Genomic DNA, 72,089 nt, shown 5'->3' on the forward strand with positions numbered 1-72,089 from the left:
TTGGCCGGCTTGTCCATTCATGAGTTGGGGAGAGAGGAGAGCCGTTGCACGAGTCTTTGGTCTTGGAAGGAGCCATTGAGGCACAAGACACGATTGAGCGCTTGTTTGTCTTCCCTAAGAGAGGGAGAGGTTTTGCCTGTCTCGGTGAGGGTGGGGCCAACTTGGGTCTGCGTCCTCGGAACCCTGACAGGGCTACACTCAAAAGCGCGGTCCTCGGTGCAGATAAACTAACAAGAAAGGGGGCACAGGTGTACCAAGTAAGTGCCGAGAGCCTGTATTCCTATAGGTTTATTTATCTTTCAAAAGACACCAGATGGTTGAAATTCGCAAAGCCCTCAACTACGGTGCTCCACAGAATCGCATCGTGCATTTCGGACGTTAAACGCCAACAAATATTATCGATATTACTGCGTTGTAAAACTAGAAGAGAAAGTTGGGATAGTTGTAGGTTCGTGCTTGAAATGTAAAAACAGCGCGAAGTGGAGATGAGGTATAACGAAGACACGACAAAGGCGCTGAACTCACAACGAAAAATTATTGGAAGGCACGCGCACATATATTAATCGGCCGATGTAGCCACGTGGCATGGCGTCTGCGCAGGAGAGCAAACATAGCACAAACATTACCTTATGGTGACGAATTGCAGCACGTGTTTTACACCCGAGAAAAAAGAACAAACTGGAATCCAAGTACCGAACCTATAGCTTCTTTTCACGAAGTGCTACGGATGCTTTACTCGTGCACCTTTCTCCCGCATTTTTAATGTAAAATGCTTCTATTAGCTCCCCCCCCCCAAAACAGCATTTGTCCTTATGACCAAGCAAACAAGAGGCTTCCTCTGCCATTGGCTGGCCCTGATTGTCGTAGCACCATCTAAGGAGGCACCGATGAAGCGCCTATCTGACAACGGCCCGAACATTATCTCGACGCGCTGGGGTTGCGTTTTTCAACACGTTGCGGGGAGAGTGTCAGCACCTCTATTTTCTTGCACCGTGCAAAATATTTCTTGCTCTTCGAGCTGTAACGCCGACGGATGCCGAATTTATCACTCCATTGGGCATATGCTTTGGTGCTGAAAACTAGCAATATACTCGTCTCTATGGCCTGAATTAACACTGAAAAATACTTTTGCCACGGAAACTCAAGCGCATTTGAAAAGTGGTGACTGAAACTGGTTTCATGGCAGAAACTAACTTCGTGCTGTCACAGAAACGATATCGAAATATAATGAATGTGTCTTGCGGCTGCGCTGCCATGTGCACGATAAATAACTTGCTGGGAAATGCGTGCCAATCGCGCTCCCTGCATACCTGCCTACCCAGTGACTTTGCCACTTATAGACAGCCTGCTACTACAGCCATAATGTGCGCATTTGGACTGGTTGGTTAACGAACAGGAAAAACAGCGCAATGAACCTGCGTGACCCCGTGTTCGCCCTAATGAAACGAACAGACAACGTTGCGATATAAAAAAGGTACAGGAACATTGCCTGTATATTTTAAGTGCACAATAAATAGGTTGTGACGTAAATGGATATGAACAAATTTAGTTGAAGAAACCCAGGGTAAGTTGACTGCTTAAGTTGAAACTATAGCGGCAACTGAAGACTCTGCACTGTATACATACGAGTGAGTATAAGGAAGAGAGGTACACTGTATTTGCTTTACTGTGTTTTTGTAACTCGTCTAAAATACACTTTTAGCGCTGTTTTTATTTTTCTTTCCACTTCCAGCAACCATAAGATACACCTTTCTGCTACTAGAACTGGTCAGAGCACCTTTGCGGAAGGCAAATATTGCGAAGTGCAAAGGAGAGGTGAAGAAAGGGAAGCAGTAAAAGAGTTAAACAGCAAGCACTGGCAGCCTGCATCGACACATTGCCATCGACGAGCAACAATGTGTATTTCACATTAAACATTTCTAAAATAAACAGTTTATCGGAGCAGTCGCGTCATTCGAGCCACACCTCCACGTGATACGTCCTTTTTTAACATGATGGTGTTTTGTGCCGTGGTCCACCAAGACTTCGGTGACGTATTTTCGTCACGGAACTGACGTCATAGAAGATCAGATTACATGGCAGGAAAAAAATCAGTGAATGGGAGGCAAACCCACGACCTTACGGCCTGCGACAACAGACGCCCGACATTATAATCTAATAGAGCGCGAGTGCGAGCCACTTGTTACGTACAAAGTTGAAAGCAGCATGAAGTAAACACTGAGCAGCATTCACACAGGACCAGCGTTGACTGCTAACTGCTTGGTTTATTGGAAAGGGAATGCATATACATAGAAGCCGGAAACTCGATGTGGCTCATGCCGCGGTTCGAGGACTCACACGCCGAGCCACAGGGAAGCCACACTATAGGGAGGAGAGGAAGTCGCATGCTCGCCTAAAGAAATCACAAACCTTTATTGATTGCAAAGGGCTCAGTATCCTCCTGAGACGTCCCGCGCTACGCCACGGATTACCAATGAGAAGGAAGACCACTCAACCCCTTGTCTATCCGGTTCCCTCTTGGCTATGGTCTCAATCACTTCCCACATACAGGGATTCGTGCTGGGGCCGGGAAGTAAGGGACGCTACCACCTGTTCCTGTTTACTTATTCATTTAATTTATTACTAACTGCAAACATCGTATATCCGCGTACATCAACCACTACACAAAATTATAACACATGATTTAGACACTCGTGACGTACGACACAGGACAGGCACATAGAGAAAACAACTGCCACATTACAAGGATATGCATATAGAAAAGCACACGGCGACACAAATGATGAAGTTATCAATGAATAAAACAACGCAATGTCTCCACGCGCCGTTTCTCTGCCTACAAAGCTCGTCTAAATAGGGTGCATAAAGTTCATCTCACGAATGGTCCGTGTTGTTAGTCTTCATCGTCTTCGTCGTCTTCTTTGTCTCTCTCAGCGATTTACATCTTAATCTTCTTTCATAACGTCCCCGCAATCACTCGGTTCCTCGTTTCCCATCTCTAACTTTCACTCCTTGTCATATCATCTCTGCCTCAGTCATCATCTCATCGACTCTCATTGCTATCTCTTCACACCGTTATCTTCCTTTTTCATTCCGTCTCTCTACCATCTCGAGCTCATCGCATCGTATGTCTCCGATCGCCGTTCCGTAGTCCCTTTTTGTAGGACCCGACTCCGCCCCTCCGTGGCACCTAACCAATTGCCACTGTTGACACTACACATTTCTTTGTCAGTCGGTGTGTATCAACTTTGACGGCCGCCCCCGCGGCCAACACCAGTGAAAAACCCTCTCTCAAACAAAGCCGAGCAAGTAACAATGTACAAACTCAAGCCTCAGAGAGAGAGGTAGGAGAGCTGTCTGAAGACACGTGAATTACGGGCGAACAATGCTCTCAATGCTCCGACAAAGAGCGTCGTCTGTAATGGCCATCGTCCGGGGTTTCCAGTGTTGTGCCGAGTTGTTTTCGGCCGAACCGATAGCTCCGTTTTCTAGTACCCGATGACCCGTTGTCCAGACCAAGTCTCAACGTCTGCATGCAGCTGGTGTCTACCGCGAATTTATCCGCTGCCACCGCTTCTTCGTCTTCCAACTCCGTGGGCGGCTATCCGCGCAGAACGCAGTAATGAGCACTGGAGCCACGGAGGCTGACGGAAAGTCAGGCCGGGCCCGGCAAAGGCGCTGCAGCAGAGTCGCATTCACTGAACCAACAAAAGGTGTTCTGCTGCTCCCCCATGCCACAAATCTGAAGGGTGCGCGCGGATTATTGCCACCACACACTGTCACACTGTCTGTAGACAACAAGGCGCCACCCTGTCTTCGTGTTTGAGTGAGGGGGACCCGTGAAAACAGTAGAAATAATCCTTCCAGGTACTCCACTACGGATTGCCCATTCGTTACACCGAATATTTTCTTTTCCTTTTTTGTAGGTTTAAGAAATGAACGTAAAACTAATGAAATGGCTGGGGTTCCGTGCGCGTTTGCGGGGGCGTCACAATTCCTTCATCTTGCAAAAGAATTTTCCCAGCGGGGAAATTCAAACAGGAGAAATGCGGGCGCATAGCACCTCCAGTTTGCGCAGCGAAATTGAGACATTGCGGCAGTCTTAGGAATACGGTATATGCGAACACAGCACACTTGTGATTCAGCCCTGGCGGCAGTGCGTCGCTGAAAGGAACCAATCGGTGATTGCACCTGTATCATCACCCACCACGAAGCACTTTGATGCCATGTTTATATATACCGCGCACAACACACTTGAAACCTTGAGTATCACCGCAGAAACTCGAGGATGACGCGTGGACAAAACGCAGACTGGTCACAGTAGCTCGTCGGATGGTTTGGCACGCAACGTTCAGTCAAGTGTGCGGAAGGTTCAGTATACCATGTGAGCACATCACACACTTTGCCTGCAGTCTCCACTCTCGGCACAAACGAACAGAGGATACACACATTTCAATACGCTTTCATTCCACACATGCACAAAATTTTAAGATCTTATCGAACATCTAAAACCAAACGAAAAGCGGGATGGCGGGAGAACATAGGTCATACAGGCAGGAACACTTCATTACCCTCGCGTATACCATCTCCTGCCTGGCCTCTGCTGCATCTGTCGGTCAGGGAAAGGGACCTTCAACGTGAATTGCCTGTCTGGATGGGCTGAGAAAGTAACGTATATGCTTTCCTAAGAAACTGTGACATTGGGCGTTGTACATCACTACCGATCACGACGCTCCCTGCCTCCTTACGAGGTGCGACACTTTCTTGCGGGGAGACGCCGTGACCCATTTTTAATTCCATTTTTCACCTCACCTCGTCAATATCGAGACTGCTTCATCACTTCCAACGAGCCGGCACTCCCCGCCTCCTATCGAGGCACGACACTATTGTGTAGGGAAAACGCTGTAGCTTGTTCCTCATATTTACTTGTCTCATCTCATCACCTATTGTGCAGCGTCTATTGATATATCTCGACCAACCACCTCGCATAATTGGCCTAGATAGGGCCACAGAGGCCAGTCACATATCCTGTCTCTCTATATAAACCTTCTCGTTTCTTAAAACAGTTCATTTCGCACCTTCATCTCCGACAAGTGCCGAGATCTCGGTAACCTCAGATTCACTGACTCTATGTTCTTCTCCCATCATTGGGGGTTAATCAGTCCCAGGAGGTACCACTTACTCAGGGATCAACATCAGATACCGCGAGCAACATAAAACCACACTGTAAGCAAAACTATCCGTGTTTGGGGTTTTTGCGGCTCATCACCTCTGAAAACTCTCTCGCGTTTAAAATTACTACCTCGTGTAGAAATAAAAGATGATACATGACATAGTTTTACCACCACCTCTCAGGCAAGTAGTAAAAGGATCTCAAAATCCAGTTTTACCACGTAGGGAGTTTTCTATCACGGGATTTTTATTCTGCGTTTCAGAGTTTATTACCACGTGACTGCAAGGTGCAGCTGCTTCGGTGGCTTTTGCCCCATACACCCCCATTGTGACGCTCTCAGTGAAACCTGAAGGTACCCGAGGACCACAGATCTTTTTTTTTTGGCAGCACCGTGCCACAGGACTGACCTCGAGTCAACGCACTTTCACTGGAACGGGGGGCAGCATTAGCACAACAAGCGAGAACAGCATTCCGTGAACGAAAAAGAAAAAAAAGACGGGGGAGGGGATCTCAAATGAAGAGAAAAAAAAAGAAAACGTGCTGTGGAAAGTTGTCCTGCATATTTTCGCAAACTGTTGGCTTTTGTTCGGCGGTGGCCTTGGAGACAGACGGCGCAAGAAGCTCGGTATCTGTGTGTCTTGTTGGGCTGATGGATCTGACGTGTTTTCTACATCATCGAGCGACCGTGTGCTTCCGAGCGCCTCCGAACCTGCACGTCGCGGATATCTCGCTTCCGAGACGAATCGTGAAGATCTGCCAGTGGTAACAAAATCAATCTGGTGTCATCGTCCGTGCTTGCCTACTGGAGAAGCAATAACCAAAATGCTTCACTCTGTCGTCGGCACTGAGCCGCAGCCGCCAGTGACCAGTGGCAGTGTGTCGCCGGGGCAGGTGAAAGAAGCATCGCAAATATTTTGTTCCACAGCATAGGCGATGTCTGCATGAGTAAAGTGCTGCCCGAATCACCAACCTCATGCACAAACTATTCTCAAACATGTAGCGCGAAGCCGATTCGAGGCAGGCGGAACCAACAATCGGCTGCCGGTGAGCACGAAGAAAATCCGGACGGTGGTCTTTCGTTGCAAGTATGCATACACCGCCCCGTTCCCGTAAGATAGCGGTCACGTGTTCATTTGTGTCTTAAATCACGACAAAATTCGCACAGGATATGTGTTCTGTGATCGCCAGCTGTGTTCCATCGGATAGCCGTGCTCCTCGAAATGGCCTAGTACGCCGTCGGTAAGAAGCTTGTGTGCAGGCGTGCACCGCTCCTCTACGCCCGTTTAGATGAATACGTGCTGCTACTGTGTTTGTGCACCGTCGCTCAATGAAAATCATTGAGCTACTATGGTTTGCGCGTACTTAGGTGTGTATATTTTATGGACTTGTGCATCAGCAGTGCTAACACGCGTGGGGCCATGAGCCCGGTGTGCCCAGTAATTATTGGATACTCAAAATGTGAGATCGGGTAGATTTATAATAATAGGTCGGTGTGACACTTAGTGCCCTGCAGCCCACCTTAATTTCACGCTTGCACCTTCAACCGTTGTGTTTAATCAATACAAAAAAAAGAGCTCTCCTACCGGTACTACAGGGCCGGTCAAAAAGTCAAGGTTTTTAGATTAGGTAAGTTGCCAAACTGCCCGCGTCAGACAACTCGTCACACTGGCGCCAGGACAGCTTTTAGTTTGGTGGCGCTGGCGGCGCAACAAGCTGCCGTTAGCAGACGAAAACGCGTAGTCGTCGTGGCAAGGCGCCGTGGCGGCCGTTATGCAAGAGCTTTGCCAACAGTATAATATTGAAATTTCTTGTGCTGCCGCAGAACTTAATACTGCGTAATATTAAGCGGTCTAAGGCAAATACAGTATAATTATGGTTTTCTGAACTGCCCACAATAAACAATACTTGATATATATAGCATGGCATACGAGTTGTCGGTTAGTTGCTAGTTAGCGTACGTTCGCAATAGATTTTTAGATGCGAAAAACCCAATTACAATGTCTGGCATCCTTTTTTGTGGCCGTGTTTTTCGGGCTTGAAGATAAATTACAACTATGTGGCGCAATCTTGTGGCTTTTGTCTGGTTATGTAGTCAGCTTTTTTTTCATGTCAGTCACATTCTTTAGCAACTTAGACTGTCGAAAAGTTACGCGTTCGGCCATTTTCTTGAGTATGTCTTTCCTCTACTTCTTATGGAGTTCCTCTAATAAAACCTTTTAACACAGCTGCAGCCAAAGCTTCGAGCAGAGACCACACTTTGGGGTATCGGTGAGCACTTCGTAGTCATTACTCACGAGTCTGCCTGTTGACGCATTGGGACAACATGAACACACTTGCAGCTTTTATTTGTGTTCCAGAAGTTCGGCCAATAGGGTGATGGTATCTGCATTGCCAGGCGACTTGGCTAAGCGATTGTGACGGCTGCTAATGGTGACTGTTATGTCTTCTGCGACAAAACCGCATTTCTGCACAAATAGCGCTTTTTTTCCTTGAGCCCTAGAAACACCACAAGACATCTTGTCTCGCCATCCTCAACAACTTTCCGCCAGCATGCAAATAAACTTTTTTTATGTCTTTAAGCGAAATGACGCCACAAGTTGACGGAATGTCGGGACTTACTTCACTGTCTTCGAGCTCAGTGCTCAGAGATAGTCTATTCTTTTTCGCCGATGATATTCTGGAAAAGACCCCACTCCTATCGGGCAGCTTTCGCTTCTTCGTCGCGGGCCCCGCAACAAAAGTAAGCGGGCAAGGTAAGCGGGCGAATTCGGGAATATTCGTGGAACGCATCCTTCGACGAGGTCCCACTTTCCTCTTGCGATTTGTACCTTCTTACCATATGACGGGAGTGAAAGTCTTCAGGATGTCCTTCTCATGAAAGAGCATATCACACACACGTGAGGTGCTGGGCAGTTTCTTATCCGCACGAAGAATAGCGTGGTCCCATACCTCTCGCTGCTCAGGTACACGTGGGTACAAAAGAAATGTTGTGGTGTCTCTGATTTCCTGTAGCTATTCTACAGCCGAGAACGCAACATCTGGGATTGATGAAAAAATGCAACACATACGAAGCAGAACAGGGCGCGCTGAAGCATAAAACTGTTCACGCAGAAAGAAGCCTCCACGGATAAAGACGCACTGTAACATCGGAGGTTACGGGAGTGACGTGAGCGAGCATGCAGTGAGTGAATCCAGATGCGACAGCAGCGCCACATTTGTCGCTAGTAGCGGCGGCGCCACGCAATATCGCTCAGTTTTGCAACTTACTTAGTTCTAGAAATGTTGCAAAAATTCGTGCCTATATATACCGGATTGTCAAAATGTTTTGAGCAACGTGTGCAGTCTGTAGGTTCTGCTTTTGGCCACGTTAGTGAACGGACGCAGGATGCCGGGCTCCGTCGTAGCGGCTTCAGCGGCCCTTGAGGGCCGCGGTAACAGGTCAACTGAAGAGTACCAAGTGATTCTGCCTCATCTGCCAACAAGACGCGTTGCCTCAAATACTGTGTTTTTGCACGGAGACGTTCGAGTGAGACCCTAGAGGGTTGAAGACTTCAGAGACGCGTTGGGCCCCACTGGAGTGCTAATGGATGTCATAGCACTCGGAGCGTACCAGATTAATCACGTCTGGGTGGTTACACTGAACGGAGAAGACGCGACGAAGAAACTGCTGGCATTCAAGAAACTTCAGGTGAAAGGACACCGGTGTCTCAGCGTTGATCCCCAGGACCGGCAGATAAAACTACGGCTTCATTGGCTGCTTTACGGAGTCGCCGATGAGGATGTGCGGACAGCGTTCGCGGCCTTCGGCAATGTTGTCAAAGTGAATCGAGAGCGCTGGAGAGTCGACGGCGTCAGCGACAAAGCGTCGACGACGAGAACCGTGCTACTCAATTTAACCGTGCTACTCAAGTTAAAGAGTGGAGTTACGGTGGAGGACCTTCCGCACCAAGTGCGCGTTGCAGGGGAATTGGCCCTAGTTGTGGTGCCGGGCAGGCCTATGCAATGCTTGCGGTGCAAAGGGACTGGTCATGTACGGCGAGACTGCAGGGTACCACGGTGTTCGATTGGTCGGCGATTTGGACATCGAAACGCTCAGTGCGTCCGGTCATATGCAGCAGTTACGAGCGCTGCAACGTGCGATGAAATCGAAGAGCAGACAATGGACGTCGCTGAGGCGGAAGACGCGGCTAAGGGGGCAGGAAACGCGGCTAGTTCTCTGGTTGAACGTGGGCCGGTTTCGCCTGAAAATTGCGATACAGCGTCGGAACACGAGGTAAAGAAACGGCTAAGGCAGACACCAGCCAAGAGAATTCCACTGAATACGCACAAAGCCAATGGGTGGACATGTCGACGCAAGCGGCGAGAGGACGTGACATGCCAGAGCACGGAATGACCCGTGGGATCACCACGAGCTCGGCGGTCAAGCGTTCGCTGGAGCAATCAGCGGGCACTGCTCACGAGAGCAAAGTTGAGGGAGCACCAGGGAAAGCGACCCCGAGGCGGCGCTCGGGCCTCAGAGCGAGGTCCAATCTACGTGTGTACCGACCGGTTGGCACTCCAAGGGACCAGCAACTAACTGATGCCGGACTACCGGATGGCCCCGGAGACGTCTAGCAGGGAGCTAGACGTACACGTTAAGCACCATGCTTCGGGCCTACCCCCTTCTTTTTTAGTGAGTAACGATGGCTAGTCACTGGGCATTGAGCTTTGCAACCTTAAATGTCCGAGGTTTGGCCTCCAGGAAGAAGCATGCTCAAGTGTATCGCTTGTTAATTGACGAAGATATTGACGTGTTAGCCGTGCAGGAGACAAAAGTGAAAGGTGAGGAGGAGACCCGGAGCATGATGCTGCGGTTTACGTCTAAATATTATGCCATAGTTGTTCACGCAAATGGAACTTCGGCCGGTTGTGTGCTTTTTGTTAAAAAGATTCCGGTATTGATTGTTGGAAGTCACTTTTCTTGTGACTCAGGTAGAACAGTGACTTGTGAATTTAGTACTAGCGAAACTGAATGGCGCGTCATATGTGTCTATGCGTCCAACGTGGAGGCAGACCGAGAAACTTTCTTTTCGTTAATTAGGTAAAATTTACGGACACCAAAACAGCTTGTTTTATTGGGGGATTTCAATTGTGTATTGAGCGCGACGGATAAAATTAATAACCGCCATGTGCGAGACAGACGTGTTGATGTGCTCTAAGACTTGCTGAATGAATCTGACCTGGATGATGTTGCGGAGTGCCTCGAAGCAGGTCGTGAAGTTCAATTTGCGCATTTCAGGGAACCAGTCACGCACGTTTTGATAGGATATACATGGCAGGAAGACGCTAGCTAAAACCAATAGTTACACAGTCTTACCTGTCACTTTCTCTGACCATTGTCTTGTACAATATAACGTGAGACTTAAATAAAAAGAAAACAAATTTAGTTGGGATTTATGGAAGTTTAACGCTAAACTATACTTCGGGATGACATTTTTAATAATTTTGTGATTGAGAGAATTAAGAACAATAAAGTGATCGGAGCCTGTAATATTGGCGAGGAATGGGAGCTGTGACGTCGCCGCAAACACGGACTGAACCACGGACCTTTCAGGATGTTTTCGCTTGTTTCTCAAGCCCACGCATAAAAAAGGAAAAGTCAACCTTCGGTGTAACGAATAGGCATTCCGGAGTGAAGTACCAGAAGGATTGTTTCTACTATTCTCACGAGCTCTCCCGCGAACACGAGGACCGGGCGGCACCTTGTCGTCTACAGACCGTGTGACAGTGTACGGTGGAGATAATCAGCGCGAACCTTTCAGATTTGTGGCATAGGGGAGCAGCAGAGCACCTTTTATTGGTTCGGGGAATGCTACGCGGCCGCAGCGCTTGTGCCGGGTCCAGTATGACTTTACGTCTGCCTCCGTGGCTCCAGGGCTCATTACTGCGTTCTGCGCGGATGGCCGCCCGCGGCGGTGAATGACGAAGAAGCGGCGGCTACGGAGAATTTCGCGGAAGACATCGAGCTACATGAAAACGTTGAGACTTGGCCTGGGAATCGGCTCACCAAGTACCGGAAGCTTCAGGACCATTGTTCGCCCGTTATTAAAGTGTCTTCGGACGGCTCGCCGACCACTCTCCCTGAGGCTTGAGTTGGTACATTGTTACTTGCCCGGCTTTGTTTGGGAGAGGGTTTTCTATTAGTGCGGGCCGCGGGAGCGGCCGTCGAAGATGACACACACCGACTGACAGAAAAATATGCCGCATGGATACTGGCGATCGGTTTGGTGCCCCGGTAGGGCGTAGTCGGGTCCTACAAAAAGAGACTACGAGACGATACGAGGGGGCCGAGATACGATGTGAAGAGTCAGAGAGATACGATATGATGAGCTCGAGATGGTAGAGAGACGGAATGGAAAAGGAAGATAATGGTGCGAAGAGATAGCAATGAGAGTCGATGGGATGACGACTGAGGCAAAGATGATATGACGAGAAATAAAAGTTAGAGATGAGAAACGAGGAAGCTAGTGATTGCGGGACGTTATGAAAGAAGATTAAGATGGAAATCGCCGAGACAGACAACGAAGACAACGAAGACGATGAAGACTGACAACACGGACCATTCGTGAGACGAACTTTGTGCACCCTATTTAGATTAGCTTTGCGGGAAGGGAGGTGGCCTGTTGAGACATTGCGTGGTTTTATTCATTGATAACTTTATCATTTGTGTCGTCGTGTGTTTATTCTGTATTATTCTGTATTCTGTCACCGTTGCTTCACTTATGTATTCTTTTTCCCATGTCACGAGTATTTGCTGATGTGTTACAATTTAGTCTAACAGAGATGTCGTTCACAGACAGTATGTGTGTACGCCATTTGCACTTGCTATTAAATTAATTGAATCAGTAAATAGAAACAGATCGTAGCGTCTCTTACTTCTCGGCCCCAGCACGAATCCCTGTATGTGAGAAGTGATTGAGACACATAGCCAAGAGGAAACCGGATAGACAAGGGGTTGAGTAGTCTTCCCTCTCTTTGGTAATCGGTGGCGTAGCGGGGGACGTCTCAAGGGGTGGCAGCGGTGGGATTACTGCTGGGGCAACGGTGCGAGACTTCACCCTCGTACTAAAGAAGGAGAGGCGACAAAATGAACGAGCAGGCTACCAAGATGACCGACAGAGACTATCCAATAGAGATGAGTGCGTTAATGTTAGCGGACATGGTTCCATCGTTTACGGGAGGTGATATGGGTCCGCATATTGGGGTCTTCTTGAAAATTTTGGAGCAGGTTGGTCGCTTGGACGGATGGCGCGTTAATGAGCTGGTCTGCATAGCACGATGCAAGATGGTAGGCGCGGCGCACGATTTTGTGTGGTGAGATAATGGCGTCGCTGCGGCTTCAACTTTTTCTGAGTTCAAATATATGGCCCTCAAGAGGTTCTATACGGAGCCACTTATCTTTAAAACAGAACGGTTTTCAAACGCGAGGCAGAAGGCAGATGAGGAGGTGAGGTCATTTGCAAGTCGCTTGCGCATCCTCTGGACCGCCACCGTGGCGAGCTCCGATGGTCAGGATCCGGTGAAAGCTTCACTGTGCCGCAAAATTCTCGCCGAACATTTACTCTTACAATTTTATTAGGCCTGAGGGATCCGGTCCACAGATTTGTTCTGTCTCGGGATCCAAAAACATTTGATGAGGCCATTGCCATAGTGGTCAAGGAGGAACAGAATGAGAAAGTGTCGAGGAGCCATTCGTTGCCCGTTCAACCCGTGGAAGAGAAAACAGATGTTCAGGAGATGCATAGCCGCCTTGACCGCCTCAAAAAACTTGCGGAGAGCTTGGCAGTACGCAATAAGGTGGAACGAAATTGGCAAGAATTCCCGAAGTAACTCCCGTATGCCGGCAGGTGCTATAACTGTGGCAGGTTTGGTCACATTCGGCGAGAATGCCACCGGTACCGTCGACGAAATTGGAATCCGATGGGTGACAGCCGCATTCACAAAAACAAGGAGATGGTGACAAAAATTGAATCTGAAAACCTAGATGCAACTCCTCCTCATGACGGTGACGCACATAGGTCAATCGCGACCGTAAATATTCGCGAGAAAAGAAGCTCCGTAAAAACAAGTCGCGGTTCACCGTGAGTTGATTTGGTTAGTGTAACTTCCGTGATCCAAGAGGATGATCCGCCATTGGGTGAGTGTGTGTTTGGGGGGAACGCTAGCACGCCGTTGCCACTGGGTGAAACAAATGCTGTCGATGTCGAGGTTGCTGGAGCGGATACAGACGATTTAGCTGCGGTTTCTACCTCGAAGGTCCCACGAGACGATGAGCTATTACCAGTAGGAGTGGCAGATTTGGAGTTGGATGAGAATGGGTTTTCTGAGGATGCAGTTGTCGGAGTCTTGGTCGACACAGCGGTACACCGAACGTTAGAGAGAGTAAGTGAGATTGGGGAATGCCTAGATCACAACGGGGTTGTTTTTCTGGGGCCAAAGGGGAACTGCAGCACACTCGATGTACACCGCACCAAGCCCGGACATGCGCAGTGGTGGTCTTGTCAGATAGCTTCGCACATGCCTCACTCCGCGACTGAGTTGAGTAGGTGGAAGTTCGGACCATCTAACGAGGGTCCGGGACTCAGTGTCGGGGAAGAAGACTGCATACAGGTACACTCTAAGCCACAAACGGCCGAAATGTGAGCAACGGCTGTTTTTGCTCCTTCAGACCGACTGTTACTCTCCGAAAAGACCAAGCGGAACAAGATGGCTGACTTGTTCAAGAATGGGGGAGCAACTGTATTCATCTTAAGTTTGTAAGGGAGCAACGGAAGAAGGAACCACTGTAAATGCTCTCGTCACGCAACGGTTACTCCCCGGCAGGACACCACACACAAATATGCATGCCGCCCACATTGATATTCATGAGCCAGATTATTGTTTGTTCTTTGTGCCAAACTTCACAGAACCAAAACAGTGATTTATTTGAGCATCCGTAGATAATAAGATAGCAGCGCTGGCTGAACACAGAAGGCCTGAGAATAGAGCTAAAGCAAGTACCTAACACACGCAGCAGCAGAATTGAGAGTTGGCACGTCAAAGCGGACCGAACGCCGAAACACGTGCAAAACAACGATAAAAAAAGCCTAGACACACCGTTCGTCCGCGAAGAAAGGGCGTCAAAGTCGATCAAGCACCAAAACACGTGCATAAGGAGCCCCCTCCCCAGATATATCGGAGAAGAAAAAAAAGTAGACCCAGACGCGCTTCTCATCAGCCGTACACTTAGTAGTACGCTTCACCGTGTAGTTTGAGGACAGAATGAAAAATCTGCGCCATCTGTGCCCGCACGACAAGTGTGGCGCTAGCGTAGCAAGCGATGTAATTTACAAAGTAACTTTTATTCAGTGTTTATGTTTACTAGCACTAAATAAAAATTACACTCAATTTTTTATATTTATTTATGAGTTTTAGTGTACCTCAGTTTTTTTTATAAGTGTATTAGTAGAACACACTGAAAGCATTGCGCTGACGCCTGTGCTGCCACTGCTCGACGTTTTTTTTCGGCTCAACTAGATTCGCGTTCGCACTACTCATATTCATATGGTCTGTGGTCGGCGAGCACATGGACATGCGAGCTTGTGAGCTATGTTTTGATCGTGTGTGTGTGTGTCGCAGATTTGCGTTTCTACTTATTCGTGATGAAGGTTAGTGTATATTTATCTTTATGGAGCACAAAGTTGTTGTCGACTTTGCTGCTGGGTGGAACAAACACATCGTAAACACGTCTTCAGCTATCTGCAAGCCTGTTCGCTCGTTGGACAAAGGACTGTGCATGCATCAGCTTGCAGGTGAGTGGCATTTCCAGCAACATTTAATGCTCTTACAATACATTGTTGAGTGGTTGCGCTATTGAAAGAGAAATGATTTGCTTTTTCTTATTTACCGTATTCATTGCTAGCCGTATCGGACTAAATTACCTCTATTATTACCACTTGCATACCCTCTTTCTTCCCCTGTCACCACTGCAGTGCCAGTGTACTTTTGCAGTTAAAAGTTCATTTCCGCAACACTACCTCGCTTGAAAAAACATTAAGGCGGGGTTGTAGCTGCCTTCACACTGGCACTTTTCTACGATTGGCTTTATATAACGTTAACGGCTGAGTGTTGGGGCCTTGGGACGCATTTTTTAGAGCTGTGAATTGTATGTAAATCAGTAAGTGAACAAATCATTGTCGCATCACTCACTTCACTGGCATAGCCAGGCGGTTGCGCACAGAATTTTTTTAGGCCGGGAGTAGGGAGCCCAAAATGACGACCATATTCGCTTGCCCGGCCTATTCAGATAAGCGGACCCCCCCCCCCCCCCACCTCCTCCCCGCACGCCTAAAAAAAATCTGCCCTCATCACTGCGTCACTTGCTTCACCTCTGCGCTGAACGTACTATTTTATAAGCGCACCATCAAGCGAGCAGTTTGCATATGGACAGAACGATTGGAGGAGGAATGACCCAAATCTTTCAGATTTCTTTAGTGATGCAAAACTTTCGCGAAACTGAATATCGTAAAAGACCATCACAAATGCTGTATGTTCTCGTTAGCGTTGTCATTATTCTGCATCATGAAATCTTTATGCGCTGTGCAAACTTGGCATGCCGTTGAAGTCACATATCGACGTTAAAACCAATCGACAAAAATTTCGACAACCTCAATAACGCCGTTTGGGATTTGCCGCATGGACATAATTAGGCTGATTCCCACTTGACTGTGCTTAACCTGACTTCACTGCTACCAAATTAAACAATATTTGATGCATGTCTTTTACTACTTTTTTTTCAGGGATATGACACAAATTTGGTTATACTGCAGATAAAGATGTTCCCAACGATGCTAAAGTACAGAAAGCAAGTGAATTTTGGTAAGTGCAGACTTTTTGTACTACGTATATGAAAGCATCGCTTTTTAGGGGCAAACTGTGCATGTGTTGGCCAGAGAATAGTTCATCATGCCACATGGTTACACTGGCACTGACAATTTCGCATGGCTCCGCTGGCCCGTGTGTGTGCTCACACTGTTACCGTTAAGATAAAATGTTTATGTTTTCATTGCAGGGATTGCTGTTTGTACTAGAAAGCCAACTCCCCAAGATTTGTTTACGCTGGTACTCCTAAAGGTACACTTTTCCTATTTACATGGATTTTGGCTTGCACAATGCCTAACACTTGGGCTTAGATTCACAAAGCTGTCCATGCGCAGGCCGTCATAACAGCGTTTCTTGACTTGCCTTTACCTTGTTTTCTGCAGATGTTTCGTGGGTTTAAAAGTGCCACAGCATGTTGACCTCCCCCACTCTGAAAAATTCGCGTTCAAAGTTCTGCAAGAGTGGGCTTCACTTTTTTGTCCACCTCCTTGCTGTTCCAAGATCCTGAAGTGTTATGCTCTTACTAGAGGTGGCAGTGTTTCTAATGTTTGTATTTCCATCACACTGACCAAGTATGCGATCTTGGCTTGACTGGTAGCACATCCTCAACAATTTTCTTCGTGGCACATGTAGAAGGCAGTACAAAATAAATAGGCAGACATTCACACCAGGAGCTAACTTCCAATAATGCTTTTTTGGGGAAACCACGGTGCGCTTATTCCAATTTGTCTAACAAAGCAGTAACCTGTTTGGCTGTGAACCAACAAGACGTTGAACTAATAAAAGCTTCACATCTTGTTGCTCTCAAATATATATGTACTGGCAAGCTATCTGTGACACTGTCAAACAAAGAATCAGAATATCTGTGCATGCCTTAAGATATATTGCTTCGTTCACATATCTCGTGGCTGTGACTCGACAACCGAGTAAACAAATGCACCCTAGTTAACTAAATTTAAAGCATTTTTTGAAGGTAGCAGGGTCTACAATTTTTGTCTATAGTTTTGTCCAGCCGTTTGTGTCAGGTACAAAGAAATAAACTGAAGATTATCATGTAGCCTCTGCAAATGGTTGCTTTCAAGCAGGCTTTGCATGCTTGGCTTGTGCCTAGAGGTATTGCACATTTCAAGACGCAGCAGCGTATGATAGAACAGTAGAATAGAGAGCAACTATGTGCACGAGCTAAATAAGTATTTTAACATGAGCGGACGGTACGTGTTATTGGCCACACACATTATCTCACTTAGAATGCCCATTGGTGAATGGGCTCATAGAAATGTCACTGAGCTGTGTATAGGAAACAAGTTAACTGAACCTAAGGGCATCTTTAACTGCTGCAAATAGGCCTTGTTTAGGTGCTGCACATTTTCTTTCAGATATTGCTGTCTGAGACATCATGTGAAGAGCGTCTACCACATTCGCATTTATATGGCTTGCCAAGTAACGTTTGGCCGAACCTTCTTTTTGTTTCACATTTTCTTTTGCAGTAGACATCCTAGAAAGTAAGCGCTGCTGCAGTGTGTGTGACTCATTGTTATGTATTGATTCTGGCATGTTTAGCCTCACACTTCTATTTTTTCTTTCTTGCAGCAATGAGATGCTCCACATATGCCTGCAGTGATATTCCGCTGCGCTAGCCTGATGGAAACACCAGCAGCGAAACTTGAGTTCTTCAGAATTGGAGAAGTTGCCCTTCTCTCACCAATGATGACACAGACTGCCCTATGCTAGAAATTCAAGATTGTTTTTCCACGGATGACGCAGAAAACATTTGATGTATTATGGTGCTTGTTTAGTGTTGGCTGTAGTGTGGCGAAGTCTAATTTTACCTGTGCTCACACGTCGCCTCATAAAAAGAACAATAAAGCATTTATTTTCCTTGCAATAATGTCCACTTTTTGTGTTAGAAGCACCCAAGCAGTGCTCTTCCAAGGAGCTCTCGCCATGTGTTAAGGATGTGACAAGCATACTCGAGATAGTAAATTCCCTAAGGAGTAACTGGAAGCATGTGCAGTTGGTTTTCAGAGAGTAACTACGAACACGAGGGAGGAACGGTAAAGAGTAACTGTTCCTCTTAGAAGAGCAACTGGTGGGAGTAATGGTTGCTCCGCAGGGAGCAACTGGTGGGAGTAACTGTTGGTCTGCAGGGAGGAACTGGAGGAAGTAACTGTTCATCCCCCGAAGGAGCAACTGAAAGAAGAGCAACGGTTCGTCCCTCTGCAGTTACTCCTTTTAGGGGAGTAATGGGAGTGGCAATGCAATTGCTCCCTGAAAGGAGCAACCTCTATACCCCTGTTGCTCTTTTTTGGCTTAGAGTGTAGACGCTGAGCGCTCGGGGATCGGCTAGGGTCATAAGAGTCCGCAATGTTGTACGTCATTTTTTTTTGCTCTATAATTTTAGTTTGGTCATTGTGCTTGTTATTTTAGTGGAGACCTTGTGTCGAAGTTTAGGTTTTCTTTTATTTTGTTTTGCTTTGGCCTGTACACTTGTTTTATTTTGTTACTTGTGTTTTGAAATGAGGCAGGTAGTTCGCTCGGTTATTGTGGTTTTGTGTTGTTTGCGGCGTCTGATGTTGATCACTGAGTGAGTGGTACCACTTGGGATCGATTAACACCTAATGATGGGGGAAGAACATATAGTCAATGAATGGGAGGTTACCGAGATCACGCCACTTGTCGAAAGGAAGGTGAAAAAGGGACTGTTTTAAGAAACTAGAACGTTTAGAAAGTTCAAATTGAATGGTTTCACGGCGTCTCCCCGCACGGAAGTGCCGCGTCTCGTTAGGAGGCAGGGGACGTCGTGATCGGTATTGATGTAAGACGCCCAATGTCACATCTGCATAGGACAACATAAACGCTACGTTCTCAGCCAATCCGAACACGCAATTCGCGTTGAAGGTCCCTTTCCTTCACCGACAGGTGCGGCAGAGGCCAGGTAGGAGATGGTATGCGAGGGTGATTCAGTGCATATTCGGAATTCTGATTCAGTGCATATTCAGATTCAGAACATGGGTCATACTGCCTGTGTGACCTAAGTTCTCCCGCCTTCCCGCTTTTCGTCTGGTTTGAAATGTTTGGGGTCTAAAAATTTTGTGCATATGTGGTGTGGAACGAAAGCGTATTGAAATGTATGTATTCTTTGTTTGGTTGTGCCGAGAGTGGACACTGCAGACAAAGTGTGTGATGTGATCGCATGGTAGTGAACCTTCCGCACACTTGAATGAACGTTATGTGCCAAACCATCTGACGAGCAGCTGTGACCAGTGTGCGTTTTGTCCACGCGTCATCCACGAGTTTCTGCAGTGATTCTGAAGGTTTCAAGTTTGTTGTGCGCGGTAGAAATACGGAATTAAGCTGCTTCGTGGTGGGTGATGATTCAGCGACAGTCACAGATTCGTTCCTCTCAGCGACGCGCTACCGCCAGGGCTGAATCACAAGTGTGCTGTGTTCGCATATCGTATTCTTAACACTGCCGCTATGTCTCAATTTCGCTGCGCAACCAGAAGGCGCTACGCGCCCGCATTTCTCGTGTTTGAATTTCCCCACTGGGAAAATTCTTCTGCAAGATAAAGGGATTGTGACGTCCCCGCAACCACGGACTGAACCGCGGACCTTTCAGGATGTTTTCACTCGTTCTCAAACCCACGCATAAAAAAAGGAAAAGAACACCTTCGGTGTGACGAATGGGCATTCCGGAGGAAAGTACCAGAAGGATTGTTTCTACTATTCTCACGGGCTTCCCCGCGCAAACACGAGGACCGGGCGGCGCCTTGTCGTCTACAGACCGTGTTACAGTGTACGTTGGAGATAATCGGCGCGCACCCTTCAGATTTGTGGCATGGGGGAGCAGCAGAGCACCTTTTGTTGGTTCGGGGAATGCGAGGCGGCCGCAGGGCTTGTGCCGGGTCCAGTATGGCTTTCCGTCAGCCTCCGTGGCTCCAGGGCTCATTACTGCGTTCTGCGCAGATGGCCGCCCGCGGCGGTGAATGACGAAGAAGCGGCGGCTACGGAGAATTTCGCGGGAGACACCGAGCTACATGGAAACGTTGAAACTTGATCTGGAATTCGGCTCACCAAGTACCGGAAGCACAAGACCATCGTTCGCCCGAAATTAAAGTGTCTTCGGACGGCTCGCCCATCACTCTCCCTGAGGCTTGAGTTGGTACATTGTTACTTGCCCGGCTTTGTTTGGGAGAGGGTTTTCTATTAGTGCGGGCCGCGGGAGCGGCCGTCGAAGATGACACACACCGACTGACAGAAAAATATGCCGCATGGATACTGGCGATCGGTTTGGTGCCCCCGTAGGGCGTAGTCGGGTCCTACAAAAAGAGACTACGAGACGATACGAGGGGGCCGAGATACGATGTGAAGAGTCAGAGAAATACGATACGATGAGCTCGAGATGGTAGAGAGACGGAATGGAAAAGGAAGATAACGGTGCGAAGAGATAGCAATGAGAGTCGATGATATGACGACTGAGGCAGAGATGATATGACGAGGAATGAAAGTTAGAGATGAGAAATGAGGAAGCTAGTGATTGCGAGGCGTTATGAAAGAAGATCAAGATGGAAATCGCCGAGAGAGACAACGAAGACGACGAAGACGATGAAGACTGACAACACGGACCATTCGTGAGACGAACTTTATGCACCCTATTTAGATTAGCTTTGCGGGAAGGGAGGTGGCCTGTTAAGACATTGCGTGGTTTGATTCATTGATAACTTTATCATTTGTGTCGTCGTGTGTTTCTTCTGTATTATTCTGTGTTCTGTCACCGTTACTTCACTTATGTATCCTGTTTCGCGTGTCACGAGTATTTGCTGATGTGTTACAATTTAGTGTAACAGAGATGTCGTGCACGGACAGTATGTGTGTACGCCATTTGCACTTGCTATTAAAGTAATTGAATCAGTAAACAGAAACAGATCGTAGCGTCTCTTACTTCCCGGCCCCAGCACGAATCCCTGTATGTGAGAAGTGATTGAGACACATAGCCAAGAGGGACCGGATAGACAAGGGGTTGAGTAGTCTTTGCTCTCTTTGGTAATCGGTGGCGTAGCGGGGGACGTCTCAGAGCTTTTGAAACAAAGCGTTAAAATGAAATCCATATCCAGATCTAGTACTTTAAACTATCAAGAAATAATGAAAGAAAATGAACTCAGAACAACGCTTAAGAAATTGATAACATTAGAAAGCAAGGAGCCCGGTGCATATAAGGAAGATATTCGAACGGTGAAACGACAAATTGCGCTAGTAGAGCAGGAACGCTACAGACGAGCCCTTATTCGAGCGAGAGCAGTGGCGTGGGCTATGGGGGAGATTCCTACCAAGCCCGCACTTGGAATCGAGAAATCACGAGCGCGTCGTAATCACATCGACGATATAGAGGAAAATGGAATTCAGCTAAATACTAACAGCACTATCGCTGAAGCTTTCTTTCGGTATTACAAGGGTCTCTTCGCAGCCGCATTAGTAGATGTTACGAAGTTGAAGGACACTTTCTTAGCCGGATGCCGCAACTAACTCTTGAACGAAAGGAGCGTTAGAGAGGCCTATAACCGTTTCTTAAATTGAATATGCAATAGATAGTCTCGCCGCTGGGAAGTCGCTGGGGCCTGACGGTCTCGGTGCGATGTAGTTTAAAGCTTTTAAAACAGAAGTTTCTCCAGTGTTACAAGCTGTGTTCAAGGAAGCCTACGCAATCAAAGCGTTGCCACTTTCATTTGCCGAGACGCACACTATACTAATACCTAAGACGGATGACAAAGCAAAGTTAAAACTAGTTTTGTCATATAGGCCCATTTCGCTAACCAACACTGACTACAAAATACTCATGAAAGTTTTGGCAGGTAGATTGCAGTCCGCAATCACAAGAATAGTTTGGGAGCACAAACGTGTGGCATCAAGGGACGCTCAATATTGATGAACACACACACAATGCGATGTGACCTTGAGAGTTGCGATGCTTTTAATTCATATGTTGTGATCCTCCAGCTTGATTTAGAAAATGCTTTTGACTGCGTCCAGCAAGATGTGTTATTCTCCATACTTGAACACGTCAATGTCGGATCGTTGATCACAGAGGGCATAGTTTTGGCGTATAAGAACTCTACTACACGACTAATTATTAACAAGATCCCGGGATCTCCCATTAAACTAGAACGTTCTGTACGCCAGGGATGTCCGGCAAGTCCACTCTTGTTTGCATTGTACATAGAGAGGTTATGCTTGGCCATAATAGAAAACGAGACCATCCGTGGTTTCAGACTGCTTGACGCCGAGGTAAAAGTTTTGGCATACGCTGATGACGTAGCAGTGTGTTGCACCACCAAAGAAAGTGTACAAGAGACAGTTGCCATTGTTAAAATTTTGGAGAAATTACAGGAAGTCGGGTTATTTGGGGAAAGTGTCTGGGGTTGTGGCACGGAGACTAGACATCAACCCCAGATACCTATGCTTTCTTTCTTTGCCTTTCGTTCTTCATCCAATTCACAATTTTTAGATTGTGACCAAGTACGGCCATATCCTTACAGTAAACCGGAACACTTGCGGTTTAACTTTCGATTTACACATGCAAAAAAAGGCCTTTACATTTATTATTATAATGGCTAAGTTCACTGAGGCGCTTTTTTGAAGTCTTACCTGCATATCTGCAACCACTGCTAGGACGCAACTAGTAGACATCTACAAAAAGGCAGTTGTCCTCACGGCCGCTCGTAGCACACAGAAAGACACTATATTGATGACGTCCAAGGCGCTGCACACCGTGTCTCATGAAATCTAGCAGTTTACTAATTTTCCCATAATCAAGGGATGGGGTGCCATCCTTAGTATAGCTTGTAAAGTACAGGTTCAGTTAAGTTTATCACGTCCGAGACCCATATTCCAAGAGGAAACATTGCGAACCTTTTAGGGTGCGATTGACGTTACTTTATACAATTCGTTACTACAATATGAAAATCGTAAATATTCACTAACACGTTCTGTCTACTTTTTTTTTCCTATACCCCAGTGCCTACAGCGTGGAGCAACAAAGGTGAGTGCAGTTGCTTCTATCGACGAGCTTCCGGCTGAACCTTTACAGAAACGGTGTTAAGAGTGTATGTGATTCACTTCTTTCAGGAAAACAACACCGTAGACATTGTGAAGTTCAACAAGGTAAGTTTGAAGAGCTGCTTCTGCTCACATTCGGCTTAAAACTATATATGTGCAATTTTACTTTTTATTAACTTACATCCTCTTTATAGGGTTGTCCTGAAGCTAGCGTCAGCAGAAAAACGTTCGTTTAAATTGTAAAGCCACTCGATGGTGCATCAATATATGGTTTAATGGAAACCTTACGTCACTTGAGAGATAGAGGTAAATGTTCTAATGAAAAGCTTTCGATAAAGTGGAATGCTTGGCCAGTTGGTACAACATAATGTTGAATTGTATGAGCGCACAAGGTAGAAGGAAAAACACTTGACAGGAAAGACGCTCACTTACAACTGAACTTTTATTAGAAAACATTCATTGCACCAGAATACAAACCCGCTGGTCCAACCAACTATCACTTAAAGGTCCCCCCCCCCCCTTGTTTCAAAAGAAAAGAAGGTATACGTTTATGTACCTCAACAGCTCAAAAAAGACACCTCTTTTTCACTTATTGCTACCGAACGAACACTGATGCACGTGCTTGCATTTGCCCTAATCTCTTCTGTTTGCATAATTTCTCTGGTCAGTTTGTGCTTTGATTTCCCCAGATTTCTAGTACTGCCAAACTGCGGATCGCCCCCACAATCCCTGCAATGCATTGACAAGTGCGTGCCACCTGTGAGAATCTTCAAGGACGTCGCATGTTCTCGGAGTCAATCATTTAAACAACGTCCAGCCCAGCCGATCTACACTTTTCCGCAGCTCAAGAAGATTGTGTACACAACCACTGGAATACACAGTACAAACAGCGTGGCATGTTTTTTAGTGCAACCGCTGTTGTTCACCCTTCTATGATTTCCTATCATAGGGCACAGTTTTGCCAAATTGCAGGGAGCCGTGAGAACAACGCGTACTCCGTGCTTGCGCCCAATCTTCATCAAGGAGTACGAAATCTAGTGCACATACGGCATAGCTACAACCGTTTTTGTTGGCCTTGTTTTCGCCATGTTGGCGGTACTTAACCTCTTCAACTTCCTTAACAAGGCACTGCCTACTGCCACAAGCAAGCTGTCCTTGTAACACGACCTGGGTAGGTGTCTTACTTGATTCCGGAAACTGCGTTCCAATTTATGTGGGCATGTTTTGCTGAGTGATTAACTAAGACAGGAATTAGCTATCACCCTTTTCACTAGCTTGCTGTGAGAAGAGTCAAAGGGTAACAGCCCCTCCTTTGACCACGGTGAAAACTGCCAGCAAACGTGACCAACTGCACTAAAATCAATGTTAAGATCTAAAAGCTGCAAAGCCTCTCTGGCCGGTTGTTCATGTGTGATTGACAATGAACTTGTGCATTGTTTAGAACAATCCAAGATGTTGGTTACTAATGAAGTAGGTGAACAGTTATCCGCTATGTTTAACATCACTAGGAAGTCATCAAAATGTCTGTAGACATTAACTACAGGTTGTCCCACGAGCTCATGTGGCTTCCGGTAAGATTTTGCTGAGAATATTTCACAAAGCACAGAGGCCACACAGGGCCCAATGCATATGCCCTTGCTTTGTATAACTGTCAAATCATCATATTTCACAACTCACTCAGGTCGGGTAGCCCGGACAGCTTGCTTGTGGCAGTAGGCAGTACTATGTTAAAGAAGTAAAGAGGTTAAGTACCGCCAACATGGCGAAAACAAGACCAACAAAAACGGTTTTAGCTATGCCCTATGTGCACAAGATTTCGTACTCCTTGATGAAGATTGGGTGCAAGCACGGAGTACGCGTTGTTCTCACGGCTCCCTGCAATCTGGCAAAACTGTGCCCCATGATAGAAAATCATAGAAGGGTGAACAAAAGCTGTTGCATTAAAAAACATGCCACGCTGTTTGTGCTGTGTATTCCAGTGGTTGTGTACATAATCTCCTTGAGCTGCGGAAAAGTGTACATCGGCTGGGCTGGATGTTGTTTAAAAGATCGAATCCGAGAACACGCGACGTCCTTGAAGGTTCTCGCAGGTGGCACGCACTTTTCAATGCACTGCAGGGATTGTGGGTGCAATCCGCAGTTTCGCAGCATGGAATTCTGGGCAAATCAAAGCACAAAATGACCAGAGATATTATGGAAGCAGAACAGATTAGGGCGAATGGAAGCACGTGTATCAGTGTTCTTTTGGTATCAGTAAATGAAAAAGATGTGTCTTTTTGAGCTCTTGAAGTAGATAAACGTATACCTTCTTTTCTTTTGGGGGAGGAGGTGGAACCTTGAAATGATAGTTGGTAGCACCTGCGCGTTTGTGCTCTCGTGCATGGAATGTTTTCTAATAAAATTTCAGTTGTAAGTGAGCGTCTTTCCTGTCGAGTGCTTTTCCTTCTACCTTGTGCGCTCATACACTTTCACATTAAAGCTTGCGATGTTAGCCTGGCTGTTTGCCTCAAATGCTACTGCAGATGCAGGGTGATGACTATGATGTATACACAGATAACTTCATAACGCATAAACCACCCCTCACCCCACCTCACAAACACAGTTTGGGAAGGTCCGTTCATGCTCGTAACCCCCACGAATGATTACTATGCAGATTACTGTTACACATTATTATGCAGCTTAAAGACCTTCTTACGGGTGGGCTTCGGAGCTGCCATATTGATGTAGCCGTAGACCAATAGAAAAAAAAATTGGGTTGGTGCATTCTACGTTTAATGACCTTACTTATTCACGTCACGATACAAGATACTACGAAAGCATTCACTTAACACTCTCATGATGACGGTGCCCATGTACCCGATGTAAAAATGTCAATATCTGCATACCATTTTGTTCTTTTGTATGTTCACGGCTGTCAGTATGTGAATTTGTAAATACTTGTAGTGCCAGACGAATTAAAAAAACATGGTCGCAATTCTCGCACCAATAAGTGCAATGACAACACATTACTCAGGAGCCCATAGCCAGAATCACACTTCAGTACTGGTGCATGCGTACTGATTACGCAAACACGAATATAATTTTTCAGTTTGTAACTATTTCGTTAGTGCTCCTAGAAACACGTGCCATTTGTTTCAGTGCTTAATACACTGAGACGCCCGATCTCCATGGTTGGTTCATTGCGAAGAAATTTGAACATTGAAATAGACACGTTATTGTTATACTTCGCAAACCTATTACTGAAAAGTAACCGCCATTTGGTGTAAAAGCACTGACTTCTCTTTTATGGTGCCACCTTTCGACAAAATTTATGCTTTTCAAAGGAAATCTGCATGTGTGTACTCGATGACACAGCGTCTTAGAACGCCGATAAAACGAAGGGCATTAATGGGTGCGCCAGCTTTAACTATAGTAATGCATAAAAGTAACAAGCAATCTATTGTATGCAGTTTCTATTCTGCGTGAAGTCTAGCACGTTGGCTTCGCAATTTGCACCAGTAGCGTAATCATAATTTATTCATAGCATCGCCTGCTAATGTTCTCGATCGCAGTGTGCTTGAAACCTGTACGATCGCGTCAAGTCGAATATTACAGATCACCTGCCCATCAGGGACGTAGCTGAGCTGGGCACTGCGTTGCGAAACCTTTCCTCCCTTCACCTACTGAACGGTAACATCGTCAAGAACCTCGAAGTTTTGCAGAACAGCTTCCAGAGGCTGCGACTGCCGCATTCTGGTGGCGCACAAGGCATCGAAACGTTGCAGCGAACATTGCAGTCGGCCAGCGAAGCCTTTTGCAACATGTCCAAGTCCGTGACGTCAGGTGCCGCTCTGCAGACAGTGGTACATAACTTCAACCGAACGTTGCAGACATTCAACAGCATAGCCACGGCATGCAGGCGTGAATGCCATGACGCCCACGGCCAATCAGCTCATGCACCGCTTTCAGGTTGGTGAGAAGAATGTAGTAATGTTAACCAAAGACGTTCACTGGCGTAGCTAGTGCAGTAGTAGCGTTGGGAGAAGACTTCAGCCCCCCCCCTAGTGTTGCAAATTTGTATGTGTGGAAATGTACCTGAAAACATGCAAACGAACGCGTTTCACGCGTTCGTTGGATGTGTTCGCGTGAACGCGTGAAACTCGTGAAATCAATTTTTCATCCAGCAACAAAATTTCTGGCTATGCTACTGTTGAGGTCATACAGATTTGTTGGCAGACAGTAATCCTTTCATTTCTAAATAAGGCACATCATAAAGGTCACCAAGCAAGACCATAACGGGTGTATACTTGAAGAATTGTTTCCGTATTTTTTTTTTGCAGTAGCGAATAAATGGACAATCTCAGCTGGATATTACCGCTGGCATCGGCGTCGGCGTCGGCATCGCCATTACTTACCGTATATGTGTACGTATCTATATATGAAAACGCAAGAAAGAAATAATAATCTAGCAAAATACTTTCGCGCCCGGAATTGAATGTGAGACCTCTAAATTGTGAGTGCGATGCGTTAGCCACTGAGCCACAAAAAAGCACCTCCTTCAACCTTCAAAAGGCAAGCTATTTATATCTACCATTTATTGCTGTTGATGGGCGTCTCGGGGGGAACTATCGTGTTTGCAGTCTTACCAGTGAGATGGCGTCATAGGACGCATTGTCACATCGTCACGTCGTGTCGGCGCGCTCTTAGATCTCACGCATACTTTGCCCTGAGTAAAGTGGGTAGGATTGACGCTCACCCGTGTGCTTGCTTATCTCGCAGTGCGGAGGGTTGTACGTCTTGGCTGGAGTTTGGCTTTCACCGGAATGATTCTGCTGTTGTTACCGGGCGCATCGCTGCAATTGTTGCACAGTCTCCGTTTGCGAAAAGGGCGCGCTTTTCAGACACAACGAAGTAACAACTAAGACGCTTATTTGCGTTCATCTGTACCTGTGAGTACGTTTCGTGCGGCATTTCTGCATGAGAAACGCGGGGTACGTTTTGATCTGCTTGCCATACTGAGCCCGACCTTCCATCTTGTTGCTATCGCGTTCATTCTTCGCCTTTGCGGCAAAGCTGTGACTTTTTTGTTGTATGCTGCAGATTATACGGTCTACTTTAGCTGGACGTCCTAGTTCAAGAGGATTTGGTACCTGTGGTAGACGTAACAAGCCTTCCTGTGACACATAGCTTAGGAAATCAGTTAACCCGTTAGCTATACGTGTCTTAGAGCGACAAGCACGAAAACAGCTTTGTGCTAACACCACCGTTCTCCCTAGACCTTATAGACCTATTTATTCAGTGTCTCATGCGGATTTGTTCATAGCGGTTCGGAAACATATTTAGGAAAACGGAATATTCCTCTTCTGAAATGCCTGTCTCCTTCCTTTGACTCCCTCAGGTCACTTTTAACCATGTGCTTGTCACCCATTTTTTCTGAGTTTGACGAAGTCTTGTTCCCGCAAACAAGCAAAATTTGTATAGGGTACAGTGTGAACCTGGTTCAGCGCCAGATTTTTCTTTCAATATTTGTCCACCCTTCTCAAACTTCTTAATTAACAATAACGTGCACAAAGTCTTAAGGTATGTTGTTTATTTTTTCATTTCGTTGAATTGAAAAACCTAGCTAACCGAAAAATTGTAAAATGTGATCTCCTAAACTCATACAAAACATGCAGTAAAGTTTGAGATTGTCCCAAGGGACTGGCATCAGGGCACCTGATCAAGTTTTTAGATTTTAAGCTAATCTTTTCAAACCCAATCCGATTATCTTGGATATATTAACTGCAAAAGATATTACTAAATAAAAGTCAAAAGACGAAGTTTGCACTGAGCCGTGTGAGGCTTTACAGAGCGATACTGGAGTATTTTGAAGACTAATTTGATTGCTTGTAGGTTATTTGTAGACCTAAGATAGATGACGTTTTCCTTCTGAGCGATAGCTGCGCTGTATAGCTACGCGATGCTAGGTTATTTCTATACGTTCAATTGTGAGCGCATACAGGTTAGAGCGCCAACAGTCACAGTCAGAGACACGACACGTGCACGTCGTCGTTGGCGTGGACATTCCATTGCGTCGTAGTCATCTCGTAGCCGTCATTTTCTTTCTAATTCTCTATCATTCTCTCATTGTAGGTACACAGTAAAACATTTTACACCCAAAAGGGTGAAAAAGGGTGCTTTTACGAGAAAGCACCCTTTGCAACACCCTTTAACACCCATAAATGGTCGATTGAAAAACAAGCACCCATTTGTTTGGGTGCTTGCCTCGATAGCACCCTAAAATAGGCTCTAAGGGTGCATTTGTGCCTGAGAAGGGTGTAGGTGACGATTCATCAGATGAAATAAGCAGCATAAGAAGAACACATAATTATAATGTTTGGGACTTTACGTCTCAGAAACCTCGATATGATTATGAGGGTCGTCGTAGTGGAAAGCTCTAGAGATTTTGACCATTTGGTGTTCTTCAATGGGCACTGATATCGCACAGTGCACAGGCTTCTACCTTTTCGCCTCCATCTGAATTCGACTGCCACGGCCGGAATCGAACCCGCGACCTTCGGATTGGTGGCCGAGCAGCGTAGCTACTGCACCAATATGTGGACCTTGCGTAAAATGACGGCCTAGACTTAGAATGTGGGAAGGTGCTCTCCGAATACAGCAGAATGCCAGCAAAAGCAAATCGCGTTTCATCTATAATGGCAATTAACTGCAATCCACGTTACGAAAGCTCACCTTAGCGTTGGTTATAAGCTACATGTTTGCTGTGGATTATATACAGGAACACAATGTTCGCCCGAGTATGGGTGTGTGTGCGTCAGCCTGCGCATGTGTTCGCGTGTAAGCGTGATTGTGTGTACACCCGTGCATGTGTGCGTGCGCGTGTATGTGCGAGTCCGTGCTTGTGTTAAGTGTGCCTGTGCACATGTGTACGCCCATGCATGCGTGTGTTTATGGTCGCGTGTGTGTGCTGCCATATGTGTGTACGTGTATGTGTGTGCGCCTGTGAATAAGTATGCGTGTATATCAGCCCGTGCGCCATCGATTTTCGTGTTTGTGTGCGAGGGGGGGCACTGCTTCTTAGTGTTTAAGGTCACACACCTGTTCAGACTGGGAGTCTATATGGGAGATGGCTTTAGAAATGGCGGTAGTCAACGCACTGTACACGGACTATTCAGTACATGGAAAACAGCTGCACATTTTCGTACCTCATCGTTGCTTACGAACTTGCTGTGGTAGCTGATTAGGTACGCTGAGGCACTTCTACGCTCGAAAACGTGGGTTATGACCAATTCACACGGAAAGCTGTCACTGCACTTATGCACAACCATCGTTTATATTAACAACGTTTAACAAGAACGTGCCCTGCCTTTGCTACAAGTGCTTAGCTAGCTCATTGGGCAACCATATGGATTTATGTGCTGATCATGTGGTCAGCAAAAAGTTTGTTATAACAACCTCGGCACGTTTCCTGGTGCGTGACAAGCCTTCTAAACATCCGCGACTGTGGATTAATTTGTTCCAACTTCGACTACGTATTCAGTGTTTGCGGCACCATACGCGGAATCGCCAGACACGGACAATGCGAAAAAAAATTCCTCTTGAAAATGGTGTAGCGATGCTCTCCCGCTAATGCCACCGAGGACGAAATAATTATTGTTTCTGGCCATTCCATGGTGCACTTTGTTTTCCACAAGTTTTGCTTCACTATTTTTCGCCCGCTGCGATCGCATTCCGTCAAAATACTCAAAGAACCCGAGGCTGGTAAATAACCTGCGTCGCTGTGCGACTGGCTGGAAGGAGAGTTGCCATTTACAAGGAGTCAATCCGCGTCGAACGGCCGTCCGCCATATGCGCCATAGCGTTTGCCTTTAGGCGCCGTCTTGGCGGGTTTCCCGCTCACCCCGGCCAGCGTTGCTCCCACAACGGTGCCGTAGATAAGCGAATAGTTGCGTCACCAAACACCTGCGTCGACAGCTGCGGCGCCACCACCAGTGCCTCCTCCTTCTCTCTCTCAACGTTGCCCTCTCTGTCTCATTCGTCTTTGAAATGCGTTGCGTTGGTCTGGGGTCTTGGTCGCTGTGTGTGTTCTAGCGAACAGGCGCATATTCAATGGTGGTCACGCATGACACCGTGTTCGAAGTGACGCTCGGAATAAGGAATATTCATGGAGTGGCGGACACGGACAACGTGGGCCTGTTAACGGTGAGTGTACTGTTTTCGTAGGTAGTAATCTTACAGCGCTAGCTGGGCGCCTGCAGCAGCTCTGCCGAAGTAGGCTGCCAGCCATTTACAACAGCATGCGTTCGCGGGCCTGTAGCAGATGCCCGATTAAACGTGTGACTTAACGAGTTCATACTGCTATGCGCGATGTTGTGTAAGTGCATGCATCACTCATACAGTGAGTGATGTGATCACTTAAGAAGTGCGGGATTAGTTGCTGATCGCACATTGTCTTTACGCTGCACAAAGTGGTTGATATTGTTTTAAGATGTGCTTTGGGCTACATCGTAACAACATTTCTATTAATACTCAAATGTGCAACGTGCTTCTGTAGGTGTAAGCGTAAAAAAAGAAAGAAAAAGAAAAAATTATGTACAGAGGCGCACTGTACGAAATGGCTTTTTTTACGCTTAAAGACGGTATAGTTGGAGGTGCTGATATGCTGCGATGCTCCCAGCACGTGCGCCTCGGTTTTTTAAGCTATTTAGGATAAGTGTCATCAGCAACTGGGAAAGATCTAGCAGACATCCAAAGGCGCGTTGTTGTGGCCATCGCCGTGCGTTGTTTTCCCTGGTTTCTGTTTGCAGTTTTCGTGCTTTGCCTTCATCTGCGATAACGTTCGGCGTTATAACAGAATCGAGAAAGTATACGTGACTGTGGGAGCTATGTGCGGTAGCTCTAGCATAAGCCATAGCTGCTGCAACATAGACGGCGTCCGCGCGCGTTGGTGTCGTTCCAGCGCTCCTACTTGCTTGATTGTGTTTAACTGAGTATTTAGGCACGGGTTACGTTTGTAAATCCCGTGCTCAGTAATCGCTAATAGTGTGCCCCTGATTGCCATCAGACGATGGGCTTGGTTGTCGAAATATGCCAGACGCTTTTTCTGAAAGCAAGCTTTGAAGAATTTTTTTAAAGAAATACTTTTATACGTGCTAGTCAGTGCCTATTGCAGGCCCACAACTCTTTAAAACTGGACGAGCTATCACATCTTTTATCAAATTACAATGAATTAAGATGATTGAATTATAGATGACGAATTTCTGTGCTAGATTAGGTGCACAAAACACATGTTCGCAGCCCTACGTCTAGAAAGCAGGAAGCACAGCGTCAAATTTGGATTAGATTCCATTGACGGAGCGTCTTGTGAGGGTAGAAAGAACGAGAAAATTGTTCATTTTTGATGCCCTTATAGAGGCAGTCAGAATTGCACTGATTGGTGACTTGTAACAATTCCTCAGATTGTTAGAGGCATGATTAAAGTCAGTAAATCTTTTACTTTTTTTGCAGACCTCCTCGCTAGTGCCACGCCCAAGATCATTTGTTCTCATGTAAAAGAGAAAGCAGAAATGTCTTCACTGTTTGTACATGTAGAAGTAAGTTTCTTGTGCGATTTGATTAATGCTACATGTTCTGAACATTGTACTTTAAGAATTGTTTTTCACACTGGCTCACTACCCTAGAAGGAATTTGATTCTTAGGTGAGTTCAGGCTTTCGTAAGTGCCATTATTGAGCTGTAGTCTTACACTTCACCTCATTTCGGGAATTTGCTGTATGCTGGAAAACTCTTATCTTTATCATACGAAATTATTGGAATGTATGAGTTGTATGCTTCGAGCTTAGTGTAATGTCGATTACACGCCATTTCGAAGGATACACACTACACATTCTTTATATATGTGCTGCCAGAACAGCACGAACATCCTTTTATGAGAAGTCATATTTGCTCTTATTACAGAATGAGAGGGTGCCGCTGACGTCCTGCGTAGTCTACCCCGGCCCCAGCCTAGAGCAAGCCTACTTTCTGAACCTCCACAAGGATAACCAAAAAATCTTCCGTGTCAGTAATGACGAAGAAGTGACAGCACTGATGAGTTGATTTTTTTTATTTTCAACATTGTCTACGGCCGCAAGGCCTTTAACAACCACTTTGATTGAGCGGCTTTTTCTCGGCGTGAGTTTCGAGTTTATTAAAGAAGTTTTCAGGCAGTACGACGCTGAAAATTTTAGTGTCACAATGCCTGAACAACTTTTTCTAGTGTGGTCATGGTAGACGAACAAATATTGTTATTTGTGTAAGTTATTTTGCTTATATATAGCTGGACCATTCCATGCCAAACGTCCCATTCACTTTGGCGACCATCTGAATTGTATTTGAAAAAAAATTGTGCTGACTTACTGCATTGAAAACAGTGAACTGCTAGAACATTTCAGCGAGAAAAAAACGTTTTGTTCATGTGGCTGGCTTATAACTTCCTGTCATAATGCCGTCTGTGTGCTGTTTGTGGAAAATTTCGTTTTAAAACTACCGCTTATTTTTTCTAAAGTGAATTCGGTCTACCTGTTAAGTAAATGTGCTCCTTTAAGGTATTTGAAGCTCAATAATATTAGTGCAATTTTTTTGCTTCATTCGCTTCCAAGAATAAAGCCAAAATGTGTTATGTTTGCATTTTTTATTGCAATATCGCATTTTGTATGAATATCTGAGCAGTGAATACTTACTTCACAGAAAGTATATTTTGAGGAAAAAATATATTTATACCTCTCAAGCTGCTTAAATTGAAATATACGAGAAAATATCATGAATTTCACAAAATCGTGATTTTTGCCCGTATTGAGATGCAATTTGCTCCATGTTGTGATACAATGGAAACTCATCAATATACCTTAGCTGTAAGAAAATGAAATTCATTCTGTAATAAAAATCTTATCACAAAAAGGACAGGAAAGAGCGCTGTCAACTGAATTTTATTGAAGGTGCTACGAGCGTTTTTATACTGAGCACAAGATCAGGGCTCATCTGCAACAACACATGTGTGACCATGACAAAATAATTTTAACCGAGAAAAGAATACTCTTTTTCCGGAAAAGATAAGTGAATTGTGTACTGATGCATTGATTCTTGGCCTTCCTGATAAAGAGTTCTAAAATCTCTCATTTCTGCTTGCTTTTTTTTTTAAAAACCGTGTTTTATAAAACTTAGGACTACACTTACATTCTTTACGGTGTCCGGCCATGAGACTACTATAGCCATTCTTAACATTTAAAGCATGCTGTCTTGCTCGATCATTGAAGCATTGCCCAGTTTGTCCTATGTTTACTTTTCCACATGTTAGCGGTATCTCATACACATTAGATTGGCATTCAGTAAACATATTCTAGTGACGAATGGTGCAAGATTGACTATTCCTGTTGCTGTAAGCACATGCACTTTTGAAAGCTTGCAATGGGTGAAACACAACAATGTCATATCTGCTGGCTCTTTTCGTAAAATTGTGAGACACCTTATGTACGTAGTACCGCGTGACATGCAAAGGTGATTGGTCATTCTCTTTTTCTTTTGGTCCTGTTTCTTTTAACTTAACTTTCTGCAGGAGGGTTTCGCAAACAAGTGTGATGATGCTGTTGGGGTATAGGCTGGTGCTTTCAGCCCAGGATTGCTAAGAATGTTCTGCCTTTTGATAGTGGGCATTCAAAATTATTAGAAAGAGGAATTGATACCACATGTATTCAGGCCACCCTTCAGAAGTCATGTTAGCACAAGGGTGAGGTCAGGCTTAAAAACCAGATTAAAAGACTAAAAGATGCTGGGTATCCCAATAGAATCATCACACCCGTTCGCAAAACCCTCCTGCAGAAAGTAAAGTTAGAGGAGACAGGACCAACAAAAAACAATGACCAAAACCACATCACAACCGCATGTTATACCACATCACGTGTCTCACAATTAAAAAAATAGCCAGCAGATATGATATTAGCGTGTAGTTTTCCACCCTTTGCAAGCTTTCAAAAGTGTGTGTACTAAACAGCAACATGAATAGTCAATCTTGCCCCATTCGTCACGACAATGAGTTTACTTAGTGCCAATTTAACGTTTGTAGAAGTATTTTTTATCAGGTAAACCAATGATGTTTGTTTTTTGTGTGTCCTGACTCAGTTTTGTGTTCCTTTTTAGCTTATTGTGTTTCTGATCATTGTATTGGCTTCTTAAGTATTTGCTAAAGTTATATGTGCGAAAACGCGTATATGTTTGCATGTACATCATTTCTCATAACCAATTGTTAGACATCCATGAATACAAAGCTTAAACCACTTTGATTGTATACATTTGAAAACACTATCCATATATATTTTTGTGTGCATCACTTCTTGGGAATGATTGTGTACATGAAGGCATATATTGTGAAATCATGGTAATTGTATATATTTGAAATCATCATAAGTATATATTTGCCTGTATTTCATTCCTATTAACCGATTGTGTACATGAAGGAGTGTTAAACTGGAAACCACTGGGATTGTAGATACTTGAAAGAATTATAGGGATATATTAGCGTGTATTTCTTTTGTAGTCTCTATGTACTTGAAGCAGTATACTAAACTGAAACCAGTGTAAGTATATGTTGCAAAGAATTGTCAATAAAGTGAAACTGAAAAAAATATAATAAACATTTGAGGTGTTGCATGTGTGGTTTACGTATACGTGAACGTATATCTGGTGAAAAAGTTGTGTGGCAGAAGAAAAGTTTGTTTTATTTGCCTATTGAATAAACGCAATTTGCAAGGGCAGCAAGGCTTGATTTTCTTTAACGCCCATTATGCATATACTGTGAAGTATATATAGATCCAGCACAAGTTCATACACGATTGTACGCGTTTATATTTTTGCCCACACGCAATGAAAGGAGCTCGACAGGTGGCGCACCATCGATAATCAGGACCACTGTCTTCAAGTAGTGTGTAATCAGTGCATGCTGATATCTATTAGTGCAGTCTAAAAGAATACTGCCACCCTTGCCATGGGCACTCAACCCCTTTGTGCACCCTTCTCGCACCCTCCTCAGAGGTTGCTAAAAAAGTTATGGACATCGAAGGCACCCTTCCTTAAGGGTGTTTTTGTAACACCCTACAGTTTTTTTAACATGTACGCCCTATCCTAAGGGTGCATAATAAAGCACCCTTTTTGGAAGGTGCTGAATTAACACCCTTAGGGTGTCGTCCACGGGACAAGCTCACTTACACCCTTCTGGGTGTAAACATTTTACTGTGTATACGGTTCACCACCGTCGCTTGTTGCCAATTGTTGCCTTGTTCTTAATATTGTAGCGATACTAAAGCAAAAACGCCTATAAAACAAACCTATTCATTAGGGTGAACCTGTGCCCACAAGTTAAAGTGACTCTGAGAAAAGTGCGAGTCCATCAAACACCAAAGAAATCTCAGAACACCTCTTCTTTTTCTTCACCAGAACCCCGAGTGGGTGAAGCCTCAGATCTCGGTATGGCCAGATGTTCTTGCTGCCACGGTCTCTGATTGGCACGGTGAAGAGCACTCTATTAAATGCGACCAATATATCGCGGTATTATTGCGTCATAATTTATATGGACACTCTCGGCTGGATTTTCCCGTCGGCTTCGACCGTTGTTCACCGTATATGTATATGTATCTATGTATATGAAAACACAAAAAAAAAATCAAGAAAGAAAAACTTCAGCGCGCGCAATTGAACGTCCGAACTCCGAATTTTGAGTGCGATGCGTTAGCCACCAAGCCACGAAGGAGCACCTCCTTGACCGTTCAAATGGCAAGCTATTTATATCTACTACTTACCGCTGGCGATGGGCATCTCGGAAGAACTGCTGTCGTGTTTTTAGCATTACCACAGGGATGACGCAATGAGCACGCGTCACCAGATCGTCACGACGCGGCGGCGTGCGCTCTCATATCCCACCCGTATTTTGTCCCGTGAGAAGGAACTCTCAGTCGTGCGCTCACTTATCTCGCAGTGGAAAAAAATGTACGTTTTTTGCTTTCACCGGAATGATTCTGTGGTATTTACCCCGTGCACAATGGCCACTGCCCTCATTGCACACTCTCCGTTTGCGAAAAGAGCATGCTTTTCTGAGTCATTGAAGTAACTACTGAGACGCTTATTCACGTTCATCGGTATAGCTGTGAATACCTTTCGTGCGTTATTTGTGCGTGAGAAACGCGGGTACGTTTCGATATGCTTGACATTCTACGCGTGACCTTCCAATTCGTTGCTATTGCGTTAAATGTATCGCATTTGTGGAAAAGCTGTTAAGTTTTTGTTTTTTTAGTGTAAACTGTGCGTAGGGCGACTTACCCCGTTACGGTGGCGTTTTGGCGTTTCTGGATGGCGGGTAGTTTTCTTACAGGCTGCACAAGTTTTTTTTGGCTCATGTCTGTGTTAACTGTTGCGTTTTTCCGCGTTGAAGGGTCAATGATGACTTTTGGGATTTACCCGCTTTCTGTGCCGAATATCTGTTCATGATGATAGTCTTTTGGTAAGGGGTGAACAAGGAACAATTTTCTGAACAATCAAATGGCAATTGTACATTCGCCACTCCGCTAGATTTATCGACTGCACAAAAAATTATCGTGTATCGCATACCACTCTTCTTGTAGTAGAGTGCACATAAGGCAGGCGCGCCACCGTGGCAATACTTACTTGAAGGCACATGACACATCTGCCACATAAAAAGGAGGTGCCAACTTGCCTGCTCATTACTGAGCGTGTGGTTGCTCCACCATTTTGACATTATTGGCTGGGGACCCGAAAAATCTGTTAGGCAAACAATTGAAGCGTGTGAAATGCAAAAGCATGGACAGGATCCGTGTGTAACCTACAAGTTCTGACGAGCGTCCCTTTACTCAGTTAAGGACAGTGGAGCCCTGGATATAGAGATCCAACCATAGAAGCTCTAACACGAGGTTTCTTGTTTTAGTTAAATAAAGTTTCACTCCTATTCTGCAGGAGTGATAGCAGACATCATTTCATAAAAACCGCTTCGTCAATTCAGGTTGCGTGGCGGCGCTGTGCTGAGCTCGGTCAAGTGAAAACTGGAATTCAAATCAAAGCCTGTACCTTCTTTATAGTTAACGCAAAAAAATAAGTGACATTTTCAAAGGAAAAGTGATCTGACGGTTTCTTGCGCATGCGCTCATACCTACACGTTTTTAAAGGGCTTTCAACCACACCGAGCTCAAAGATAAGAAAGCAGTTCATTTCGCACCTTTGTTACCTTCCTATACAACCACCAGCTTCTCCTCGCCCTTCAGTTCTGTGGAAAACACGTTGAATGTCAGCACTGAGCGTTGAACTAGTAAGTATTTCGCACTTTTCAACTGCACGCTCCTATGTCCGCTTGCGCAATCGCAAACTATGAAAAAATCATAGCTCCGCCACAATGGCGACTCAATGAATATGATAGCAACTTGTGACAAATTTCGCTCACAAATGGCTGTCTAAGCAGACATAACAAGTTGAATGCAGTGTTATTATTGGAACACGGCGGTCATTCGAAACGCGAGCTGAACCAGACTACTTGGAGGAGCACATGTGCAGTTTCTGCACCTCTGCAGCTTTCCTTTTGTAGCCAATTAAAGTTGTCCGTTAGTATAACAACGTCTACCGCTCGACACTTAACGTGCTGTTAAAACAAAATGGACGCACTAAACTTAATCACAAGTACAGATGAGTGAAAACTAACAAGGGTCCCAGTTGTTATACTTCGCTGTGTATGAAAACCACGCGCTCTCTTCGCAAACGGGGTCTATGTAGTGAGTGAAGTGCTACTTTAGGGCCTGCGGCGACTAACGCAATCGCTCCGGTTAAAGCCTGAGGCACATGATTCTCCTCACCTGTGGATAAGCACTCGCGAACAAGCATATAACCCCCCTCTCTAATCGCGGGGCAAAGTACACCTTGAAGATAAGCACGTGTCGGCGCGTCGTGACAAGCTGGGTGCCGAGTGCAGGCGGCTTTTTTTTATTTCTTGGGTGTTCATATATTAATACGGCAAATGACCGCAGCAACAAAAAAAAACCAGCCGAGACCGTTTATTTAATTACCATTGCAATTAAAAAAACAAATAGAAATCAGTTTATGGCTTACAATAGTCATTCGCCCGCAGTGGGTATGCGCCACAAGTATGACAGTCCTGCGCGAGAAGGCAGAACGGGCATGCGAAAATATGGCAAAGCAGGGTAAATGACAATTAATAACATGTATTTCTCGTACATCGACCAATGGGGTGCCTATTCTATCCTGACGTCAAACGTCACGTAAACAGCTATAGCGTCACAAATTGTGCCGAAAAATCGGGTAACGCCAGGATACTATAACGTGCTCGAAACCTGGTATTATCACGGGTTCTTTAGGGGTCATTTAAGGCGCATCAGCTATTTTGTTTTGCTTAGTTTGTCACAAGCTCTCACATTCATGATATCATGAATAGCAATTGCGCGTCTTGGTTTTGTCTTCGAGTAAATATAGCTAATATGTCATCACACTGTTGCTAATTCCACCTTGTGTGCTTGTCAAAATTGTTCTCTTGTGTGCGTGTCTTTCAAGGCTGAGTTCACGGATTTGTCCCTGCTTTCGATGAAGCAAACTTCCAGTGAACCTGTTAAAAAGAACTGTTTCCAGTATGCAGTGTGTCCAGGGCTAGCTAACTCAGACCAATCTATCATTTTTTAGAAGTGTAACGAGACTCGAAGATGCAATCAATGGCACTTTGTCGGTGGTGTAGCCTCCAGCATACTGGTGAGATAGTTTTCTTTTGTATGCTGAGATAATTCGTGAAAGTCGATTGCCGAAGTAGTTACTTGCTTTTTTTACTTGCAGAAACCGATTGATTGATTGATATGTGGGGTTTAACGTCCCAAAACCACGATATGATTATGAGAGACGCCGTAGTGGAGGGCTCCGGAAATTTAGACCACCTGGGGTTCTTTAACGTGCACCCAAATCTGAGCACACGGGCCTCCTTCATTTCTGTCTCCATCGGAAATTACTTGCAGAAACCAGGACAACAAAATTTCTATTGCAACCTAAAAGAAAAAAGGTTAGTGCAACTTGCACTAAGGCGCGCAACGCTGCCTAACACCAGAGTATAGACACCAAGACGGCTCTGGCTAAGCTTTGATTTTACCTTCTCACCTGTCTATTTTATTTATATATTTCTACTTATTTCTCTACTTCTCGCTTTTTCTATTTTTTCTTCTCTTTTTCTGTTTCTCGCCTTGTATTTGTGTATGTTTGTTTCCCTCTATTTATTTTTTCCTCTCTCAACTTTCATTCTTTTTCTCTGCGTCTTTCTTCCCTTTCTATATTTCTCCACGTCTTTTTTTCTTTCTAAGCCTTTGCTTTTTTTCCGACTCACGCTCAGTCGCCTTTATCACCCACTTGCCTAGTAAATTATACAAGTATATTTATAATAGAACCTGGTATTGTGGTCTAGTGGATTCGTCTTCTCACCTGCAGGTTACAGGATCGAATTCCGGACGCAAGTAGGCCATATTTTTGATGGAGGTGAAACTTCTTGAGGCCCGCGTGCCTAATTTAGGCGCACGATAACGAATCACAGGTGATCGAAATTTTCGGAGCGCTTCGCTACGGTGTCTCTCATAATCATGTTGCCACGTGCGTTTATACTGGTGCCCACTTTTTTGCACAGCACCGCCCTTAGCTTATCTACAGTGCGGTATCAGTAGCGCGTTGTTCCGTCGCTCGTGCACTCGGCATGCTTTCGATAAGATGGGGGACCACGTGAGAAACTGATGCGTATTGGCGAAGTGGGGACGGGCATTCTTTTCTGTCGACACTGAACCACACAGGCCATTTTGAGGTTACTGGCAGTTTTTTTAGACAATTTTTATGGGCCCAAGTTGACTCAAATGCCGTTTGTTTTCAAGTCTCCTCGTCACCGTGCTTACGGGGCAAGACCGCCAAGTAAGTGTGACATTTGGTAGAAGTGCTTATGGTGGGACACCACTTCAAGCCGTGAAACTAGCCCCTTACGCAAAGGCGACCGCATTGAAGCCGTGAACGTAGAGAACCCGAGAGAAATCCAAACCAGTCGAAAGCGCCAGGGATGGGCCCCGTAGTATGGATTGTTGCGCGACCCTGAACGACACGTGAAACCTCATCTTTCAACAACGATGACGAACACCACTGCTACCGCTACGTTTACTTTTCAACAACCGAAGTAACCACCAAAATTTTATGGCTCCACGTGCGAAAACTCGCCAAAATGGCTGGGAAGGTTCGAGAGAGTCGCATCGTATAACAAATGGAAGGAAAAAGACAAGCTGCGTAACGTCTTTTTCTCTCTTGAGCAGTCCGCCCTAGCGTGGTATGAAATGCAGAAGGCTTTCTCTGACGACTTGGGACATCTTTAAAAGACGACTGGCATCTTCTACATCCCTACACGCCCGCGTAAGTAACAGGCTGCTCCAGACCTGTCAGCAGCACCCGAATGAGCTTGTAACTGTGTTTGTCGAGGAAATGCGAAAAACTTCCGACACGTAGATGACGATATGACTGAGGTAAAGAAACTCCAGTACCTGATGCGAAGCGTGAAGGAACAGCTGTTCGTTGGCCTCATACGTAACCAGCCAAACACAATTGCAGAATTTGTCACAGAGGCGGCAACAAGTAAAAAAAAGAAAACGCTTCACCTGCGAGCCAGGCAATACAACCGCGGCTTGCCAGCTGTCTCTTCGGGCAACATAGACTTCGATACACTACACGCTCATTGTCTTCGTGTGGCCATACGGAATATATTTCAAGAAAAACTTCCAAATTGCTCGCTGTGGCAAGCCCACACGTCTCACCTCTCACAAGCATCATTCGTGACGAGCTGCATCAGGTGCTCGGAACAGCATTTCCTACCCAGGTGGTCCTGCAGCCAGTGCCGCAGCCCGCAGGGATGACTTATGTCGACGCTACCCATAGCTAGATGTCTGTAGTCGCGCGCACTGATACGTAAACACCGTCGCCGCCTCCCCGACCCTGCACGCCGTTACCACGAGCGCCGCTTGCAAAGCCGACCTATGGCTTATCGAAAAGCCACCGCGAAGAAGGCTGACCTTTGGCGGACCCCAAACCGACGCCCATTATGCTTCCACTGTAGGGAAGCTGGCCACGTGGTCCGAACATGCCATTGCCGCCATATAGGCCTACGAGGCATCAGCCTCAACGCCCCCATCCCCTTCTTGGCCAGTGGCTGCATGAATTCGAGGCATATCTGAGAAAAATGGAAGGACAAGTGCAGTCTCGCCCCAAGTCATCTTCACCGCAATCACGCAACGCCCTGTCGCCACACACAGCGTGCTCCTACGGAACAGGAGGGCAATCTCCAAGCCCTCATCAGAGAAACTAACGACAGCAACGTACGGAGTTGACGCCGCTTCCCAGCGAACCAAGCAAGACCCTCCAACTGCGACGGCACGAACGAACACTGCAACGCCACGAACCTTTGCCACGGCGTGACAACTTGGCGTCGTGACGCCACGATCCGATGCTGGGTCACTACGACTTCACAACGCGACAACGCCCAAGTTTCGAAATTTTCACACTACGTACCCATGACCAGTCCAAGCGACACACCTCAAAATCCATCATTCCTCAACCTCGAAGACGCACGCCAAGTGCCGACTTAGGGCCGGTTCACGCTGGCGGGAAGCAAGCCTCGCCGTTAGGCGTTTTCAGGCGGCCGTGCACGGCTGTTTGCTTCGCGCACGTCTGCCGTTCTTCGCCATTCAAAGGATGAGTCCGAGACCCATTTTTGTGCCGTTTGCAATTTGCCGGAGAGTGGTTTAGCCATTCAGCGACATAGGAGCGAAATGGCCGAGCCACATCGCTTGCTTTCACCTCTCCGCATTGTGTGGGTCTGCCGCCGGACACTTCGAGCTGCTTCCTTTTTGCTCCGTGGTTTTCACGATATGTCGTACGTGTTGTCCCCAAAGTACGTTTCAGCAGTGAATAGAGCATTTTAGCCTGTCCGATATTTAAAAAAAACGCACATAAATTAAAAATGACGACCCCAAAGCAGGCGTTTGGACAAGTAGCGCCAACTATCCAGTGTTAGCATAAAAAACAAACATGTAATGTATGCTCTCCGAGATTCGAAAAGGCTTGTTTAAGCCTAGAACGTCAATTATTTGAGTATGGTTTTCAGAAACGTTCACGCTCACGCCAGGCTTGCCGCAAGCGGGAACCTGCCCTAATGGTGCGGTGCCGTAGACCGGCGACCAGCGCCGCCGGCAGGAGAGCTGTTCGAATTTCATGGCAAGCTCCTCTGACAAATATGGCTGCTCTTACAAATGCAGTTGTCGACCACCTCGAATCTATAAAGCGGCCGCCGTGCGTTCTGTAGCTCAAAAGCTCCGAACTGATGCTTCCACTGGCTTTAGACTCATGTCCTTTAGCTTCGACAACAAAGTACTCGAATCGATTCGGCACCGTTTTTGAGAACCATACTCACATAATTGATGTTATGCCTAAGCAAGTATACCCAAATCCTGGAGGGCATACATTACACGTTTGTTTGTTTTTGGTAACGCTGGATAGCTGGCATTACTTGTCCAAACGCCTGCTTTGGGGACGTCATTTTGTATTGCTGTGTCCCTTTTTGAAATACTGGACAGACGAAAGTGCTTTATGCACTGCTAGAACGTAGTCTGGAAACAACACTTACCGCATATCTCGAAAACGGTGGAGCAAGAAGCAAGCAGCTCGAAGTGTTCCGCTGCCGACGCAGACATTGCGCAGAGGCAAAAACAGACGACGCGGCTCAGCCATGTCGCTCCTTCGTCGCTGATTGGCCAAACCATTCTCCGGCGATTGGCACAATAATGGGTCTTGGTCTCGGACCCATTTTTAGAAAGGAAAAAAACGGCAAACGTGCGCGAAGCAAACAGCCGCGCACGTCTGCCTGAGACCGTCAAATGGCGATCATGCTTGCCGCTAGCGTAGAGCCGGTTCACGCTAACGGCTAGCACGCTTTAATTACATCGAGGCCGAGCAGATATTCTTGTAACTTCAGTTCCGAGCACAAACACTTGAATAATAACACGATGGTCGCATTTGTAGAACAGATTGGCGAAGTACGAAGCGCATGTATGCTGTCACAATCATCCAACGACGTATCATCCGCCATGAAAGATGACCCGATCTTTGACATCAACCCTGCCCTTCCAAAGCACAAGCAAGAAAAGTTACGCAGCCTTCTTCTTGATTATGCTTATCAGAGATATCCACGATCGGGCACACGCCGATTGCGAAGCATTGTATAATCACCGACGAATCAGCCCGACCCATCCGCCGGAGCCCATATCAAGTTTCACCACGAGAGTGCGATGCAGCCAGAGCACAAGTCGAGGAAATGCTTCGCGAAAACATCATTAAGCCATCAATCAGCCCGTGGCAGCGCCTCCTCTCTTTTTTTAGTGCCCGGGTGAACGCTCTCTTCAGGCCGTCGAGCGCGCGCTCCGCCTCCGCTCGCCGATGCCGCATGGTGGCGCGGCGCGAGTGGACTACGGCATGCTGGCGCTAAACGGACACGCGTATTGGGAAGCTTGTGAATTAGTGAATTCATGTTTTCATGCTAGTTAATTAGCAGTCCGGTTTCTTGATGGCTTTCTCGGATGCAGGGAGAATGAAAAGTAACACGAACAGAGCGGTGCGCTGTGTTCACCGGGCTCTGTCAGGCCGTGCTACCGGTTCGTTATATGCGTTCGAGTTTTAAAGCAATCGTGTTTTATTTTCTGTTTCAAGCTACTGCAGCCTCATTATTTGCATGCCTCAGTATATGATAATGCTGTGTATCACTCTGCATATCTTACGGGAAAAAATGATTCGCGTAAATTTTCATTTCTCATTCGTTACAAAAAAAAAACTCGCCAGTCCCTTTATGGATTTTGCTGAGGCAACTGAAAGGCGAAAATTTTCCTCGTTTTCTTCCGATTGAGTGCACTGTATGTTTCCTACTTGCCTCCGGGATCTTTCCGCGCCGAACATGGTTTTCTTACTGCCTTAAGAATTGGAGACAAAGCTAGCTTTCTGCCCCTCTGCTTGTTATGCACTGCTCTCATGAGCGGCTCATTTCAACCAAACGAAGACGTTATACGATCCCGTCAGGTTATGCGACCTTTCTTTAAGTCACAAACATTTGAGGTATGTGACGTCATATGATGAAATTTTCACGTATTAATGATTTCTTGCATCACTCGTGTTCACGCTGCCGACGCGAGAAGACGCCGGACGCCACCGGCGATCAATTTTCGCTTTTGATGAGGCATCTAGAGCTATCACTTTGATGCAGTATACGGCTGTAGCTCAGTGAAATCGCACTTCTGCTTTTGTTTGGGGAAGCGTGCTTGCAGTAATTAAGCAGAACCTTTGGTCTCCTAATAAATCTTTGTACTACACTGTATATGTAACCGTTATTTACAACTCGAATATTTTATATAAGTAGTGCTGGCTGAAGACTACAAATCACGTTTGGCAACATGACAATTAGCATCGCTAAACGGGAGTGCGGTGCATCCGAACGGTCAATAAATGAGTCTATCAGTAACAATGCTACCTCGCGATCACTGCCGTGTGCAACGCTAACATTGTGCCCCAAAGCTAAATAGGAGTCCATGGGCACCGCACAACCATTCGGCCTCTATTCTGCTCGCTACCGAATCAAGAGGTCAAAGGAAAGGAGAAAAAAAAAAGCTGATCTGCCGGGTATCAACGCTACAACAATCCGCCCACGAATACACAGACAAGCTCAAACAACTGACCACAGGCAGCATTTTTCATGCCTTTCACCTTGGCTCAAGTTGAGAGTCTGCAGTAAACTTGTGACTTTACCAACGGCCGTTCAAAACATAGGCATGATCGCAGACGTCGCGCCACGTGTGGAGCTGTTCTTGTTTATTTCGCGATTATTTCATTGTTTAAGCTCTCAAATGATGAAATAACTTGCCATAGTTCCTCATTTTCTGGCACTTGCTTTTTCTCGGTGGCAACACAAGTAATGGTTCCCGGTGGGTAAGAATGATGACCTATATCCCTAGAAGCAGTCAAGTGGCATTTAGTGCTATTTAGAGCATAAACTCCTGGCTTGCACATAATGTGCTACGCCAGTATAGAGTAGCGAGCATCTGGGAACATTAGGCACCCAATCTTTTAATATTTGCTTCTGGCAAAGGCTTGTCTCACAAATCGACTTTCAGTTAGTCAAAAATTCAACTCTCAGTCAACTTAACGCCACAGTGACAAAACAATCTTACGCAGATTACTAGCATGAACTATCTAGTAAAGGCCTAGCAGACGACGCGTGAGCGCCTCGATCAAGTAGTCGCGAATGACACATATGCCTTTGAAATGAGATGGGTGTCTAAAACAGCAAGTGCTTTAAGATTCTTGTTTCCAACTTCCCATTACATCTTAAACAATGCGTAGTTCAGCTGAAAACCGAGCCATATGGGCAGCTTCGAATGCAGCTGTGCCATTCGTTTCCGCGAGAGACGACGCGGTGGCAACTCTACTCCAGTTGCGGCGCCTGGCGATGAAACGCCGCACTAGCACCGACAGCCGCTTCCCATTGAAATCCACTCCTTCGCCCGGGCACTGATAAAATAGAGGAGGCGCTGTCCGTGGCCTTCACCTTCATACTTGGGAAGAAGAAAGATGGTACACCGAGGTTCTGCGTCGGTTACCGCAGACTCAACAGCATCACTAAAAAAGATCTGTACCCACTACCGATGATCGATGACGCTCTTGACCGATTCTGCAATGGCAAGTACTTTTCCTCGATGGACTTGAAGAGCGTCTATCGGCAGATTCAAGTCGATGAAAGGGACCGGAGAAGACCATATCCATTACACCGGATGGCCTATTCAACATTAAAATCGTGCAATTTAGACTTTGTTCTTGACTTGCCACATTTCAGCGAGTTATGACAGGTTTGGCAGGAATCAAGTGTAAAACCTGTCTCGTTTACCTCGACGACATTGTTGTTTTTGCAGCAAACTTTGAGAAACACGTCGCAAGGCTACAGCAGCACTCGAAGCATTCAAATCATCGGGTCAAACGTTACAGTCGGAGAAGTACCGCTTCACCTGCGAAGAACTTCTGTTTTCAGGCCATGTAGTTAAACGTGACCGCGTACGGCCTGACCACCAGAAAACAGTCGCCGTCGGAAGCTTTCCACTACCCACTGAGATGAAGACGGTGCAAAAATTTCGGGGACTTTGCGCCTATTACAACCGTTTTGTCCACAACTTCTCACAAATCTCCGAGCCCCTTACTAGTCTTACAAGAGCCAACGTAAAATATGAGTGGCAGAAACCACAAGAAGACTACTTCCGGGAACTTCAGTGACGGCTACAGTCACCGCCACTATTTGGTCATCTCGATCAGAACGCCGCCACCGACGTTCACACAGACGGAAGGGTCTAAGGCCTTGGCACTGTATTGGTCCAAGCAAAGCACGCAGAAGAACAGGTCATCACTTACGCCAGTAGGTCTCTTTCGAAGGCTGAATGCAGTTACTCGACAACCGAAAAAGAGTGCCTGGCCGTCACATAGGCAGTCACGAAATTTCGACCTTATAGATGAAAGTGAGGCCGTTCAAAGTTGTCAGTGACCACTATGCCTTGTACTGGCTCGCCAACCTGAATGACCCATCCGGTCACTTAGTTCATTGGAGCTTACGGCTACAGGAGTGGGACGTAACAGGTAAGAGTGGTCTACAAGTCAGGAAGAAAACATTCAGACGCAAACTGCCTGTGAAGAGCACCCGTTGAACCAGCTTCGCCTGACGACAATGGTTTTCTCGGGCTAATCAGTGATAGTATTCAGGGCTCGTACGCACAGATTCCGACCTACGCTGTGTCATTGACTTCTTGAAGAGCAACACCGATTCACCACCCAGGCTGTAAAAACGTGTCATCTCGTCCCTGTGCCTCCGCAATGGCGCACACTGGGAGAACTTCGCACCAAATGGGTGCAAAGTTTTTAGTCGTGCCGTACAATCTGCAGAAAGAAATTTTCAGGCGTCCCACGACGATACGACCACCGGAAATCTTGAATTTGCTCGTACTTCATCAAGAATCCGGGAAAAATACCACTCACCGCGTCTCAACGCTGACGTTGACCTCTGTGTAAGAACCTGCTGCAATCGTCAAAGCCCCATTACCCCACCTCTTAGGCCTGCTGGACTCCTGCAGCCTATTGACCCCCCCCCCTCCCACAAAGCCCTTTCGGCAAATCGATATGGACCAGCTTGGTGCGTTCCCGACGTCTTCCAACGCGAACAAATGGGTAGTAGTGGCGACGGACTACCTGACTCGCTATATCGAAATGAAAGCGTTACCGTCAGTGAGTGCACTAGAGGTCGCAAGATTCTTTGTGTGGAACATCTTTCTCCATTGTGGCGCACCCGAGGTCCTCATTACTGACAGGGAAACTGTGTTCACTGCAGAGCTCACGCAAAAGATATTGCGTTGCGTTCCAACCACACCAGTCATCGCCATACAACAGCTACAACCTCCAGACAAACGGCCTCATGGAACGTTACAACAACACGCTTGTCGATATGCTCCCTATGTACGTGTTACGTGAAACAGAAGACGTAGGACGAAGTTCTCCTCAACGTTATGTACGCGTATAATACGGCGCAGCAGGAGACAACGCATATATCATGGCCGAGGCGCTACTACTAAGCTGGATGCCATGCTACCACACGTCGGTGCTGATAACATGGACGAAGATGTTGCCGGATTTCTACATCGTGCAGAGGAAGCCCGCCAGTTTGCCCGAAAACTCATAACGAGGCAGCAATACGCCAATGTCCGGCACTACAACTTGCGACGCCTTGAGCAGGATTTCGCACCTGGTGATCGTGTAATGGTATGGACACCGATTCGCCGTCGCGGTCTCAGCGAGAAGCTCCTCCATCGCTATTTTGGACGTTACAAGATAACGCGGTGTCTGGGGCCACTCACGCGTGAAGTTATTCTTGGTGGGGTTATGCAATCTCAACGACGCCGGGCATGAACTGAAGTCGTAAATGTCTTGCGCATGAAAAAGTTTTTCCTGCTTTAGTGGACTCACAGATAATCTTTATTGGTGTGTATTTTTACCCGGTTATTTCTTAATTAAGAAAGCTTGAAGTTTCATTTGTATATTTTATAGCACTGGAAGCACTACCACGAGCGTTTCTGCTGGTGCCCACTTCTTCGCGCAGCACCACCCTCAGCTTATCTACAGTGTAGCGTCGGTAGCAGGTCGTTCCGTCACTCGTGCGTTGGGCAAGTTTTCGATAAGCAGTGAGACCACGTGAGAAACTGATGCGTATCTGTGACGAGACGAGGGATATTTTTCCACCAACGGTGAACCGCGCTGGCCGTTTCGAGGCCACTGAAAGTTTTTTTCCTCGCAATTATTTTATACGCACTAGATCGCTCAAATAAAATTTGTTTTCAAGTCGCCTCGTCTCCAGGCTTACGGGGCAGGACCGCCTCGTAAGTGTGATAATATGGTGGTTTTGGGATGTTAAACCACAACAATAGTACCCGGATAACCAAGTGATTACTACGTTTGCCTTCGAACTGTGGTTACAAGTGTGTAGCCACAAACTGAAGCTGGCTCCGAGCACAGCGCGTAGGGGAGGAGCCTCCACCATGCTGCATCAGTTGTCGCGTGATCGTAGACAGCAGTGGAAAAGTTTAGGCCTAGCGCAGCCCGCGCACCGAGACGTCGCTACAAGCTCCTTATAATGTCGACGGAGCCTACCACTTTTTAGAAATGTTTATCAGGTATATAGTTTTCCCAAGTGGCTGGGACACGAGGACGCACTAAGGATATTTATGTTGCCGTCAGCTGGTTTTCACAATGATTTCTCTGCGTGCTATTAAGCAGAACTTGACCAACAATTTCATGATGCAAACGGAGAATAAGAAAAAAAAAGACGGGAAAAAAGGCAGACCTCGTTCTTTGTTTTTTTTTCATTTTTCTTCTCAGTTTCCACAAAAAATTGACCCTAATCTCTGCGCCAACTCGTCTAACATTATACAGTTCAAGAGCACGTTCATCGGAACTCGATGGGGCAATAATTTTTTTAAGTGATGTTTGAATTAGTGGGTGACTGCTACATTTAACGAAATTGCGCCCGACTTCCTGGCCAGAACCCCAAAAAGGACAGCTCCTGACATCGCTAAATTGGCGCTACTTCACGTCTGGGGCAGGTGATTTTGTAAGTTGGGTTATTGGAGCTAGAACAGTGATCATAAATATAATTAATCAGTCAATAACGCTAGCAAGAAGCATTTTTATGCGCTCGTGTGAGCAGCGATCCTTGATGTCGAAGTACATGACGCTATTTATGCTGCAATGCACGTTTATTTTTGCGTTAGAGTTAATGCAAGCAAACTAGAGAGCCTCAAGTAATTTGCGTTTGCTTGTTTTTTTCTCTAGTGACACCGTGAGCATTGTTTGCACAATGCCCGATAGTTCCGGCGCATCTTTCGAATTGTCACTTGCTCAGAAATGCTGTTTCGCTGTGTCTAGTGAATTTGGCATGGTTTTTTTTGCAACAACAAAGATAGCGATGAAAACCAGAGGCTCCAAGCGTGACTTAACCATCGTGGATAGTGACGTGTATCAATTATCGGCAGTTTCCGTCTGTATAAATACACAGGCCAGTCTCGGGACCGAGGTGTGTGTACGAGTTAACTAAGTTCAAATAAACCGAGTTTAAAATAACGAGCTTTTACTGTACCTTGTTCCAAGTAGATAGATTTGGCACCGAAATTTCGTCTCAGTTACTACACTTCCCGAGTCCCGACTCATGCTTTGATACATTGTTGTAAGAACAAATCCGTAAATTTTTGCATATGCTTGTGACCAACCGTGTTACTTCTGTGTGTATTGTGCGAACTATAGCGATTATAATATTTGTGGATGCTTAATTTGTCACAGAGTGAGCAAGAAACAGGGACAGCGTGTACTTAGTTTCATGTGTCCTTGAATTCTTAGTGGTATTTTCATCACTGAATTACCTGCATTCCACAACAGATGCACCAGTTTGATTCTGAATCACAGATAAGCCTTAAAGAGAACGCAAAAATGAAAAATTGTTACCTGCTGACGTGAAGCTCTGAACGCGAGCTTCTTTGTATGGAGTTTTATTCAGAACAAGGGCTGTGAGCTTTGTCGGACCTTACCGGGCCCCAGAACAATTGCGGTCTAACAAAAACGCAAATGCCAGTTGAGTTTTAACCATAAAGCTGCATGCACGTCATTACATTAAAAAAAACAAGACATGCAGCCCTTTTTTTAACTGATCATAACGAGTATCGATGTACAAGACTTAGACGAGAAATTAAGTGCTCGCATTATCTATAGAATACCAATCAATATCCGTAGCTGCAACTAAACGTGACATAGTCTCCATCTATAGTTATTGGCATGCATCCGAGTGGCATCACTTAAGGGGCCATCGGATAGCCAATTGTGTAACGCTGCTCTAAAACTTTTGAGGAAAATGGACAGCCTGAAGCTAGTTAGCTTCGAGATTCAAGTGGGACTCATTCTATTTTGTTATTTATTTTCAGAGAGCAACAACGGTTTATTGCTTGTCATTTTGCTTGAATACTAGTAAGATATGGTCTTATACTTGCACTTCTCTTTCACACGAATTACAACTTCGAAAGCACCTCACATAATCAAATCTCCCAGTCGCTTACTCTAGCCGTACAAGACATGCCACAGTACCTATTGCTTCGGTAAGAGAATTCGTCTTTAAACAAACAGGTGATTTCAATGGCAGCATTTGTGTAAACGTGCGCCTCACTATTTGAAAACCGGAGTGCATACAGTGTAAACAAAAATATACCGAGCTTGGAGGAATCGGGGAAGGATGCGTCCGCTCTGCTCCGGTGGCCTCACTCAAACCGGATTGTACCGGAGCAAATACATTCGTTTTCCACTGTTTTCTTCCGGTCATCGCCGGAAGAAGCAAACCGGAAAAAAACGGGGCCAATCCTGTGATTATACCCCCATGGTCCCTCTGGAAATGCTCTTGCACATCGGTTTTGCCTCGGTGGATGCTCCCTAATTGTTCCTGGTCATCGCTCACTGGCATTTGTTGGCTGTTGGAGGAGTGACGTAGGCAGCCTCACCGCCAGGAGGCCGTTCCTCACAAACCAACATGTCGCAGACCAAGCCAGTGCAGTGGGGATTGTGCGAAGCATTTGGCCGCGTTTGAGAAAAGGAAATCATTTTGAGCACTTTCTGTATATCGCAAGCAACTACAAGCAGCAATGAAGGTTATCAATGACAGAAGGGAGTTGTGTGAACGGTAATCGTGCAATGCTTCCTGGCAGCAAACGACACATTGTGATGCTGCGAGTGTCGAGGAACCCGGCGGCTGCTGGTGCAGTGAAAAAAATGGTGAGTAAGCTCTCTTTGAATTACATGTGTTAATCTTGTCAGGTAGTGTTAAGATTGGATAATGTTGGGTTGATAAATCAAACATGGGATCAATATTTGGCTGATTTCATAAGACGTCAGTGAAAAATCAGCGGAATTGTGATAACGCTTGTTTGGACTACGTCTTTTTTTTTAATATAACTTCACTAAAGCAGAACGGAGAGGTGAGTGAGTTGAAACTGATTCATTATGGTGTAAATGTAGCGCAAAAAAAGTGAACACCACAAGCACTTGTGGTTGTTCACTTTCTTGTACTCGTCTTTTTTGCGCAGCATTAACGCCCTAATAACGTCGGTAAATAGAATCATGTCGCCGTAATTTTTGGAGTATTGGTTAGATATGCAACAATAGAAAAGATCATAGTTTTAGGTTATTTCTATGAAATGGTAATAGTTGTTATGGGTGAACCTAACTGGTTAAAAGATATTTTTTGTCTTGTCAGTACCCACGAACAGTAACATTTGTCCGCTTTCCATATCAATAAACAACAGGTCGAGGTCTACCACTGCGTAAAAACTATTGTGATAGAATATGTAAGCTGAAACGATAAAAGTTGAATAACTAAATTCAGTGTTAATTCTTTCTAAATATAGTAAAGTGAGGTAGGGCAATGTAAATGATACAGACTTTTAGAACGTATACACGTGCTCATACTTGTGAAAAGGGTTTTTTGGTTGGATGAATGGTGCTGAGATATTAATCTAGAAGTACACTAGACTTTTCGCGGAACGTGGTGCTTTCAAGAGAAGAAAGAGGTGTGAAACAAACTGACGATACTAGAGACGAGGAATGCAAAAAGAAAGGAGGAGTTGCTTGGCAGAACGAGTCGTGCAGCGCTCGACGTTTCTGTGAAAGTGGAGGGGGGGTGGTGTAGTAAAGTTAATCCATATGACAGCCGGGCTCAAGAATCTTAGACGGAGGGGGCACTGTAGTTAAAGAAGGAGAGAAAGAAAAAGCCACCCTTTCGAAAAACTAGCCGCATTTTTTGTGTTGATGATGGGAGAGATTATCCTTGCTGCTGCATTTTTTTCTCTTTTCAGTCGCGCCACCGTGGCTGTGGCTGCATTTTTTTGGGGGGTGGAACATGGGAGTGCGAACAGTGATCAGACTTAGAAGTGTGGCAGCTTGGGCTAGTTGGTATGGCATGACGATAGTTATAGCGCGAGAACAAAAGACGACACGTGTCTTTCGTGTCCTTCTTGTCTCTGTGTCGTCGTTTTGTTCTCGCGCTATAACTATCGTCAGTGATCAGACGTAGTTTTGACCTGGGCAATACAACGACACTAGCTTGTGAACAGAAAAAGGGGGAAAATATCGTCAAGCCTGGGACGCTCGTCGGGACGCTTGTAGCTACACCACCTTTTCTGGCCTCCGAACGTGTGCACGGACATTTCAGTTGAGTGAACTGGTTGGCCTTTTCTTATTGCTTTGAAAACGCAGTTGGCTTAGCTTGCGTAATGTTTGTGTCTTTTATATTGCTTATTGTAACGATAGCATTTATATGAGAACTCTCGGTTGGATTTTGCCTCCAGCGTCGGCGTTCATGCACCGTATATGTATACTTATATATATATATATATATATATATATATATATATATATATATATATATATATATATATATATATATATATATGTGTGTGTGTGTGTGTGTGTGTGTGTGTGTGTGTGTGTGTGTGTGTGTGTGTGTGTGTGTGAAAAACCCAAGAAAAAAATGCCGAAGAAACACTTCGGTGCACGGAGTCGAACGTGGGACCTCTGCGTCGTGAAAGGGAGGCGTTAACCACTGAGCTACACCGGAGCACATCCTTCCCCCGTTCAAACAGCAAGCTAATTATTATTAGTACTTACCCCTGCTCACGGGGATCTCTGGGGAATTTCGTTTTCAGCATTACCAGCAAGACGGCACAATGAGCGCGCGTCACCACATCCCGCGGCGGCGCCCGCTCAAACCTTCTACGCGTATTTTGCCCGGAAGAGAAGGGAAGCAACGCTCAGTCACGCGCCCTACTCTCGTGGCAGCGAGAAGGGGAAGGTCGTACGCCTTGGATGGCCTCGGGCTTTACCTGGAACAATTATGCTGTAGTGACAGGGTGCACAAATGTCACTGAAATCATTGCAGTCTCCGTTTGCGAAAAGCGCGCGCTTTTCAGACGCAGCAAAGTAACATCATCATCATCATCAGCCTGACTACGTCCACTGCAGGACAAAGGCCTCTCCCATGTTCCGCCAGTTAACCCGGTCCTGTGCTTGCTTCTCCAATTTATACACGCAAACTTCTTAATCTCATCTGCCCACCTAACATTCTGTCACCCCCTAACCCGCTTCCCTTTCTGGGAATCCAGTTAGTTACCCTCAATGACCAGCGGCTATCCTGTCTACGCGCTACATGCCCGGCCCATGTTCATTTCCTGTTCTTTAATTCAACTATGATATCCTTAACCCCCGTTTGTTCCCTAATCCACTCTGCTCTCTTCTTGTCTCTTAAGGTTACAGCTACCATTTTTCTTTTCATTGCTCGCTGCGTCATCCTCAATTTAAGCTGAACCCTCTTTGTAAGTCTCCAGGTTTCTGCTCGGTAGCTAAGTACCGGCATGATACAGCTGTAGTTGAGGGATATTGGCAATCTACCTGTCATAATTTGAGAGTGCTTGCCGAATGTGCTCCACCCCATTCTTATTCTTCTAGTTACTTCAATCTCGTGGTTAGGCTCTGCGTTTATTACCTGCCCTAAGTAGACATAGTCTTTTACAGCTTCAAGCGCACTATTACCAATCTCGGAGCGCTGCTCCTTTCCGAGGTGGTTGTACATTATTTTCGTTTTCTGCAGATTAGTTTTAAGGCCCACCTTTCTGCTCTCCTTGTCTAACTCCGTTATCATGAGTTGCAATTCGTCCCCTGAGCAATGCAATGTCATCGGCGAAGCGCTGGTTACTAAGGTATTCTCATTAACTCTTATCCCTAACTGTTCCCATTCTAGGCTTCTGAAAACCTCCTGCAAGCACGCGGTAAATAGCATTGGGGAGATTGTGTCCCCCTGCCTTACACCCTTCTCGATTGGTATTCTGTTGCTTTCTTTATGAAGCTCTATGGTAGCAGTTGATTCCTTGTAGATGTCTTCCAGATTGTTTATATATACTTCATCAACGCCCTGAACCGCAGTGTCTGCATGACGGCTGATACTTCTACTGAATCAAACGCCTTCTCGTAATCTATGAAGGCTATGTATAGTGGTTGGTTATACTCGGTTCATTTCTCTATTACCTGATTGATAGTATGAATGTGGTCAATTGTTGAGCAGCCTGTTCGAAATCCTGCTTGTTCCTTTGGTTGATTGAATTCTAATGTTTTCTTTACTCTGTTAGCAATTATCTTTTAAATGGCTTGTATACTACAAAGAGCAAGCTGATCGGCCTGTAATTCTTCAAGTCCGATGTCATCTCCTTTGTTATGTATTAAGATAATGTTAGCGTTCTTCCAAGACTGTGGTACCCTTCCCGTCAGGAGACACCTCGTAAACAGGGTGGCTAGTTTTTCTAACACAATCTGTCCTCCATCTTTCAGCAGATCTGATGTTACCTGATCCTCACCAGCAGCTTTGCCTTTTTGCATGCTCTCCAAAGCTTTTCTGACTTCTTCTATTATTACTGGTGGGGTGTCATCTGGGTTACTGCTAGCTCTTATAGTATTAAGGTCGTGGTTGTCTCGGCTACTGTACAGATCTCTGTAAAATTCCTCCGCTATTTTAACTATCCTATCCATAATGGTGGTAATTTTGCCTTCTTTGTCCCTTAGTGCATACATCCGACTTTTGCCTATCCCAAGTTTCCTCTTCACTGCTTTGCGCTTCCTCCGTTTTTCAGAGCGTGTTCAATTCTTTCCATGTTATATCTTCTTACATCGCATACTTTACATCTATTAATCAACTTCGAAAGCTCTGCCAGTTCTATTTTGTCTGTTGTACTTGACACTTTCACGATTTGACGCTTCTTAATTAGGTTCTTTGTTTCCTGGGAAAGCTTGCCAGTGTCCTGTCTAACTACCCTGCCTCCAACTTCAACTGCACACTCCGTAATGATACTCGTCAGATTATCATTCATTGTATCTACGCTAAGGTTGGTTTCCTCACTAAGAGCCGAGTACCTGTTCTGCAGCGACACTCTGAATTCCTGTAATTTCCCTGTCAGTGCTAGCTCATTGATTGGCTTCTTGCGTATCAGTTTCTGTCGTTCCTTCTTCAAGTCTAGGCGAATTCGAGACCGTAACATTCTATGGTCGCTGCATCGTACCTTGCCAACCACTTCCGCATCCTGCACGATTCCTGGGTGTGCAGTCATTCTAAAGTCTATTTTGTTCTTATTTTCGCCACTAGGGCTCCTCCATGTCCACTTGCGGTTTTTTCGTTTTCGGTACAAGGTATTCAAAATCTGCAAATAATTGCGTTCTGCGAATTCTACTAGTAGCTCTCCTCTGGAGTTTCTAGTGCCGATGCCATAATCTCGTATGGCCTGGTCTCCAGCCTGCTTCTTCCCTACCTTTGCATTAAAGTCGCCCATCACTATAGTATACTGTGTTTTTGCCTTACTCATTGCCGATTCCACGTCTTCATATGAGATGCTTATTCGCGTGTGTCCGTACTTGGGAGTACGTTTTGTGCGTTATTTGTGCGTGAAGAACGCTTGGCATGCTTCGATCTGCCTTCCATTCTGCGCAAGACCTTTCACTTTGTTCCTATCGCGTTCATTGCTTCGCCTTTCCGGCAAAGCTGCGACTTTTTGTTTTGTTACGTTGCAGTGAACTTTTCTTTATTTTGTACCTAAAGCTGTTTGTCCTAAATACATGCTCATACAATACCTACTTTGAAAAATGAAAATGAAACAATGCCAATTATCCCGAAAACTAATTTACAAAGGCTCTCTTTAAAGACAGGCTGCAACCATGCAAACTGTAAGTGCCCACTTTGCTAGAAGTGTGACTATGAGCGCGCGCTGAAATGTGACTGTACTATTTATAAATTATATTTGATAAAATTAGGAAACTATTGGGAGTGGCATTCGTGATGCCATCTACAAGAGTTCCAAAATAAGATTTTTTTGAGTTAAAAGTTGCTTTTGAATGTTTCAGCAAAGGTAGAGCTATCAGTTTAAAAATATATAGAAAACTTTGGCCAGTTATGAACTTTTTTGTGTCAGAGAGGTGTGTTTTATTATGTTGCGGCTGTCTCACACTGGATTACATCGGCAAGTGTTTCCTTGAGTTTCTTCTTCTAGAGTTTTGTGGAAAAGATTACACAGTACCTCTGCAGTGCTTGTATGAGAATCGACTTCCTTCATCTAACCAATGCGTGAAACGATCAGCATACAATAAAGAAACAGTGGAGCAAACACTTAGAAATGTACTGCTCCACCGCACTAAAATTCTGTCCGCACGAAGTTAGTACATTCGTAAAATACTCCAGAGGTACCACACAAAAGCTCCGGATCGCTGCAGTAAAAAACCCGCGAAAAATGCTCCGGAAGTTTCACGTAATCAGTCCGGCTAGCAGAAAGAAAATGCTAGTAAAAAGTACTCTGACGGCGCCTTGCGATTTCTCCGGTCAGCCGGAGTGAAATATTTTTTGAAAGTACTCCGGGTGTGCCACGCAATTCCTCCGATGACCCAGAGCAAAAGTTTTGCCCCGGATGTCCAGAGCGAAGATTGCTCCGAATAAGGGGGACGCTAGAGGACAAGCATTTTACTCCGACCTCGGGGTAATCTTTTTACACTGTATCTACCTAACTTCGTTTTCATAAGTGTTCTTCTTTGAAATACTGTTTTGGGAATATTTTTATCTTAACACGCTTGTGAATGCGGCCACTTGTGCAAAATTTGGTATGTGCGGAAAATTCCTGAAAATAAAAAAAGCGCAGTAGATAAATGCTGGTCAGGCAGGTGATTGCTAACTTAGCTGCTTTACAAGTCCCCGAGCCTTCATCATTCACTGAGATCCTCTGTCGCGTGTATTCCTTTTTAAGCTTTCATACAATTCGCTTACCGGCTTTTCTTGGTTGGTCAAACGCAGGAAGACTTGAAGAACATCCAAAACGTGACACGGTCCTTGCCTATGACCGACGTGGCGCGGCTAACGGAGCAGACCAGGGGAACCTGACCTTGCTGGTGCGCAACCTGACTGGGGCCCTGCTTGTGCTGATGCGACGGATGGCCACGCAGGGAGCCGAGAGCACGCGACCGTTGACGGAATTTGTGACCGTGCTATCGAACAATCTCAGGAATGCCTCGTTCGCTCTTTCTCCCAGCAGTAACTCGAGTGGAAATGCCACTAGCAGCACACTACCTACGGCCAGTCACGACCTCCTACAGACGTACGACGGCTTCCAGTTGGCCGTCAACAACGGAATGCTCGCCATGTCGGACTTGGTGCGCGGATCATTGAAGCTGGTCAACCCAGCAAACTGGCACGTCGGCCGCGTCGGGCTTGACACCGTAGACGGACAAACGCCACAAGCTGGCATCAACAAGTTCATCGGGCATCTTTTCAGGAGAAGAGGCTAGGCGTGTATAGCGTAGTTTCGTGTCTGTTGACTTGTTTTTTGCGTGCCGTAGGCGCATACCATCAGTTGCCCGGCGGAAGCCAGCTGCAATGTTTGGCATCATTAAGGTCATCTCGCTGACTTTGTGCACAGAAGCTGAGTTTGTGGTCGTGCATTTATTCAGTAGCCCTTTCATCAGGAAGATAGCCAAATCGGTATACAGGGAAACCTAAATTTGCAATGGCGGAAGGACCCAAAGACTGCCGTTTGGAAGAACGTATCTTGGGTGCGTGCAACTCTTGTGACGGGACATACGAGCTACCTTAAGAAACATTATGAAGGGAGATATAGTATGTTCGTCGGTCTTGAGAGCGCACTTACTGTTGCTTCTTTATATTGTTTTGCAAGTCAGGATTGTAATAACAATAAGTTTGGACCTTATATAAGGCTCCTAGGCAGATGAAAAAAGTGAAGACTCTCTAGCAAGTGTACGTAGGATATGTGAATATTATCGACGTGAGTCGTTTCATGGTAGTTATGGGCTTCACATCTGACACACACGGCCGTATTGTAGGGAAATTAGATGTAAGAAGTGAAGTTGTTGCCATAAGTACCATAATAGGTGGTACTGTCAGCCAGGCTACATTTCTTCAGTCATATGCAATAACTTACCAACACTAGAACGTCTCGCGTTAGTGGAGCCTCTTTGCGACTAATTTCGGTGCCGAAGGGCCACAAAAGTCAGCGCTTGTTTTTGTAACATCTAGCTCAGTCGCGTGCAATGCTTGATATATATATATATATATATATATATATATATATATATATATATATATATATATATATATATATATATATATATACATATTGTAACGAGCAAATACAGCACCGGAAGCTAAAAACAGCTATTTATTAATGGCGAACTTGTGCCCGTCAACTAAATACACAAAAGTTGTGAGCTCACTGGTCAAGACCTCGTCAACTTCTCCTGCGTCTTGCCTCAAGCTGCTCCTCGAAAAACCGCCAGCGTTGCTTGTCCAGCGCGTGATGTGGTGACACGTGCAGTAGCATTGCATGGCGCGTTTAGCTTGGCGCGTTTGGCTTGTCAGTTGGTGTGGCGGAATTCATAAGAGCAGGAAGCGGGGCAAGACTTCGGTAGGTGCCTAACAACATGCGGCATTAGTCCCCCTCCCGAAACGCAACGTCCCGATGCGTACGCTGACGTCGAACACTATTGTAAAGGAGTATTTATCTGATGTTTGAGCACATTTATCAGTTGTCTCGTTCAGTGACTTTCGTAGTACGGTTTCATTCGTACTACATGTACGACTTCTTGGCGATTCCTGCGTCGGGTTGAGCACACTTGCCCTTCAGGAATTACTTCGTAGTTTAGCGTGCCTAGCTGGCGAAGTACTTTGTAAGGGTCGAAATAACGCCGCATCAGTTTTTCCGATAGGCCAGGTGCGCGTATAGGCGTCCACACCCACACTTTGTCTCTGGGGTTGTACTGTACGTCTCCCCGCTTCAGATTATAGCGACTTGCATTGGAGCCTTGTTGCAAAATGATGCGATGTCTTGTCCATTGCCGTGCCTCTTCTGCCCTTTCTATGTAGTCGCTGATGTGTGGGTCACTCTCATTCGAATCGTTGACAGGTAACATCGCGTCTAAGGTCGTTGTGACCGTCCGACCATAAACAAGTTGAAATGGCGTAAAGTGTGTCGTTTCTTGTACTGCGGTATTATACAAAATGTTGCATAAGGCAAAATACTGTCCCATGTCTGGTGCTCCATGTCCACATAGATCGAGATCATGTCGGCGAGAGTTCTATTGAACCTTTCGGTTAATCCGTTTGTTTGCGGATGGTATGCTGTAGTCCTTCTATGATCGGTGGGGGTGAGCTTCATAACAGACTGCATCAAACGGGCAGTAAATGCTGTTCCTTTGTTTGTAATGACAACCTGTGGTGCGCCATGTCGTAGTACAATCGGAGTGACGAAAAACTGGGCTACTTCGTTCACCGTTCCTTTCGCGAGAGGTGATGTCTCAGCATATCGAGTCATGTAGTCTGTTGCTACAACAATCCAGCGCTTTCCCGATGAAGAGAGAGGAAATGGACCAAGCAAATCCATTCCCACTTGCTGAAATGGCCCTTTTGGTGGCTCTATTGGTTGCAACAGACCCCCTGGTTTCGATGGTGGTATTTTACGTCTCTGGCAATCGCGGCATGACTTAACATAATTGTGCACCGAATCCCTTAATTTTGGCCAATAATACTTCCGGCAAATTCTGGCCAAAGTGCGGTTACTACCCATATGACCAGCCGATGGTCGTCATGACACGCTTCTAATATTTCTGCTCGCAGTGATGATGGTACAAGAAGCAGAAACGTCACACCCGTGTTTACAAAGTTGCGCTTGTATAGGACGTCGTTCCGGAGGACATAGGATGTCAAACCACGGACGAAAACTCGTGGTACCTCAATTTGGTGACCCTCCAAATATTGGATAATCGGGCGTAGTTCCGGGTCCTCTCGCTGAAGACGAGCCATCTCCGACACATTCAGAACTCCAAGAAATGGGATGTCTTGTTCTTGGTCAGATGATGGAGACTCAACAGGTGCGCGAGACAGGCAATCCGCGTCATTGTGCTTGAGACCGGACTTGTAGAGCACAGTGATGTCATGTTCCTGTAGACGCAGGCTCCATCTAGCAAGTCTTCCTGAAGGGTCCTTGATGTTTGCCAGCCAACACAATGAATGATGATCACTGATTGCTCGAAACGGTCTGCCGTAGAGGTATGTGCGAAACTTGCTGATGGCCCATATAACTGCGAGACACTCTTTCTCTGTCGCTGAGTAATTAGACTCAGCATTCGATAGAGTGCGGCTCGCGTAAGCAATGACCTTTTCTTCTCCATTTTGCCACTGAACGAGGATGGCACCAAGGCCAACGTTACTCGCGTCGGTATGTATGTCTGTATTGGCCTCTTCGTCAAAATGGGCAAGTATTGAAGGAGACTGCAAACGGCGTCGCAACTCTGAGAAAGCCGCTTCTTATTCCTCCCGCCAAGAGAATGGAACACTTTCTTTCGTTAGCCGTGTCAAAGGCTCAGCGACCTTAGCAAAGTTTTCAACAAAGCGTCTGTAGTAGGCACATAGTCCCAGGAATCGTCTGACGGCCTTTTTGTCTTGCGGTTTCGGAAAATTTTCAACTGCTGCAATCTTTTCTGGGTCTGGGCGGATGCCTTCCGCACTAACTATGTGCCCGAGAAACCGAAGCTGACAAAATACAAAGTGACACTTTTGCGGTTTGATGGTCAGTGCTGCCACGCGAATGGCATCCAGTACCGTTCTCAGTCGTTGGATGTGCTGCTCAAAGGTAGAAGAAAAAACCACTACATCGTCGAGATAGACGAGACATGATTGCCACTTGAGTCCGGAGAGCACAGTGTCCATCATCCTCTGGAAGGTAGCGGGAGCAGAGCACAAACCGAAAGGGAGCACTTTGAACTCGCACAGTCCGTCTGGGGTCACAAACGCCGTCTTCTCGCGATCTCGTTCGTCCACCTCGATACGCCAATATCCACTTTTTAAGTCCAATGATGAAAAGAAGTGAGCATTGCGTAACTTATCCAAGGAATCATTGATCCGTGGAAGTGGGTAAACATCACGCTTTGTGACTTGCTTCAGCTTTCTGTAGTCAATGCAAAACCACAGAGTTTTGTCCTTCTTTTTGACTAGCACTACCGGTGATGCCCACGGACTGTTGGATGGCTGGATTACATCATCGTTCAGCATTTCCTGCACTTGGTTCTTGATGGCTTCTCTTTCTTTTGGCGCTACTCGGTATGTGCGCTGATGCACAGGTCTCACGTGTTCTTCGACCACGATACGGTGCTTTGCGACAGGAGTACGTCCGACTTTCGACGAGGTGGAGAAGCACTCGGCGAACTCTCTGATGAGGTCAGCAATCTGTTGCTTCTGAGATGACGAGAGCTCTCTGTCAATGTCTACTGACTGGAGTACGTTATCTACTGTCTCTGAAGCTTTATCAAAAGTGCAAACTTCTGAGACTTGCACGTACTCATGCAGCGATGCTACGGATGTTCTCTTTGGAACATGCTGCAGCTCATTTCGAAAGTTAGTTAATAGGACATACGCACATCCATCACGAAGGCTCACCGGGCCTCTTGCCACGCATAGTCTTTTTTCTAGTAGCAGTCCGATGTTTCCGTCTGCTAATCCGTCACAGTCACGAAGAACTTCACTCCTCACAAGAACGGTCACACTGGAACGTGGCGGCACTGTTACATCTTCGTCCACAATGCGGAGAGGTAGAACAATTGGTTTCTCCGCATGACAGAAGGCGATGGCATTCTCCGTAGAAAACGAAACCTGGGACTCTTGCAAGTCAATGACTGCATTGTTTGTTTGCAAAAAGTCCATGCCTATGATCAGTTCCCGGAAGCACTCAGGAAGCACAATAAAGCTGCCGACATACACAAATCTTCTTATTCCTATCCTTGCGGTGCATAACTCCACCGGACTAACTAAGTGCCCTCCAGCGGTACGTGTCTGAGGTCTGGTCCACTCAGTCATCACCTTCTTAAGCTTCTTTGCGAGAGCATTACTGACAACGGAATAGTCTGCACTAGTGTCTATTAGCGCTACGGCCTCGACGGCGTCGATCGTGACTAATATCTCAGAGGTAACGTCGCTACTACTGCACTTGACCGTCGTTGCGTAACTGCCACCGTTCTGTCGGGCTAACAATGGAGGGTCTTCAGTTGTCAGTATATCAGCGGCCTCACCTCCAGAGGTCGCTGGCTCTGGTTTTCCCGCCGCGGGCTAGGTGAACGTGATCTTCGGAGATTTGATGACGGACGAGGACTCGGCGACCGATAGCACATCGGTGCTGTCGAACGCAACTCCCGTTGTTGCGTGTTTTGAGGTGAATAGCGTGAATACAAGTATTCTTCGATTTTGTAGGGCCGTTCACCGTTCTGTGGGCATGGTGCATTGACTGGAAAACCACGCAGTCCCGCTCGACGATACTGGCACGCCCGGTAAAGGTGACCTGCTTCTCCACAATGGTAGCAAAGGGGCCGCCGGTCTACAGTGCGTCATACATCGCTCTTATGTGGTCTTGCTTCCGGCATTGGTAACGGCGTACTCGGCGAAAACGTCGAAGGCATCACAGTAGTCGCAGCCGTCCGATTCATGCGTCCGAGGTCCTGTCGTACAGGTTGCGCGTACGACAACTGAGGCGGAGGCTCCGGTTGTGCGCGCTGTAGTACCTGAGGTTGTGGTTGTAGAACCGCTTGCCGCATTTCTTCGCGCACAACGTCGGCAAATGAGGACATCGCTGGATGAGCTTGAGTAATGTGTATTTTCTGGAGTTCTTCCCTTACGACAGCTCTCACCATTTCACGCAAGAGATCAATGTTACTCGTGAGGGTTGTCGACGCCGCGCTAACAGATGAGACGCTTACGTCTCTGTTTTATGGGCGCGCGCGCTGCTGCAGGGTCTTTTCTATCATGGTCGCTACTGATCTGAACTCAGCAAGAGAGCGCGGTGGATTACGCACCAGGCCTGCAAAAAACTCCTCCTTCACTTCACGCATCAGGTGCCGCAACTTCTTTTCCTCAGCCATGTTCTGGTCAGCCCGGTGGAACAGTCGAGACATGTCTTCAATGTACAAGGCGACGCTCTCGTTGTTCCATTGGTTTCGCGTCTGAAGAGCGGCCTCTGCTTTTTTTTGCGGTCCGTGTTTGGGTACGTGGCAAGAAACTCTCTTCGAAAGTCGTCCCACGATAATCAGGACGCTTCGTGGTTTTCGAACCACGTACGTGCAGAATCTTGCAGTGCCACGTAGACGTGGCGACGTTTCCGGGCTTCGTTCCAACCGTTCCATCTGGCAACGCGTTCGAAACCGTCGAGCCAGTCCTCGGAATCCTCGGAAATATCACCGTGAAATACCTCTGGTATGTGGGGCGTGTCCATGACGATATGCGATGGAAATTAAGTCGCTTGGGTGACCATTGCAGGGGCTCCGGAACTTACGTCCTCCGCTGGTCTCGAAGAATCGAAGAGCGCACCAAACTCGGGCTGCTCACCTCGTAGGCGACGACTCGTTCGTTGGTGTACGGGAGTCAACAGCGCTGACTCCAACCTTCGGGGTTCTGGGCTATGTTCCCTATGCTGAGATGGGCTTGGAACCATAGCCAGCACCTCCACTAGTTTGTAACGAGCAAATACAGCGCCGGAAGCTAAAAACAGCTATTAATTAATGGCGAACTTGTGCCCGTCAACTAAATACACAAAGGTTGTGAGCTCACTGGTCAAAACCTCATCAACTTCTCCTGCGTCTCGCCTCGAGCTGCTCCTCGAAAAACCGCCAGCGTTCCTTGTTCAGTGCGTGATGTGGTGACACGTGCACCCAGCGTTGCATGGCGCGTTTAGCTTGGCACGTTTGGCTTGTCAGTTGGTGCGGCAGAATTCATAAGAGCAGGAAGCGGCGCAAGACTTTGGTAGGTGCCTAACAACATGCGGTAATATATATATATATATATATTATATATATACATATATATATATATATATATATATATATATATATATATATATGTGTGTGTGTGTGTGTGTAAATAAACACTAAACCACACAAACTAGGCTCATATTTTGTGGCTTACATTCATGAAAACTCAGCTTATTTATCAGGTAAGGGACGTCTAATTATTTATACACTTTGTCCACAAGAGGATTTTATTCCATCCGCCACACGCCTGCTGCTGCGCACCTCTACATTTAGAAATCCACATGCACTCACAGAATTCGAAGGGGTACTGCAAGAGCAGAGGGACGGTGTTACTCTTCCCATAGTTCTTACTCTCCCACAGTTGGCCGCGAAACGTACTATTTCGTTTAATGCAGAGTAAAAGAGACTGCGAACTCTCTGCTACTCAAGTGGAGTTTCCAATCCATGCAACTCTCGTGTCGATGAGGCGTGAATGGTATCTGACACTCCGCCCTTGCTTACGGAGTACAATCGAGCGCTGTTATCACCGACGCCGCAAAGCAATATAACAGTTCGTAACCATAAGCAACTGAGCGTAGAGGCCCAAGATATAAGTTTAATGCGTCAAGTAAAAGGATAACTTTCAGAGATAACAAAAGTATGCTTATGCGATCATGAAGGTTTAGCTCCCGTATCGCAAAGACCAACAACTTCGAAGCAAGGAACAGCAACAAGATCTGAAGCGTCACCAAAAGTTAGTTTACGGCACCAACAAATTGTTACTAGAGTAAGGTAAAAAAGTCAGCACATACTGTAGTAAAGTTGTTGAGCAAAAACACTTGTTATCAGAGCGTCCCGTACAAGCTTCTTGCAAAGCAGAGTAGTTAGTCAAATGCAAAATGGTAGCTTCATCTCAGCGATTATACCGCTTGGTTGGCAGAATTCATGATATTGGGCTTGCTGACACGCGGAGACCTCCCTTTGACGCGCAAGGTTGCATTGCTCTGCCAGCCCTTTGCTGCTCAGCCCACAGCAGCTTACGCGTCTCGCGATAGCGTCAAACAGCTCGTTTAGGAGACATTCTGGCATCCGTTTCGGCGCCGTTGTTGAGCAAAAAATTATCACCCAGTGCGTGACCAAACTATTTAGAATTATGCAACTAAATTGAAATAAATCATGAAAATTCGCAGATCCTACCTACAGTGGAAACCGATGGTTAGCGAAGCACGAATAAGGAAGTTTGATATGCCACTTACTCTTGAGCACAAAGTTACGAGGCGGATGTTAATTGTGCCAACTTTGATGTCATAATTATCATGTTTGGACGTGTCATTTACCTTCGCCGTCTATTCACGCCACGTTGTATAAAATTTTGTAAATGTGGTGCTTGCGAAACGGTCGCGCGTACGTTATGAGCGTACCACGTAGTCGTGTTTTACACGACAGGCATACTATGATTATCATGTTTGAACGTGTCACTTACCTTCGTAGTTCATTCACGTCACGCAATGCCAATTTTGATATACATGGAGCTAGCAAAACGACCGTGAGCATGCTATGAGTGTAGCATGCTTTACAAGACACGCATATCATTATTATTATGCTTGGTCGTGTAATTTGTTTTAGTCGTCTAGTCACGTCACGTGATTCCAAACTTTGTATATGTGGAACTAGCGAACCAGCCGTGAGTGCGCTATGAGGGTAGCATAAAGTCATGTTTTACATGGCACGCACATTGTGATTATCATGTTTGGAAGTGTCATTTACCTTCGTCGTCTAGTCACGCGTCATGTCATACCAAATTTGGTATTTGTAGAGCTAGCGAAACGGCCGCTAGCTCGTTATGAGCATAGCATGCAGTCATGTTTTACATAACACGTATGCCATGATTATTATGCTTGGACGAGTCACTTACCTTCGTCGTCCATTCATGTCACGTAATACTAAATTTGGTAAATGTGAGCATAGCGAAACGGCCACGAGCGTATCAAGAACGTGGTAGGTGGTCATGTTTGCTATATGACACGTATGTCAAAATTATTATATTTGCTCCAGTCATATACCTTCGTCATCCATTCACGTCCCATAAAAGCAAATATTGCATATGTGGAGCTAGTGAAACAACCGTGAGCACACCATCATCGAGCATGGCGTGTATTCAGGACTTACATGACGTGCATGTCACGTTTTCACCTCAGGGTCTGTCGCTTATGTTTGCCATGCAGTCATGTCATACCATACTAGTTTTGCAATATGTCATGTGAACAAAACCACCGCAAGAGCAGCAAGACTGTGAAATGTAAGTCATAACATTTATCACATACACGTAATAATTTTCATGTTATGACTAGTTACTTATGCTCGTGATAAGTGACCAGGAGAGCTAAAAGTCGTAGGTGGATAGATAGATAAATAGATAGATAGATAGATAGATAAATAGATTTATAGATAACTAGATATATATTGATAGATAAATAGATAGATAACTAGAGAGATAGATAGATAACTAGATAGATAGATAGATAGATAGATAGATAGATAGATAGATAGATAGATAGATAGATAGATAGATAGAAAGACAGCTGACAGGCAGATAGATAGATAGATAGATAGATACGCTAAAAGTCACCGAGGTTCGCTAAGAAATGCTTTTTCACATTTAAAAGTACTGGGTCTGAGGGTCGTTGATGTTCTACTACACAGCCATGTGTCTGCATGTGAATACAGTGAAAATAAGTTGCTATGATTGAAAATGAAGTAAAAGTGAATTTACTGCCTTACCAAACATACGCGTCTGTTCTACATGCTTCACAAGAAAACATAAAATATTGGAGTAATAATGCCATGACACCAGCGTTCATTGCCATTGGGCGTCAGAACATGTGATTGTCGTAATGAATTCCTGTTTTCAGTACGGTCATTCACGATAAAAGGTACGCACACACATTACTGCGCCTATTCCCTTAAAGACCACGTAGTGGGTGCATAGCAAGTGGAAAAAGATTTCATGCACTAAGTGCTTGAAGTACGAGACATAATATCGCTCTGGCGTTAAACTCTAAATGGTGAAGGTTAAAACCACTGGCACGCGTATGCACGCGCCTACGCGACAAGAGCGACTAGTCGCGCCTGTGGAGGAAAAGAGCGCGCAGCCAGTGGCACGCCTCGAACGCGTCGACGCTCAAGCGTCTACGGCTGATGACCAGAGTAAAACTCAACCTTCTACCCACTCCCTCTGTTCCCTTGAGCAGAGCTCTCCCAGCTGCGTAAGGGCTGTTGCTACAGAAGGGAGTGGAAGGTCGGTTGCTTCTCGGTGTCCGTCTTGTGTTGTCGTGGCTGCTGCTGCTTGTTCGGGGATGGAGGCCAGCACATTTCAAACGTTACAACAACTCGACTGTATATACAGAAACTTATGTACATATATACAAGACTTGACCGTCGGAACCATCGCGTGTTGCCTCGGCAGAGCCGATAGTGCAGAGCACTCTTTGTTGCGACCAGACCCGACGGTGAAGTCTTGTAAATATGTACATAAGTTTTTGTATATAAAGTCGAGTTGGTGTAACTTTTGAAATGTGCTGGCTTCCATCCTCAAACAAGCAGCAGCAGCCACGACAACGCACGACGGACACCGAGAAGCAACCAACCTTCCACTCCCTGCTGTAGCAACAGCCGCTACGCAGCTGGGAGAGCTCTGCTCAAGGGAACAGAGGGAGTGGGTAGAAGGTTGAGTTTTACTGGCGCAGTCGGCAGGATCGAGATGACGACGACAAGGAGCGCTCTGCGCAACAAGAAGATCGTCGTGTTGCGGATAACACGCAAGACCAAAAGCCAAGACATCGGCTCTTCCAACGAAGAGCCAAGCGACCGAGCTGAGGAGGCGGCAGTGTGGCAGCCATCGACCCGAAGAAGCCAGGGGTCCAGCTTCGGTCTTCCCAATTCATCATTCCGGCGACAACCCCGGCGACATCGAGCAACCCGTCTAGCTTCCTCCCCACCTCGGCCTGTAAGCTTTTGGGTACCCTGTACGGATGTGGGCTTCTGCGGACAAACCCGTCTTGCAATCTTATCTCGTGTGGCCTTACTGCCACTACCGTCGGCCCCCCCCCCCCCAAACTGCTCCACATGCCTCTTGAACACTTCGCAGATCACCCCGCGTTCCCGTTCTACTAAATGGGCTACCATATCGCGCGGCGGAAAAACTTCTTCACTACGCATTTCCCCTGGCTGTGGGGCGCACTCTATTTCACCGAAATCACCGTCCTCCTCGAACATTATTCCTGCCGACTGCGCCAGTAAAACTCAACCTTCTACCCACTCTCTCTGTTCCCTTGAGCAGAGCTCTCCCAGCTGCGTAACGGCTAATGCTACAGAAGGGAGTGGAAGGTTGGTTGCTTCTCGGTGTCCATCTTGTGTTGTCGTGGCTGCTGCTGCTTGTTCGGGGATGAAGGCCAGCACATTTCAAAATTTACAACTCGACTTTATATACAGAAACTTATGTACATATTTACAAGACTTGACCGTCGAAACTGGTCGCAACAAGCAGTGCTCTGCACTATCGGCTCTGCCGAGGCAACATGCGACGGTTCCGACGGTCAAGTCTTGTAAATATGTACATAAGTTTCTGTATATACAGTCGAGTTGTAACGTTTGAAATGTGCTGGCCTCCATCCCCGAACAAGCAGCAGCAGCCACGACAACACAAGACGGACACCGAGAAGCAACCGACCTTCCACTCCCTTCTGTAGCAACAGCCGTTACGCAGCTGGGAGAGCTCTGCTCAAGGGAACAGAGGGAGTGGGTAGAAGGTTGAGTTTTAGTTCCAGTGTTACTTGATCTTTTGGCTTAAAACTGTCCAAGTTCAGCACAGAATGGCACGTGCTCAACTGGAGCGGGTTCGTGGGTTTTAAAAGGTGCGAGACCGCGTTAAAACAAATTGGCCCCGCATTTCCATTTTATTCCGCAATTGTCGTCAAAAGACGGCAGTCTTGCGTGTGGAGAGAGCGAAAAAGACATTTACTTGATGTTCTGCGCAAGAAAACTTGGGCATCGTATTCTGGAGGCACTGCGTTATAGGGCCTCGAGCGTACAGTGGAAGCGAACGAGCGCATTAGGTCACGTCAATGGATGAATGAATTGAATGAATTGATATGGCTAGACCCTCCAGATAGGGCGGTGGCTAACGCCACCAAGCCGTAATACTCATGGAACAAAAAGCAGATTTTCTTTCTTTAAAAAGTGAGGTTGAGGACTCGTACTTTGCAGTGAAGGGTTTAATTTTCACACGTGCCTCGACTCCAGCCACCAATCAGATAACCTCCTTTCAGTTAAATATACCCGCTTCTATTTTGCCCTCTTTGTCCCTAAACCCCACACTCTAAGCCAAAAATGGCCAAAATGGGAGCAACGGCTGTTTTTACTCCTTCAGACCCACTGTTACTCTCCGAAAAGACCAAGCGGAACAAGATGGCCGACTTGTTCGAGAAGGGGGGAGCAACTGTATTCATCTTAAGTTTGTAAGGGAGCAACGGAAGGTGGAACCGCTGTAAATGCTCTCGTCACGCAACGGTTACTCCCCGGCAGGACACCGCACACAAATATGCATTCCGCCCATATTGATAATCATGGGCCAGAACATTGTTTGTTCTGTGTGCCAAACTTCACCAAAGCAAAACAGTGATTTATTTTAGCATCCGCAGATAATAAGATAGCAGCGCTGGCTGAACACAGAAGGCCTGAGAATACAGCTACGGCAAGTACCTAACACACGCAGCAGCAGAATGGAGAGTTGGCACGTCAAAGCGGACCGAACACCGAAACACGTGCAAAACAACGATAAAAAAAGCCTAGACACGCCGTTCGTCCGCGAAGTAAGGGCGTCAAAGTCGATCAAGCACCGAAACACGTGCATAAGGAGCCCCCCCCCCCCGCCCAGATATATCCGAGAAGAAAAAAAAAAGCGGACCCAGACGCGCTTCTCATCAGCGATATACTTAGTAGCACGCTTCACCGTGTAGTTTGAGGGCAGAATGACAAATCTGCGCCATCTGCGCCCGCACGACCAATGTGGCGCTAGTGTAGCAAACGATGTAAGTTACAAAGTAATTTTTATTCAGTGTTTATGTTGACTAGCACTAAATAAAAATTACACTCAACTTTTTATATTTATTTATGAGTTTTAGTGTACCTCAGTTTTTTTTTATAATTGTATTAGGAGAACACACTGAAATTATTGCGCTGACGCCTGTGCTGCCACTGCTCGACGTTTTTTTTTTCGGCGCAACTAGGTTCGCGTTCGCACTACTTACTCATTTTCATATGGTCTGTGGTTGGCGAGCACATGGACGTGCGAGCTTGTAAGCTATGTTTTGATCGTGTGTGTGTGTCACAGATTTGCGTTTCTACTTATTCGTGATGAAGGT

The 72,089-nt window shown here is 46.0% G+C and overlaps 1 pseudogene; it reads left to right on the forward strand.

Moving 5' to 3' along the window:
* The first annotated feature begins 8,756 nt into the window (after nt 1–8,756).
* On the forward strand, nt 8,757–59,305 carry LOC119161895 (uncharacterized; annotated as a pseudogene).
* Nucleotides 59,306–72,089: the final 12,784 nt, after the last annotated feature.

Source organism: Rhipicephalus microplus, chromosome X (assembly GCF_043290135.1).
Source record: "Rhipicephalus microplus isolate Deutch F79 chromosome X, USDA_Rmic, whole genome shotgun sequence".
NCBI lineage: Eukaryota > Metazoa > Arthropoda > Arachnida > Ixodida > Ixodidae > Rhipicephalus > Rhipicephalus microplus.